The sequence below is a fragment of the Chenopodium album genome, chromosome 3, assembly GCF_948465745.1.
Source record: "Chenopodium album chromosome 3, dcCheAlbu1.1, whole genome shotgun sequence".
NCBI classification, from domain to species: domain Eukaryota; kingdom Viridiplantae; phylum Streptophyta; class Magnoliopsida; order Caryophyllales; family Amaranthaceae; genus Chenopodium; species Chenopodium album.
The window spans coordinates 24,852,191-24,924,279 of NC_137836.1; the positions used below are offsets into that span (position 1 = coordinate 24,852,191).

At 37.5% G+C, this 72,089-nt stretch overlaps 1 long non-coding RNA gene across 1 annotated transcript; it reads right to left on the reverse strand.

Moving 5' to 3' along the window:
- Positions 1 to 31,687: 31,687 nt before the first annotated feature.
- LOC145612761 (uncharacterized) lies at positions 31,688 to 32,252 on the reverse strand. The gene is made up of 4 exons (XR_014106703.1): positions 32,210 to 32,252; positions 32,010 to 32,114; positions 31,867 to 31,924; positions 31,688 to 31,768 (listed from the first exon to the last, which is right to left on the reverse strand). It is a non-coding gene; the product is annotated as an uncharacterized LOC145612761 (long non-coding RNA).
- Between the last annotated feature and the right edge of the window lie 39,837 nt (positions 32,253 to 72,089).

A 72,089-nucleotide genomic window follows, 5' to 3' on the forward strand; every position in this document is an offset into this window, starting at 1 on the left:
GCGGCTGAGGTAGCAGATTTGTAAGGTCCGGTCGTTCAGCATATCAGGTTTCATTCGGTGCCTCGAGGTGGTCCTAAGAGCGGGCGATCAGAGTGGGCTTCTTTTCTGGCCCGTGGCTTTGACATGGATGAGACATCACCTGAGCAGCGAGTGCGAATCTTTATTTTGATTCTCATTTCCATGACTCTTTCTCCTGATAGGAGTTCACGTGCGCTCGTTTGTTGCCTTCCTTCTTTGGTCAGGATAGGTGAGATAGGATCTTATAGTTGGGCCAGCCTTGGATATGCCGATCTACTCTCGTCGCTACGTCATAGTTGTAGGCAGCTGAATGACTGGGCTCCTGTCACTGTCTACGGTTTATGGAGAGTCATAGAGGTGACGATATTTCTTCATCTTGTTTTGTTTTAACCTGTTTAATTCATGTTGTAAGAGACTACTTTTCATTGCAACTGTAGTTCTATGAGTACTTTCCGGGATTGGCCCCTCGACGGCGTGATGGAGCAGTCCATGACTTCCCTATTGGAGCCAGCTGGCATGACCGAGCCGAGTCACGAGTGGAGTCTGTCTCTACGTTCTACGGGAAGCTGCGCCGAGGCACCTTTTCTGTTAGTGTAAGAATTTATCTTGCAGCAGTTTATTCTCTACCTTGATGTTATTTTTCGGCATTTATTGCAACTTTTCATGATTTTCAGGTTGTTGTTTAGATCTAGTATCGGCCTTGGGCTGGGATGACTGATCTTCCCAAGGCCTTGCAGCTTTCGGCGTAATGTATTGTTTTTGTTTGTACTGGACGCTTTGCCTAGTATCTTAGGGAGCGCGTTGTTCGTCAGCACAGCGCTGATCGTTTTGTGGTGCCTTTGCCTCCGCCGGAGTCGATGTTGGACTCACGTTTGCTTAGAGAGTTGATAAACAGGGGAGATCGGAGCGCTACAATTTTCCTTGGCAGGAGCTTGTGCGTATGGAGGGCGATTATTCGCAGGACTTGCTTCCATCTTTGGCTCCTCCACCCCTTCTTCCCGAGGTATGATTTCTTTTGAGAGTGTTGTCGCTAGTCACTATTTAAACCGTCGAATAACCTGATTATTCGATTGTATTTTAAGACGACTGTTCGCCGTGTGGGGAAGATTGAGGTCCCGCCTCAATCTTTTCGTTACTCGGGGCTGGTCGGTATTACTGAGAATCTTAAAAAAAATAATAAAAGTTAGTTTAATTTCTTATTAGATAAAATTTGTAAAGAATGTAATAATACATATTTGTCATAATACAATGATATGTCCATACTAAGCAAGCCTATATAATTAATCTAATAGTCAAAAAAATAAATTAATCCACAAACCCAAAAATAACACTTAAATTTAGAAACACCCATAAATATTAATCTAAAAAATAGATGAGCAAATTAAACTAAATCCCCAAGAGAAAATAATCTAAAAATATAATTAAAAAAAATAGAAGAATTGAATAAAATAATAAGGACTTAAAAAGACCTATATCATGAGCAACACTAGTTATAAAATTATTCAATATAACAAGGAATTACATAGCATGTCAATAATTATAAAAAAAATTAAGTAAATTTGTAATAAACACATTCATACTTCATACATGAAAATATTAAATAAATAAAATTCACATAATAATAACTTACAAAAAAGATTTGAAGCCTGATGTTAGAACTTGAAGAGAGAAAGAGACAAGATAGATATAGAGAGAGAAATAGAGTTAAGGAAAAACATTTAGAGAATAAACATGATAAGAATTTATTTTAGAAAATAATGATGTTCTGCCAAATAACGATTTTAAATTTTCGAAAAATAATGAGAGCGAGAAACAAGGCCCTTTTTTGAATTTTCACAATTTAGCACTTAATAGAACAGTAATTTTAACGACCAGTAGCCTAAAACACCGTAGCATCCCCATTTCATTTGATAGGCTGATGCAATAGTTATGTTAGGACTGCTACAACAGCCTACAAATACGTTGCATTAGCCTTATCTGTTGCATTGAACTATTGCATTAGTTACGTTGCATCAGACCGTTGCATTAGCTTTAACCTTTGCATTTGGCAGTCTCGCTTTTGTATATTTATGCTGTAGCAAATTTAAAAACGTTTGGAAATGATAATATTATGAGCTTATAAAGTTTTAAAGTATAAAGAAATCATCAAGAATCACAAACATGTAATTGTATCTGGTCCAACTAGGAGATTTGAAAGAAATTTATGGACCTAAATATAATAATGTATGTGAACTATACAATTATGATTCTATTTATACGCTACCATATAGTTTAGCCCAAAAATAAAGTAATCCATTTATGTAATAATTATTATTAGGCTTGTTATGTCTTTTATAGTGTATGTGTTTATTTTTATGTGTAGAGACCAAACTCGATGATGAACAACCTTTCAACGCCATTATTGGTCGGATTTAGTATTTAATCTTTGGAGTGATTAAATCCATATTCAAATACATATTTTCATTTCATAAACCAACCCAATTCCTAGCCCATTTCCCCAAACCTTCACTTATTTTCCTCTTTTTGTGCCTTTAAACCCAAAATAATTCATTTCGTATCCTTAAAAATCATTCATTTCGTGTCCTTTTTATAAAACGTTTAATCCAGTTTATTTTGGTCCATTATCTGGGTCCAGTAATTTATTATTTGGATGGGGCTTTAAAATAGCTTTCCAATGATATATTATAAGCCCAAATCCGAGTTATAACGAATAAGTTATGGCCATAATATTAAACTAGCCCAAACCGAACCTAAGCCCACCTTACCTACGACCCAATGATCATGTGGAGGGTCCAAATTATTTGATCAAATTCCTAAAACAATTAGGATTAATTAGTAGCTTCTATAATTTTCTAAAAGATCTTAATTATTCATTTTTGAAAAGATAAGATTAAAGAATTTGAAATTGAATAAAACTCCTTTTTTTTAAGTCCTAATTCTATCCGAATTGAAAGACGTTCAAAGATAGACAGATATGAATTTCGTTCCTTATATTTTTTATCTTAATTTTATATGGTTGGATAGCCCTTGAAAATATATTTCCAATTATATATTATAATATCAATTCCGAGCTATAACGGAAAAGATATGAATAAAATGTCAAACTCTATCCAAAACTGACACCGTCTCACAATTTCGTTCATATCTTTTATTCTACAAAATATTTTAATATGATTCTAATTATATTAGAGAGTAGACTTTAAGATCTTTCCTAAGATATCTTATTCATCTTTTTCCGATTTCTGGATCAACAGATATGATAAAAACAAAAACCGCAAAAATTGTTGTCTATCAAGTTTTATTCCGATTTAATTCGGATCTTATCTTGTTTTTTCGACCCTTCTTTTTTCTCTATAAATAGAGGTCATATCTCCCCTTTTCCAATCATCAACATGCTTGGTCATCAAATAATTCTCTTCTCTCTCTTTAGCGTAAATACTAGCCACCCTATTCTCTCTAAATACTTCCCTTAAGCACTCCAAAGAGTTCATACTTGACCCGAGGTTCCGTCCTTAAACCAAGGCGTGAAATGTATAATTAACTGAGGGTTTGTACCAAATCAAATCATATTTTTTTAATTTAATTATTTCAATTTGATTAATTTTTTTTTATTGAAGTTACTAACAGTTTATTCATGATGTAGCTATTCAAGGAAACGCGGAAAGTGAGTAATTAATCACTTAATTACTCTTATTTTTATTCTTGTTGCTAGTATCATAATTAGGTTTATTACTATTTGGTTTGACTAACAATTTATTGTTGAATTTCTTCCAATATTAATGTTTATTCTATTGTTATTATGATCGCCATATTGCATGTTTAAAGGGAATATGTAATTGAAAATTACGTCTAATAAGATAATTTGGACAACCGGTTTAGGTTCCTTTTTAATCTTGTTATTTTAATCAAGTGATCACAAATATTTTAGAATTATATGTTGCATTAATATTCAACCAATTTAGCCTAATAATAGTTTGGACCGAATTGAATATTTTGTTTGTATGCCTTTGAGATCGCAGGAATCACTTTTCACTATAAGAATCGAGTAGAGGCCAATACGGGCGAATGTGACTCCATGACTCACTTCGTACCATCATCCCCGATCCTCCTTTCGTCGTTCCGAACCATATGGAGTTATTAATCTCATGGATTATGAATGGGGTGTAACCTTCACGGATCAATCGTTGTTGCCTTCGTTGTCCCTTTATTCGTGGTTGCCTTATATGATCCGTAAACGGTTTACGAGTTCCTTAAAAACTTGTTGGCGGCTCCCTACTTTCCTTGTCCCTAATCGTATATGTCAATTCCCACTTCCTATGAGTGCCAAGCATATTCACACATGCTTTTACGTAGGCGCACATCGAACGACGCCTACAATTTGGCGACTCCACTGGGGAGGATTCTTGGTTATTTATCGAAAATAAGAACTGCTATTACCATGAGGATATCGGCCATGACACCAACGACTAGCTAAGAAAGGAGTTCTAAAATCCTATGTGAAGTCCAAAGTGAATTCCAAAGAGAATCTGGGGTAGTCCAGCAAATAGAATCCCAAGCCTACAGGTAGATCCAAAACTGATAAAGACTCGGTCTACACTATAGCAAGCGGAATCGTCGAAGGTGGCCCGACCTTATGGGGTACCAAGGACCATCTCAGAAAGATGGTCCATTTTGTTTAGGAGGGACAGGCGGCAGGCACATCCACCTTCCCTGAAGTATTCATCACCGAGAAGGATAGAGGCAAAGTCCGTCGCCGGCATGATGACCTTGTGGTCATAGAATGAAAAGTGGCCAACCAAAAGGTTGCCGCATCTTTATTGACATAGGAAGCTTCTCTGACACCATCAGTCACAAATGCCTATCCAACCTCGAATACAGGCTGGATAGCATGCAGAATGTCTCCCATCTGATTGTTGGATTTAGAGGAGGAGTTATGCACCCAGTCGGACGGATAGATCTACATGTACCACTGGTAGAGATGGGTAACGGTCAGCACATGACCATTTGGTTTCTAGTGGTCGAAGAGCTGACCGCCTACAATCTCATTCTTGGCTGAGCCACTCTTTACGAGTGCAAGGCCGTCATCATTCCTTCTCTCATACTGTTACAGTTTGAGAGGGATAATGGCACTGTTGGCTCCTTGAATGGGGACCAAAAGACAACTCGAGAGTGTTATCTCTTGGACGTTAAGCCTGCGGCTGCTGCAGCCGCCAATAGACCTTGCTGAAATCAAGGATGATCATCCAACCCCACCAACCGCAAAGAAGAGAAAAATTGACCAGTTGGTGGTGGTAAAAAAAGAAAAACAATATCAATCAATGACTAGGGAACGATAAGATGACATCCGACCCCAACCGCCTGGTGAGCACATTAATATTCCTCTAGACGACAGTCATCCAGAGCGAAATGTTAAGGTGGGGATGGTTGCTTTGGCAAAGATGGGTGAAGACTTGCACCATCAGTTAAAAGAATTGAAAGACATCTTTGCCTTTCAAGTGGAAGAGATGACGGGCATCAGCCCGAATTTTGTTGTCCACAAACTCGCCGTGGACCCCATGAAGAAGCCCATTAAGTAAAAGAAAAGAAATCACGCCGAGGAAAGAAGTCAGGCGGCAGCTACCGAAGTAAAAAAGTTTTTAGACTCTAGGTTCATTCAGCCTAGTATCTTCCCTAACTGGGTTGCGAATGTTGTGTTGGTGAAGAAGTCAAATGGTACCTTGCGCATGTGCATTCACTACACTGACTTGAACATAGGATGTCCGAAGGATAGTTATCCACTTCCAAAGATCGACATTCTGGTTGACTCTACAGCAGGACATGCCCTGATGAGTTTTATGGATTCCTACTCATGCTTCCACCAAATTCCCCTATGGAAAAAAGATCAAGAAAAGACGGCATTCTTCAGAGATAAGGGGTTATTCTGTTACAATGTGATGTTGTTTGGCTTGAAGAATGCGTCTGCTACTTTTAAACGAATGATTAATACAGTCTTCATTAATCAGATTGGGAGGAACGTAGAGGCTTATATTGATGACATGATAGTCAAATCCAAGCAGCAGGCAGATCACCTAGCTGATCTCCGAGAAATATTCGCGACACTCAGGCGGCACAAGGTCATGCTCAATCCCAAGAAGTGTGTCTTTGGTGCTGAGTCTGGGAAGTTTCTCGAATTCCTAATTGACCAAAGAGGGGTAGAGGCCAACCCTAAACAAATACAAGCGGTCATAGTTGAAAATACTTCGGATTCCTGATAGACCAAAGGGGGGTAGTCACCCCGCACTGTCAAAGAAGTACAAAAGCTAACAGGCTGTCTGGCGGCCTTGGGGAGATTCCTTAGTCGGTCTGGTGACAAGTGCCTCCACTTTTTTCAGGCAATCAGGAAGAAGACTAGATTTTAATGGGGGGGTGACGCTGAGGTGGCCTTTAAAAAATTGTAAGAATACTTGCACTCTTTGCCAAGGCTAGTTAGCCCTCTACCCAAAAAGACGCTCTACATGTACCTGGCTGTCTCAGATCCTGCCCTAAGTGTTGTTCTCCTTGTTGAAAGTGACGGCACCCAGCTATCGGTCTAATTCATTAGCCACGTTCCCGGGAACGTAGAGCTTTGGTACCTTATGGTTGAAAATTTTGGCCTTGCTCTTTACATGGCTGTCAAGAAGTTAAGCCTTACTTCTTGGCAAATCCGGTAGTGGTCTACACTAACCAACCGATCAAGAGGCCAATGACGACCCTAGAATAACCAAACCGAATGCTCAAATAGGCTATTGAGTTACAAGGGCTAGAAATCACTTTCGCACCAAGGAAGGCAATAAAGGGATAGCAATTAGCCGACTTTATTTTCGAAATGAGAAAACCAGTTGCGCTGGATAATATTGATCAGGTTTGGAAAGTGTATGTGGACGGGAACTCCAATATGAACGGCTATGGTGCATGAGTTATATACTAGTCCCCTAAAAGGGATAAGCACGAGCATGCACTACGGTTCAAGTTCTAGGCCTCAAATAATGTGGCCAAATATGAAGCCCTGTTAGCCGGCATCCGCATGTGCAAGACGGAAAGGGCAACTAAGATTGACGATTGCTTTGACTCCCAGTTGGTCTTAAGCTAATACAATGGTGATTATTAAGCCACTCATCCGACTATGATCAAATACATGCAGGCAGTCAAAGCTGAGGCCGGGACACTTGAAGAATTCAATCTGAGTCAATTTCCTCAGTCCGAAAAAAATTAGGCGAATGCTCTATCTAAGCTAGCATCATCCGCCTTATGCGACACCCATCAGTAAGTCTTCTAGGAAGTAATGGAAAAGCAAAGCATTGAAGAAGATCTCATTGGAGTACTCAACCGAACTTCTACTTGGATGGACAGCATCCGAGCATATCTGCTAGATGGCACACTGCTGGATTCAACTCCGGAAGTAGCCGCACTAAAAAAACGTGCTATCAATTTTGAAATTCATAAAGGAGATCTTCTTAAGAAAGGCTTTCTACAACCGTTCATAAAATGCATCACAACCGAAAAGGGGCAAGAAATTCTAGAAAACCTACATGCGGGCTTTTGTGCCTCACATATAGGCGGCAAGTCTCTAGCAAAAAGAACCAGGCGGCAGGGCTATTTCTTCATACCTTGGAGAAAGATGCCATGACTTTGGTGAAAATGTGCGATGAATGTCGAAAATTCGGCAAGCTTATACACCATCCGGCCACCGACCTTACGGCCATTCATAGTCAGTTCCATTCGCCAAGTGGGGCATGGACATCTTAGGGCGTTATACATCTGCATCAGGCGAACAGCGGTATATCTTTGTTACCGTAGATTATTTCACCGAATGGGTAGAGGTAGAGGAAGTCAAAAACATCAAGACAAAGGACGTTATCTCCTTCATCTGGAAGAATATCATCACCTGGTTCGGGGTGTCTATGACTATAGTTTTTGACAACTAACGATCCTTAGTTTAAGATGCCTCAACTTAAAATTTGGTTGGGAGATGAAGGGATCTCAAGCTGTTTTGCATCAGTCGGCTGACCCCAAGAAAATGACCAGGTCTAAGCCTTCAACAAGTTAATCTCATAAGGCATAAAAATAAGATTAAGGAGCTGGCGACCTGTGGGCGGATGAGTTACCACTCGTCCTATGGGCCATCAGAACAACAGAAAAAGGGGTAACTAAAGAGACCTCATTTCTCATGGTGTACGGTTAAGAGGCCGTCTTGCCCGTCGAACACTATAAGCCAACTCTTCGAATCATGCTGTATGATGAAAAGGTGAACTGGAAGGCCATGCGGCTACCACTAGACTCACTTCCAGAGCGTAGGGGCAATGCCGCCTTGCACCATGAGTTCTACCGTCTGAGAATGACTACAACTTACAACAAGAAAGTGCACAAACGACCCCTAATGGTTGGTGACTTTATGCTACGGAAAATGAAGGCATCCGGTAGGGCGAATGGACAAGGGAAGCTAACCCCAAATTGGGAAAGCCCCTACCGAATATATGAAGATGTAAGAGGTGGCACCTACCGTCTGGAGACAGTAGACGGCAGGAAGCTACCAAGAATTTGGAATGTAGATAACTTGGAAAAGTACTACGTCTTAAATCTTGTAAATTTTTTACTTCTTAATGAAAATCTGCCTTCTTTTTCCAAACTTGTCTTTTTATTTTAGAGCGCCGCCTGCACAATGAGTAGACGGAGCAAGCTTAAGACTTTATAAAGCGCCGCCTACACAATGTGCAGACGGACCAAGCTCAAGACTTTGTTACGGAGCACCACCTGTACAATGTGCAGACGGACAAGTCTCATACTTACATTATAGAACACTGCCTGCACAATTTCCAGACGGATCGAGTTAAAAATTTCATTATCCCCTACACAATATGCAAGTGGCCTTATTCACTTAGCATTGTTGTTTAAGTGTCTTACAAAGGCGCCGCCTGCCCCAAGAGTATTCATCCCAAGCCTTATTCTCTCACCATAAAATAAAATAAAAAATAAAATAAAAAAACCTAAGTCCCAAAGACTTGGTGACTACCTATTATTCTAAAAAGAGGCTAAAGGCAGGATAAAATTTATTTAAAAAGTTGTCTGCTCCAACATGAGTACGATTGTCTGCTCCAACATGAGTAAGACAACCGACGACGTCCATTTAGGAGAATTCATCGAAGTGAGCATCTCCCATTTGGGTGGTAAATTGCTCTATAAAGCAAAAACAAACGGCCCTACCGTCGGTGTTAACGCAACGCTCATAGTCGTTTGCTTTAAATCTAAATTCAAATATAAAAAGCGTTGAGTATTAAAAATTGTTCTAGCACATACGGAAACCAGCTACTGTTTCATTTTAGAGGCTATACTATATAAATGCTACCGCCTGTTGTTGCTCTAGGGCAATCTAGGCGGACAAATTATCCTTGTAAATTATAAGCTAAGTTCAAAAACTTAGCGGCTTAAATAAATGTTTAAGCAACCATAAGAGGCATAACCGACTGCTCAAAATTTCCGTTTGTTGCGTGGTTTGAGGCAATCACCATAATGATTGATTGACTTAGAAACCATGCATACTCCTCTATGTATCAATAATTTCTAAGTCAATCAACCCATTATTGAAACCAATTGACATCTGGCCAGGGGCAAGAACATTCGGTAAGACAAGCATTTTCATAGTACAGAAGTTAAATACTTAGCCAAAAATCTATGCATATAAAATTAAAAGCATTAAAAATTTTAGAGCAAAATACCAATGTAAACAAAACGCTTTAAATGACTTAATGCTCCGTTCACATAAATAAACAATCTTCAAAATTGACAACTGTAAAAGTTAGCTGGCTAAGCCAGAAATTATTGATTTACCCGACCCCGTGGTCGGTAAAAATACACAGTTACTCGGTGCACAAACTAAAAAAGAAAATATTTGGCCATTTGGCAGTAGAAACACCATAAAGCTTTAAAGATCAGGGGAGGTCTCCAAAATTAGTAGTCACATCATCCTTGTCCTCCGGCGTCTGCTCATCATTTCTCTCATCCTCCTCTCGATCCTCGTCATCTCTTAAGGACGACTCATCCAAAAAATCAGACTCCTCAAGGTCCCCGGGCGCCGCCTCTTCCGCCTCCTTTATGAGCCGGTTGTTAAACTCATCGTTCGCCTCATCAAACTAGGCTTTCCAAATTTGATAGTCGGAGGGCGGCTACAATTATCCCCAAGCCATTCACATGATGGATTCATAGTCCTCCATCATTATTTTAACCAAGGCCTTTTGCTCTTCCTCACCTAAGGACTTGTATTTGGAATTGAGTTGAGTTTCCTTGTTTTGTAGCCGGCCCTTGAGCTTTTGAACCTACCCCTTAAAGTGGTCATTCTTCTCGTTCGCTTCCTTAAGGGGCTCCTTTTGTCCTTAAGGCTTTAAACCTTATTTTCGAGCTCAGTTATCCGCCCCCTCGCTACCTCCAAGTCCTGGAGATTGGATGACGCCTGGGTTTACATCATATCAACTGTTAGAATCTCATTTTGAGCAATCTCAAGTTAGGCTGTGTCTAAGGAGGAGGCGGGCCGAGCTTTAACATCCTTTACCTCTTTGGACTTGTCGTTTAGAGGCTTCCTGATGAGTGTCATTCATGGCACTCATTTGTTCTCTTTTAGGGTGATTTTAGATTGCTTTTATAGATCTTTTCTCTCCTTTATCCTTATTTGCTCTTTATTTCTTTAGTTTGCACATTACTTAGTTGATTTTCAATTTTTATGCATTTCTTGGTTTTTCTTGTCTTTTTCCCTTTTATTTGTTTGTTTTAATTCATTTTTCAGGTTAAGATCGTTGTCCAAGGATTCCCGAGGTTTCTTTCAGAGTCTTACATTGATTAGGATGCCTAGTATTCTCCATTTGTAGCTCAAGGTTATAGATGTGCAAATTCCAATTAACCTTAGGACATGCATTCAAGTTGTGGGGGCACCAATTCTCCTATTGAACAAACCGTCGAGGTGTCTTTGGGTCTGCCATGCTCCGTGTTCATCAAGCACACCAAGTAGAGCGCACGAGGAGCATCAAAATGAAGAAGAAAGGAGGCTACCCTGTTCCCAGGCGCGGCCTCGCGCGGGCACACGTGGCCCAGGCCCGGCTGCACATCCTGATCCTCCTGTTCCGTACCCATTTTTGCGCTGCCGCACATCTTCTTGAAGAAGGCCGCACCTGTACGAGTCTATTTTGGATGATCTAACTAAATTCTCACTGTTAGTTTTACTATATATAGACTTTTCTTCTATTTTTAGAGGATAATGGTTAGATAATCAATTAGTAGAAGTTTAGGTTTGATTTTTTTAGAGAGAGAAAAACTTGTTCTTTGATTTTAGAAAAAGAAATTCATGGTTAATGATTGATGGTTCTAAGCATAATTTCCTTTGATTTCAACAAAGTTTGTAAGGATTTATTTTGCTTTAATGCAATCTTTAGTTTTTCATTTCAATTGTTTGTTGATTCTTCAAATTAGTTAATTAGCTGGTTAAATTTTGTTTCATTGAAATGATGTTGATGAATTTGTTGATTAAATTAGTTTTGATTTTAATTTCTTCCGTGGATTGTGAGTATTTTAATTGCTAGGGATGTGGTGAAGCGCGTTTGAGTGATGGATCATAGCTAATTAGGATTTTTTATTGATCTAGCATTGCGATTAAATTGGTTGATTGATTTTGTGCATGTGTGTGATTAGTTAAAGAGTAGCTAACTGTAATTTTCATTCTAGATTGAATTGTGTGCCTACATTGATACGGATCGTTGATTTGTAGCTCACATTTATCGATTGAGCTAGGTTTGTGACGTTCCTAGTACAGTCTTTTGTAGTTAGCGCTAGTTAGACCCCTAGGAGATAGCTTTTTGAGCTCTTTTGATTGCATAATCTATCTTCCCTTACATTACTCGAATTGATCAATATCTAACCCGATTAGTGTATGTCCATTGCAAGAATATGTGGATCTTAAATCCCTAGTGTTTGATATATTGATTTAGTTTGTGTTTTCTTTGTTTGTTTAGTTGAACTGGGACAACCTACATTGCTTTTTACGCTTATAGATAGCTTGACTTTGTCAATAGTTTTGACTTGCCTCTATACTTGTATTTAGGTTTTTTAAGTGTATACAAATTTAGTTTTGACCGAGGGAGGATTAGTCAACGACCAAAGTTTCACCCCTCGCGTCAAAAATGGCGTCGTTTCTAGGGAATGTCGTAGTTTTTTTCTATTGTTATTGAGTCTATTTCGTTTCATTTCAAAAATACAAAAAGATTTTTCTCTTTTAGGCTACACTTGTAGCCGTGCTACTAATTATTTCTTTGAGATCGTATGCATATGACAAAAGGAAGGACTTCGGTACCTTTTGATCCAGAGATTGAGAGAACAATCGCAAAGGATAAGAGTTGCTAGACAATCCTTGAGTTCTAGCTCTTCAAGTGAAGAAGAATTTCAAGAATAATATCAAAGAATCATGGGTGAAGTACCAAAAGTTGCTTTAAAGGAGTTAGGAACTCCTGGTGCTTGTAGATTTGAGAGTTGCATTGCTCCACCAACAACATCGGCTAATGACTTTGAGATAAGGTCAGCAATGATAACAATGATTGAACGAAAGCTCATTTAGTGGTGTCAAGCACAAAAGCCCACTAAATTATCTCAAAGAGTTTGAGAAGTATTGCAACACAATCAAGGTCAATGGGGTTTCTCAAGAATTCATAAGGCTCAAGCCATTCATGTTCTCTCTAATCGAAAGAGCTTTGGAGTGGTAAGACCAGGATGTGAAGCCTAATTCCTTGAGAACCTGGGATGAGGTAACTAAAGAGTTTCTTTCTCGTTTTTACCATCAAAAGAAGACCGCCGAGGCAAGAACTCTAATCCAAAGTTTCAAGAAAAAGCCTAGTGAGAGTTTGTATGAGTCTTGGGAAATATATAAGGAGTATCAACGAGAATGTCCTCACCATGTGTAGGGAATATTTCAAGCATTACCCCTAACCAGAACCCCACTGTGATCATACACTTAAGCATGGTGGCGTCCAAAGGGAATGAAGATAACAAGTTTTAGGAACTTGTAAACCGTTCACGAGGTGAAGGTTACACCCCTTAACGATCCAAGAGATTGTGAACTCTAATAGGTCTGGAACCATGACTGGTAGTTCGGGGATGAAGGTACAAATCCAACCTCAGAGAGATTGAACCTGCCCTAATAATAGGCCTCTACTTTATTCTGATCATTTTCATGTGCGCTTTCTGACTAACATACAATCAATAGGATTAACCTAAACCTGTTTAATCTATGTTGGTTGAATATAATGCACAAATAAATCTATTATTGGCGATCACTTAAATTATAATCAAATTAACCCTAAACAAGATTATTAATTATCTTATTAAGCGTGATTACAAGTACCAATTCCCTTTAAACATGCATAAAAGGCGTAATCAAGTAATAAAAATAAATATCAAGCAACATAATAATAATCAAAATAATAATTATAATTATAATAAAAATAATTATAATAAAAATAATCATGTTCATAAATTATAACAATTATAATCATAATTAACATAATCATGTTAAAGCATAATAATAATAGCAAGATCCTAGGCACGATACTAACAAGATTAATAAAAAACCCTAGCATGTCACTAAATAATAAAAACCAAAGCTTTAACCCTAACATGAGACTAACATGAATATTAGGAAAGAACATAAAAAGGCATCATACTTTTAATCATACTTGATATTAAAGTTACCCTAGACATGATACTAGGAATCATTGTTGTCACTCAAAACATCAAGCATCCTAACATGATACTAGGAATCATAATAACAACCTAAGCATGATTTCTACATCATAATAACAATGTAAACAATTAAAATAATTACTTGGATGCCTCGTATCTCTTTCTAATAACAAAATACACGCGTTAGTAAATTCAAGGAAAATAATAAACAAAACAATTAAACTAAATAATAATTAAAAGAGAGATTTGGGACCAAACCCTCAGAAATTAAAACCTTTCACGTCTAGGGCGAAAACAACTTCGAATATTGCTAGGTGTATCTAGGTTTTGTGAATGCAGAATTTTATAAAGAGAAGGTAGGTTTAGAAAAGAGACAGAGAAGCTTTAGCTTATAGAAAGAATTGATGATTGTAGATTTGATGATTGTAGATTGTAGATTGTAGATGAATGAAAACGGAGTTTTTAGGAGGCTATTTATAGAGAAAATCAGCCAAAAAGATAGAAAATCGAACCAGAGTTCTGACGCGAATAAAACTTGATTAGCGCCGACGCTGGCAATTAGCGCCAGACGCTAACTCTAGCGCCAGGCGCTAATGCTGGCATTTAGCGCTAATTAAATATCTGACGTGTTTTCTAAAATCAGATAGAAATTAACCGTCTAGGAGGATAAAATCGTATTTTCCTCAAAAACATTCTTTTATTCTAATTAAAACTCTAAAAAGTCACCAAAGGTCAATTTATCAATGCTAATTGAATTAGGAATGAAAAGATCCTTCTAGAAGAATCTAGAAGACTAAAACCATTCCTAATTGCATTAGTAATGAAAATCCATATTAGGCCCTCCTCTAGATCATTGGGCCGCATATAAGGTTCAAACCGGGCCCAGTTTAGTAATTTGGCCATAACTTCCTCAATATTCATCGGAATTGGGCTTATAATATATCGTTAGAAAACACTTTTCAATCCCTATCCAACTATACTACTATTGGACCCATATCATGTACCAACCAAACTGAATTGGTTGTTTTCTTTAAATAGGTTTTCAAAAACAGAGAGAAGAGAAAAGAAATTAAAACTATCCGCAACACTAGACTTTCTACACTTTCACTTCATTCGATTATGATTTGACGTGAAAGGTATTCATCACCGGGTTTGGTTTTGGGGAGACACAAATGGGTGTCTACACCATGGAATCCCGACCTACCAAATTATACAAATCTTCTATGGAGGATTGAGTCCTCAAGGAAAGTCATGTCTTGATGCCGGAGCCGGAGGCCCGATTATGAGCAAGATCGAGGAATAGGTTGTAGATATAATTGAGGATGTAGTTCATCACTACATGGATTGGAAAGAGGGAGAGAGAGATTCTACAAGCAAGAGTGGCTCAACGGTATATTCGCTTAATAACCTCAATGCAATCAGTAACTTGTCTTCCCAAATATTAAACTTGGGGAAGGAGATGACATTGATCAAGGCCAAGGTAGAGAGTGCCTCTTCAATTGCACAAAGTCTTCCCTCTCACATTAAGGGGAGAGGTACATCTTTTAACTGTACTCCTCCTTTTACTTCAATTAATATGCCAAGTGGTTGTGTTTTTTGTGATGTTTATGGGTCTTATGACCATGACTCCTCTAGGTGTCCACATGCTTTTAAGAATTGTGATGATGTTGAAAACAATGATTGTGAACAAGTGAAATTTGTTTCCAACAATAAAAATGGACAAAGATTTGATGGTCCAAGGAATTTTGGGAATAAGAATGTTCACCAACAAGGTGGTTTTGATAAATACAACAATGGTGGTTATAAGAACCAAGGAAATTAAGGTTTCCGAGTTAACTACAACAATTAAGGTTATGGGTACCAAAACCACGGCCAAGAGTATGGAAATAAAGGCCAACACCAAAATTTTGGAAACAATCAAGGCCGAGGTAATTGGAACAATCAAAATAGGGGTAATTTTGAAAACAACAACAAAAGGGGACCCCTACCCGGATTTTCTCAATACCTCAAGGAAATGGTGATAGTTCCTATGCTCAACCTCCATCTTCCAAGACTACCTTAAAGGAGATCATTGAAAATCAAACAAAGATTTTGAACACTTACATGGCGGTAAGTGATAAGAAGTTTAATGAAATGATGACACATAACAAGATACTTGAGACCCAAATCACTCAACTAGCCAATACCTTGAAAAATTGTGCTTTCCCTCTTCATTACCCTCTCAAGGATTTGTTCCTAAGAAACCTATTTATTCCATCACCACAAGGAGTGGGAAAGTGCTTGAAGAGAGAGTTTCTAGGATGAGTGAAGAGGATGAGAAGAGGAGTGACTCAAGTGAGGAAAATGAGAAAAAGGTGTTAAGGAGTGTGAGAAAGGAAGAAGTTCAAGAGAAAAGGAAGAGTGATGAGTCTATCAAGATGAGTGAGAGTTCTAATGAGAGGAGTGTTGAGAAAGAGAGGAAGCAAGATGAGGATTTTAAACCGAGACTTCAAAATCCCCAAAAATTCAATAGGTACAAGTTAGATGAACAATTTGGGAGATTTATCGAGATTCTTAGGAAAATCCATCTTTCTATTCCTTTCACCGATGTTTTGGGGCAAATTCCTAACTATTCTAAATTTCTTAAGGAAATCTTGAGCGGTAAGAGAGATTGTAGTGTGGTTGAACCGGTGCGTTTGGGGGAGTGTTGTAGTGCCTTTATCCATAATGATTTACCCCCGAAGATGAAAGATCCCAGATATTTCTCCATTCCTTGTAATATTAATGGGTAATTTTTTTAAAATGCCCTTTATGATCTTGGTGCTAGTGTTAGCATCATGTCGTACTCAGTTTTCAAGAAATTTAAGTTAGGTGAGCTCCTTTCAATGAACATGACCCTTAAATTAGTCGACCGTCCTATTAAGATCCCAAAGGGTAGAATTGAGGATGTGCCCCTCAAAATAGGAGAGTTCACTATTCCCGCATATTTCATTAGGCTTGAGATTACGGAAGATGACAACATTCATGTCACGCTAGGGAGTCCATTTTTAGCAACATTGGTTGCTTTAATAAATGTGAAAGTGTAAGGAGGGTGTTCCCATTGTAGGGGATCTTTCTCCTTAGATAACCATAACCCTTTAAAAGCCTAGGACTTTACACTTGTTAGGGTGTATTAGAAATGATACTCTTATGCGCTTTTTTGTAAGAAACAAGTAGGAGTCGCCACTGAGTTTTAGGAAAACTCATAAACCTCGTTCATGTCTTTCTCCCAAGTAGAGTTCAAGGGATAATTAGCACGTATCGTAAGTTTACCCATGCCCAAATTAGTCTACATGTACCATAAATGAGTTTGGGATCTTTAGTACTAAAATAACGTTCCTTTTAGGGAGGAATCTCTATTCTAGCCTTAGTTACGGCCTCTACTAGTTCTTCCTTTTTCACTATTTCATCACTAAATAATATATGCAACGCGATACCTAAAACTAATTTAGTTGATATTATTTACACGCATTAATTACGCGGGAATTACATTGCAAAAGTCGTTATTCTTATTTACTCAATATTCATGAAAAGAACAAAATAAATAATATTCGCCTTGTCTTAATTGATAAAACAACAATAAATTATCAAATTCTATTCTTCATTAGCGAAAGAATACTATGTGAATTAATGAATTAGAAGTTTGCTTAAAGTGATTAAACAACACTATTTATTCAATTAAAGTTATTTAAAGAACAAAAGGAAAGTGATTTATCTAAGTGCTCAGGAAACTAACCGTTCTTCTTTCATGTTAAATATTCGTTTAATGCCTCTATGGACTTTCTTTCTTCTTCGTGCCTCCAAGGACATCAATGGATTCAATTAGGGTTGGAAAGTATTTGGGTGGAGAGAAGGAAATTAGTATGATAGTAAGAGAACTTGAGAGATTAGGGTTTTGAGAATGCTAGTGTTTTAATTCATATTTTTCGATCCTCGTAATGCTGAATGAAGACCCCTATTTACAGGTGTAGGGATCTAGGTTTAGGGTTTTAGAGCCGCGCCGTTAGGTGGCGCGCCCAACTCTCTGAGTCATGCTGGGTGCTGCGCGCATCTCAATCAGTCACGTGTGCCAGACGCGTGCCAAACGCGATTCACTTTCATCTCAAAACATTTTAGCACATTCTCCCAATTAGCTTCAAATCTAGTTTTAGTGAGCGTCTCTATAGTTCCTCGAAGGAACCGGAAAAACAAATAGATTTGAGGTTTCTCGACATCTTAACTTTGCATCCCCTTTCCTTAGGCTTTAACTCATAATACCCTGCCTCGCTATGTGACTCAACCTCTAGGTCAAAAGGTCTTTCCCAATAGTTGTAACGTAAAGGCAAAAGGTTGAGGGTAGGATTAAATTTAAAAATTTGGTGGTATCCCTAATAGTGAAGCAAAGAAGGCGCCTTTCTTAGAATCACAATCAAGTAGTCACCAAAGAAAAATAAACTTACACCCCCAAGCTTATTCAAAGATATACTCACAAACATATATACATAGTTGTGCATGTGATTAAATTTATTAGGAGTGATCCACCTAGATGATTAATCTAGATTGCATACCAAATTTCAATGACATGAACCCTTGATTTGGGAATTGCTTTAATTGGTTGAATTTGATTGTGATTTTCCTTGTTAGTCATTATTAGTGAACCCTACTAGCTTGACTTATAGGAAATAGCTTTTGGATTCTATTAATTGCAACTAATGTTTGTCCTTTGCAATGTTTGAATCAATTGAGCTATTCATCGATTAGCATGATCATTGAGCTTACATGTGGAACCTTAATCCCTAGTGTTTAGCATATTGATTTTCTTTGACATGATTAGCTAGTTGATATCTTAGTTACAATTTAATTCATCTTTTAATCTTCTAAGTATTTTGACCATAGACTATATTATTCTCCTACTCATTCCTTTGGGTTTGACCTTTGACTTACCATTATACTCGTATTAGGTTTGTTAAGTGATTATAAATTTGTTTGGCTCTAGGGGATATTAGAAAATGACTTACATTTTCCCTACGTCATCTGTCATTTTGCGACAGGGTAAGCTTTAAACCTCATAGGATTCGATCTTTTTGTAATCAATTCTGGGCTATTTTCTCTATAAATAGGATCATGTTTCCCCGTTTTTAATCAGCAACAGTTCAAAATAACCTTTCTTCTCTCTCTCAAGCTAATATATTTTATTTTTCCTATTTCTAAGCCTTTCCTTTTCAAACAAAATACCGCGTTCATGAGTCTTAGTCACACCAAGCCAACCTCGAATTTGCCTTCACCCTAGACGTGAAAGGTTGATTATTTCTGAGGGTTTAGTCCTAAATCCCTATTTTATTTATTTAAATTAATTGTTTGATTTAATATTTTCATTAAAGTTACTAACATGTGTATTCTTTTGATAGAAAGAGATAAGAGGCAACAAAGTAAGTTTTTGATTGCTATATATTTTTAAAGAGCATGTTTAATTTTAATTAATATTTCTATACGAGTGATGCTCTTGTAAAGGTTTCCTAAGAGATTAACCTATAACTCTCGTAATAATACAAACAAGGAAAAGAATGAAAAAGACACCAAAATACAAGAAAAGCAAACAAATGTTCATGAAAGGACTTTTCCAAATGTACAAGCACAAATGACTGCAAATCTTTCTAAACAACAAGGGGAGTGCTCAATCTAAGATACCTAAGGTTGATTGAAACATAAGATATGCTAAGCATAGTGAACTAATGAAACGCGATTCACTTTCATCTCAAAACATTTTAACACATTCTCCCAATTAGCTTCAGATCTACTTTTAGTGAGCATCTCTATAGTTCCTCGAAGGAACCGAAAAAACAAATAGATTTAAGGTTTCTTAACATCTTGACTTTTCATCCCCTTTTCATTAGGCTTTAACTCATTATACCCTCCCTCGATATGTGACTCAACCTCTAGGTCGAAAGGTCCTTACCAATGGTTGTAACGTAAAAGCAAAAGGTTGAGGGTGGGCTAAAATTTAAAAATTTGGTGGTATCCCTAATAGTAAATCAAAGAAGGTGCATTTCATAGAATCATAATCAAGTAGTCACCAAACAAAAATAAACTAACACCCCCAAGCTTATTCAAAGCTATACTCACAAACATATATACAAAAAGCGTAAACGCTTCTCCCCCAAGCTTAAATGAAGCATTGTCCTCAATGCTTAGAAAGGGAGAATAATTTACATCAAAATATTTTTGAACTTTTTCATTTTCACTTTTTTGTTGTTTTTATATTTTCAAAGCAATTGTCCTCGCCTTTTTTAACTATTGATGGCTCTTACAACTTTGCATTTATTATGTCTTTGCCATTTTAACTTTAGACGCCTTTTTCCATTATTCATTTGCCATTATTCACAAAATATACACTAAACACAAGCTTGCTTACAAAAAGAACCAATATCCAAAGTCGTATACCACAATCTCCAATAGCATGACCATTTGCTTCACAAATACCAAAAATGGAACAAAAAGAATCAAAAGGCTCAAAGTTCTAATGATGTGGCTTGAAAAGAAGGGAAAAGGCTCAAATGGTTAGCAAGAAGGTAAATGTGAACCCAATGAACTAAAAATAAAGAAGATTAACCTAGAAAAGAAAAATACCACCCCGAAAAGATGCCTTTGTCCTCCCTAGATGGTTCGGTCTCGTGTTTGAGAATTATAATTCAAGATACAAGATTAGGTCCGCAATAGTCAAGGATCCATGCTACTCATGCAAGATATGTAGAAGGTTTGAAAACATAGAAACCTCACATGGTTGTAGCAAAAACTCACTAAAAGCTTCAAATTCACCAAAAGGGAGCATTTGCAAATTTTCAAAAACAAATAGAATCCGGCTTCAAGGTTCCAAAAGTTCTAAACGACTACCTTAACACACTCTATCCTAGAATCAACCAAACATACTCTCAAACCGTGCACACTGTTACCATTTAAGAAGAAAAGCATTCAACTATACAAGTCCAAAAGTATTACGTCCAAAGCAAGAATAAAACAAAACACATTGCAAATTTGCCTTGATAAAAACAAAAATCTTTTTGAAGTTTTTTAAGATATAGAACATGGAAATGCATATACAAAGGTGCATAGCATATATGAATTAACATCCCATCAAACATGATAGAATACCCTCCCCCAAGCTTGAATGAGACAATACACTCAAACATAAATCATAGAAATCATGGGAGTAGAAACAAGGAGATCAATTTAACAAACTAACATATGTCCAACAAGTCATCATCCACTTGAAAAAGAGCAAAGAAGGATATTACCAGATTTAGGTGGCTGTAAATACCCGCAAATGACCCAATTAAACCTTTCAAAGATAATTTCCTCAAGAATTGAACCTTGCCTTCCATATGCTAGCAAAAATAGGAGTCAAACTTTCTTTATTCTTGATCCAAATTGAAGCATAAAAGTATATCAAGTCATGTACCTAGCAAAAGGCACACAAACATTTCCATGAGAGAAAATCTATTCTAAAATGAAAAGAAAATGAAAGCAATAAAGCACGGGTTAGTTCCCGAGAAAGGCTTGCTTAAGGTCCAAGCTTGACCGCTCTAGAAAATAATAATTCAACGCACGCAAGAGTTTGTCAAATGCACTACTACACATTTCGTAAGATAACAAGTAGGCAAATGACGGAAAAAGGTTATGCAACAAGCTTAGTGCACACCTAAGAGGAGAGAGATGCCAAGAAAAGGAAGAAAAATCAAATTCAAATTCAACAAAATATGAAAAAGAAGAAAAGATAGAAGAAAAAGAAAAATAAGGCAAACTCTCCTCAAGATATTTTAGGGTGGCAAAATCACCCTTTTCCTCAACAATAGACGAATGAGGGATATTAAAATCATCATAGACAAGAGGGTCCCCAATAGGATCATTGACAAAACAAGGGAGGGAAATAGGAGTGTAAGTGATATGGTTGAATTTTCTTGAAAAAGGGGTATGAGAAAAAGGAAAATGGGTAGCTACTCCCTCACCACAAGGTCTCACATCGCCAATGAGGGCATAAAATCAATCATAGAATCTTCAAAAGAAGAACACTCATGATCTCCATCCCCCTCGAACATCAAACTTCAAAGAGGAACAACATAATCTCCTCCACTACAATCATGCACAACAACTCCCTCAACTTCCTTAAAGCCCAAAGTCTCAAAACCATGCATGAATGGAAGCAAATTCATTTCAAAATCATCTCTCTCCCATGAAGCATTCTCAATGAACTTACTTAAAAGGCTATGGGTATTCCTTTGACACTCAACAAACACATTGACATAACCTCAAACAAGTCCAAATAATCATGGATAGAAGAGTCACATACATACACTTGAGACTCATCACAATTAACAAAGGAAGAGAAGTATAGATTCAAAATATCATCAAAATATCATCACTATCAACTTCCTTACCTTCACTCCTATTCTCAACAATAGGATCCTCACACACTATTGGTTGCTCGTGAATATCATTATCATTATTCTCAACACACACAATGAATTTGGAATTCTTACAAGCAAGCGTCAAGAGTGATATTTGGCGTTCTAGCTCTTCACCAATCCTTATTCTCTCCTCCATTAGAGCTTCCCAAGTAGCATTAGAAGATTCAAAAGGTGTAGAAGATTGAGGATCAACAAGAGAAGAAGAAGTACAACCAGGATTGGAAGAATCGACATTAAGATCACAAGCATATACATCACATTGGGGAGTGGGGGCACAATCAAACTTGCGAGATTTGTTAAATTGGGCATGCGCCCCATTATCATAAACAAAAGAGGAAATAGAATTGGAAGCATTTGTTCTAGGTTCAACTATGGGATCATGTAACACATCATGGGAAATCATGCTAGCATTAGAAGAATTAACACATTGCGCATCAAAATTAGAAACATGGTTACCCCTATTATAACTTCCCAAGCCAACCAAACATAGAATTCCCAAGCATCATCAATAAAAAATGCTTTAAATCTACCATTATGCATTCCTTCAACTATGTTTCTAGTTTTCTCATTCAAACCAAAATAAAAAATCTCACAAGCCTCCCAATGACTACAATGATTATAGTCAAGAAATCCCTCAAGTCTATTGAAATATTCACAAAAAGGCTCATTATCATATTGAGGAAATGATAGACATGCCATTTTTTTCACAAAATAAACAAAAATCAAATAAAAGAAAACTATATACAAAGACCTAGACTCAAGCAATCAAAAACACTCAAACATAGACACTGTTCCCCGTCAACGGCGCCATTTTGACGAGGGGTGGAACTAGGTCATTGAAACTAATCCTCCCTCGGTCAAACTAAATTTATAAACACTTAACCAACCTAGTAACTAGTATCGAGGCAAGTCAAGGGTCGAACCCAAAGGAACGGTAATGTTCAAGCACTCTCAATTATGCACCTAAGCTAGGTCGAAGACAAAGATAAAGAGAGAACATTAACCAACTACCAAACAATGAAACCAAGAAAATAAGACACCAGGAACGGGATTCAACAAGTAATCATGACAATTGTAGCAACTCGGGAACATTATGCAAATCAATGGTTGTGAAGACTAATGGCAAGCTCAATAAAAAGTGTCAACAAGCTATCTCCTAGAGGTCAAACTAGCGCCAACTACAAGAGACTCTAACTAGGAGCATCACTAATCAAGCTCAATCGACAATTGCAATTCCTAAATCAATGGTCCGTATCATTAGAAACGACAATGCAATCTAGCATAATTCTTAAGGCATAATCGAATTACACACATGCAAACTTCCATTAATCACTTTAATCTCAACAATTAATCAACACAATCCCCAAATTAAGCACAATCAATCAATTATACAAGTTTCACCCTATCCCTTGCCAAACAACTACTCAAACATCATCACCTAATCACAAACAACCAAAGAAAGCAAGAATTAATATCTATGAAGAACAATTACACTAATCAGAAATCAAACATCAAAATCAAATCACACAAACATGAACTAACTAATCAAAGCAATTAATGAGATAGAGTTTAAAAATGCTCATTGATAATAGAGAAGATCTCCAACACAATTGTCACCATTAAATCTTCAATCCCTCAATCACCAATGAAATTCCTTACTTTCTCTCTATAAAATCTACTCCTAAACTAACACTAAAACTAGAGAGAGAAGCTCTCAACTAAGCTAAAAATATGATCAAAATCTAAAATGAAAACTTGCCCTAAAACTTGCCCCAAAAATCGGGTCACAAGGATATATATAGGAGGCGCGAGCAAAAACAGAGCAAGACGAATACCCAGGTCTGCGCGCCCGCGCTGATCTGGGTTTCTTCGATTCTTCTCGCGGCTTTGTGCGTTCGCTAAGGTCTTCGAATGAACGCGCAATATGATGATGATGAACACAAAGAGTGGCAGTCCCAAAAAGCACTCAAATGTGGGTTCATTACCCCATCTTCATGAGAGCACGGCTTGAGAGCGCAAGAGCAAGAACTTAGAGAATCCACTTCCTTGCATCTTAAGCTTTCCAATTGCCATGAGCTTGCTCCAACATCATCTTCCACCTTAGTAAATCACCAATATCAAGACCCAAACCTCGTACAATACCTACAACAACAATAATAGAGCAAATAAAGGAGAAAAGAATAGAAAAACCAACAAAATGAGGAAAAGCTACAAAATAAGAGAGGAAAGGTAAAACAAAGACCAAATGCATAAAACTAGGCGTTTATTAAGCATGAAAGATATGAAAAGGGAAGAATAAAACCTAAATTCTCATCAAATAGGTGCCATTTATGACACCCATCTGGTTTCGTACTTCTTATCTTCCTTGAACTTGAGGCAATCTCTCTTTTAATGTCCCTTCTTCTTACAATAGAAGCATTCGGAATCAGATTTAGAAGATACTACCTTCTTTTCCTTGTTGTCCTTGGTAGCTTTCGGCTTAGGCGGAAAGTACTTCTTACCTTTCCCCTTGAAACTTTTCTTCTTCTTGCCCGTGCATTTGAACGACTTGCCCTTCTTGATCACGAGCATATCATGCTTCCTCTCTTAATTAAGTGTTTGCTCAGCTTGCTTCAACATACCATGAAGCTCGGTGAGGGTTTTCTTCATGCTATGCATGTTGTAGTTCATCTTAAACTGGTCATAGCCTTTGTGAAGGGAATGCAAAATGATTTCAATAGTCATCTCAGTTGAATACCCCGCATCAAGCCTTCCCATGTTCTCAAATAATCCGATCATTTTGAATACATATGCCTTGACTGGCTCACCTTTCCTTGAGTTTAGTCTCAAGGAACTGCTTGTGGGTTTCAAACCTTTCAGTTCGAGCCTGCTCTTAAAACATATTTTGTTGCTCATATATGATCTCTTAGGCCGATTCCTTCTCGAAGAAGGTTTTTCTGAAGCTCAGGAGACATAGTGGTTAGCATAACGCACTTGACATCCTGATCGACCACTTGCCATCAGTTAAGGGTGGCCTAATTCACCTCCTCATTGGGAGCCTCGGGCATTTCCTCGTCAAGGACATACCATTTTTTGTCTTGCATAAGAACGATGCGCAAATTTCTTTGCCAATCAAGAAAATTGGTCCCACTCAACTTCTCCTTATCGAGAATTGAGCGTAATGAAAACTGGTTGTTTGAGTTGTTCAAAGACATGATTCTACAATTGAAAGAATTTAAAATGTAAAACCACTCATAATACTTAAATAAGATTGAATTTAATTCATGCATATTTCAATACTTATTTAACGTCTTATTTACGTATAAAATTGTCCCTATTTTGTGAAAATAAGGCGATTCCAAGATCCAAGAGGTCAACGAGTAATTAGGCATGCCTTGGCTTATCCTAACACTTGTTACGCCAAGGTAAGCATTGCCTTGCTAATGACTCCGATCCATTCTTGGTTAGATAATCGTTGCATCTAAAGCGTCTTGACGTTATATCTCTTTTGCCACGATATGTGAGGAATCCTCACATATACCGATGAGTTCAACCAAAACCAACATGCACACCCGGTGTGCCTTAAGTTCCTAAGAGTAGTAATGGTGCCTCGCTTTTTTTGTTCTTCCATAAGAACGATGCGCAAATTTATTTGCCAATCAAGAAAATTGGTCCCACTCAACTTCTCCTTATCGAGAATTGAGCGTAATGAAAACCGGTTGTTTGAGTTATTCAAAGACATGATTCTACAATTGAAAGAATTTAAAATGTAAAACCACTCATAATACTTAAATAAGATTGAATTTTATTCATGCAAATTTTCAATGCTTACTTAACGTCTTATTTACACGTAAAATTGTCCCTATTTTGTGAAAATAAGGCGATTCCAAGATCCGAAGAAACAAAGAGTGGTTAAGCATGCTTTGGCTTCTCTTAACACTCAATCTGCTAGGGTAAGCATTGCCTTGCTAATGGCTCTAAGCCACTCTTGGTTAGACAATCGTCGCATCTAATGCATCTTTGACGATGTATCTCTTTTGCCACGGTATGTGAGGACTCCTCACTCATACCGATGAGTTAAACCAAAACCAATGTGCACACTCGGTGTGCCTTATGAGCCTTGGAGAAGTGATGGCACCTCGCTTTGGCGTAGCCTACCATCACCCTCGTTCGGTGGGTAAGTGTTGTTTTGCAAAGGAAAGTTTGACTTAATATTATTAGAAACCTAGGATTTCTATGTTGGTTGATTTAGATGAACTTAATTAATCATCGCAACATAATGAAAACCTAAACATGCATCTAACATATAATTCATATATAAATGATCATAAATATGTAAAGCATAAGCATTTTGATGCATATTGGCAACTAGCATGACCCCTTGAATTCTTCAAGTCTTCAAAAGGTCTTCTTTTGCAACTTCATGGCTTTATCATCCAAGAACCTCCGTCTTCAAGACTGGACCAAAATTATTCAACTACTAGTATCTACGATTAGGACTAATCTAAATATTAAGGTACAAAAATACTCAACGGTACGTAGACCGCATTAAGATTTACGAAAATACATTATGGATCGCAGTCCGTATTTTCTATCCTAATCGGGTCCCACTAAATGCCATTTTTATAAAACCTGTGAGAGAATATACATTCCATTCATCCATTCACTATTTGTGAATGGCCTATGCATTTTACAACGATAAACAAGTATCAATGCATAAAACACGCGTGTACTAGTAGCTAATCTAGGTGGTTAATCCGATTAACAGGCTTAATTAAAACTAATCAAAGTTGTTTTAACAGATTATGTAAATAAGAGAAATTAATGATTGAAGCTCCCAATAAATTCCGCATCCAACTTAATTAATCCAACTAATTAAGCCGGTAAAACCCAATTATTTGCCAAAATAAAATTTTGCAAATGCCGCTCATAAAACCGAGGCCTAGCCTATAAAAATTTATTAAAATAACTAAAACCAAATTTAATTAATAAAATATTTAAAACGGCGAAATAAGCAAACACGAAACCAACCGTACTCAAAGGGTTCACGCACTACATACGTGCCATATGAAAGTCAAGGTTGTCTAACAACCCCGCACAATACGGCTTAGCGCACGTGCCTTCACCACCCCACGTAATACTAGATAGTTAGATCCTAGTAGCATTTGCTACGGTTTACAAGGTGCTAGGCACAAGGCCACGGCTGCTTACCCTAAGGCCAAGGCTGTTGGCCCCTTTGCACAAAAACACCAAGTACACACATGCACTCAAACACGCTCAATGATAGCACCCTAAGCGACTTACCCATGGAAAGCCACAAGGCTTCCATGGTGCGCCAAGGGCTACATGCATAGCAGCCATACACGGCACACACAGTAGCACCAAAATTGAGGCACCCGTGCAGCCTCGGCAGCCCATGGCTGCGTGAGCAGTACGGCTGGCCATGAGCTAGCTCGGGCTTCCTCAGCCTCGATGTGAGGTGCTCATACCTCGGGAAAAATCCCGATTTTGTGTGACACAAATAATCAATTCTAAATAACTTTTAGAATTAATTAATTTTGAGGAAAAAAGCAAAATATAACAAGTCCAACTTAAATAAAATTCATCCAGGTGCATAAAACCAAAAATTATTCCAAGAACCATTCTTTAATAAAATTGGTTTAACTTGGTGCAACAAAATAAGAGGGAAATTACTCACTATTAATTTAATCGATTTAAATTAATCTTGAGATTTTGACAAAATAAAAGGGAGTTGGAAAAAATGAACATAAGTTTAATAAAGACTCTAACTTTAATACTTGTGAATCCTTGAAAAATTATATCTTCCAATATGAAGATAAACAAATTTCAATCACAAGTTTCAAACTTTATGATTTCAATCAACTTAAAAATGATTAAATCAACCAAGTTCAACAAAATTCATCGAATTTAGAAACTCAAAGTTTCAATCACTTAACATAATTAAAGATTGAATCTTTAGTACTTAGAAGCCTCAATGAAAAATAATTACACACTTAATGCAATTAATTTGTAATTATGTGAAAAATAAAACCAAGCTTTCAAACACAAATTACTACCAAGTAATCATGCCTAAAGAGGTTTAAAATTGCATATAAAAAAAGGATTGAACCAATTACATAACTACCATAAATACGCAAATAATTTTCAAGGTTAGAAAGACTTAAAAATTTTCGTCAAAACAAAAAATCCCTCTAAAAGTGCATTTCTAGTTGTTTTTTGGCTAAAAACCGAGTCCTTGAGGGTAAAACCATTTTCAGAATGCCTTTTCCACCTAAAATTCACTATTTTTGGGTCAAAATTTAGGTTCGGGAGTTGATGTCAGCTCTAATACGAGGTTAAAATAGATTAAACAAGCTACTAATCTAATTAGCAACTTAAAATCAAAAAGATTAAGCCATAAAAACACCTTGAAAAATATTATGATTTTAAAAATAAACAAGCGACACTCTGATACAGCTGTTGCGGTTTGGTAAGTCCGACTCACCGCGAAAACAAACCCAAAAACAAGACCGCACTCGCAATAAATTAAATCATATACGTAATTAACTTAATGACAAGATTGAGATAATAAATATACCTTTGAAGCGTGCTTCGCCCGACCACTAGGGCTCTTACTTGAAAGCAAGCATCAGTAATACGAAGGCCTCCAACGATGATCTAACCGCTACACGATCACCGACTAAGTCCAATGCCTTGGGGGGATCAAGGCCCGATCGACAAACCCAAGTAATTGAGTTCAATGTCTTTCACAAAGGTGATACCTTTTTCAACTCTTACGTTCAAAGGTTTTCACTGCTAGTGATCCCTTTTCCAACTCTTACTCAAGCATCAATCCCAATGCCCCAAGTTGGGTATTTATAGGGAATGATGAGAGTATGATAATCTCTCCCATCAATGTAGGACAATGAGATTTTTACATTTTATTTTAAAGCTAAAATAAAATTATTTAAGCAAACTAGAAATAAATCAACAAGTGTCAACCATACATGAGTGAGTAAGTGAGGACCACTTCACTAGGCGAAAAATGCAAATGGCCACCGGTTGAAAACCCCCCATTGCCACCGGTTTTGAACCGGTGGTCATTTGGGGGGTGGCAATAAAGCAGCAAATGGCCACCGGTTCAAAACCGGTGGCAATAGTGTTCATGGCCACCGGTTAACCGGTGGTAATACTAATTATGGCCACCGGTTAACCGGTGGCAATAAAAAAATGGCGCGTTTTTTTTGCTGCTGAAGGTAGACTATTGCCACCGGTTCGAACCGGTAAACCGGTGGCAATAAAAGGATCTATTTTTTTTTTTTTTTTTTTTGCTTGCAATTATTCCTGCAACTGATCCTGCTATAATATTCTGGCATATTATTGCTAAAAATTCTGCCATAATATAATTATTATTAATAATCATAACAAGAATTAAAAATATATATTTAGACTACTTTTATAATTAAAAACCAAATGCAATACAAAAAATTAAATAAAGTGTGATATATAAATAAATACAAACAATACTAATAACTAGTCAATATTGTAGTTTAAAAGTTAATAATAAACAAAGTATAAATTCAAAATGATGCCACATTTACAAATTGAAGGTGATGAAAGATGCCAACATGTCTCGAACTTCATTAAGCTCCTTGCTAGTTAACGGATCCCCCTTTTGCACCTTGCAAAACTTGGAATATATATAAATTATGTTAGAATAAATTAAATTAATATGTAAAAAATTAAATACTTGGTAAAATTAAAAACATTCGCATTTTCATCCAAAATAGCCAAAATAAGGCCTATTTGACATCTACTTGCCCATTTTCTACCTTTTTCAACAAATGACCAATTTCTTTCTCCTAACATGTCAATTATACTTAGTTATAGGTGGCTAAGCCTTGAAATCAAAGGAAAAGGGCATTTTACTAAGTTTAAGGTCGCATTTTCATCCAAAATAGCCAAAAAAAGGCCTATTTGACTTCTTCTTGCCCATTTCTACATTTTTAAACAAATGACCAAGTTCTTCCTCATAACATGTCAATTATACTTAGTTATAGGTGGCTAAGCCTTGAAATCACAGAAAAAGGACATTTTACTAAGTTTAAGGTCGCAATTTCATCCAAAATAGCCAAAAAAAGGCCTATTTGACTTCTACTTGCCCATTTTCTACATTTTTAAACAAATGACCAATTTCTTCCTCATAACATGTCAATTATACTTAGTTATAGATGGCTGAGCCTTGAAATCACAGAAAAAGGACATTTTACTAAGTTTAAGGTCGCATTTTCATCCAAAATAGCCAAAATAAGGCCTATTTGACTTCTATTTGCCCATTTTCTACATTTTTAAACAAATGACAAAGTTCTTCCTCATAACATGTCAATTATACTTAGTTATAGGTGGCTAAGCTTTGAAATCACAGAAATAGGGCATTTTACTAAGTTTAAGGTCTCATTTTCATCCAAATAGCCAAATAAGGCCTATTTGACTTCTACTTGCCCATTTTCTACATTTTTCAACAAATGACCAAGTTCTTTCTCATAAAATGTCAATTATACTTAGTTATAGGTGGCTAAGCCTTGAAATCAAAGGAAAAGGGCATTTTACTAAGCTTAAGGTCGCATTTTCATCCAAAATAGCCAAAATAAGGCCTGTTTGACTTCTATTTGCCCATTTTCTACATTTTTAAACAAATGACCAAGTTCTTACTCATAACATGTCAATTATACTTAGGTATAGGTGGCTAAGCCTTTAAATCACAGAAATAGGGCATTTTACTAAGTTTAAGGTCACATTTTCATCCAAAATAGCCAAAATAAGGCCTATTTGACTTCTACTTGCCCATTTTCTACATTTTTCAACAAATGACCAAGTTCTTTCTCATAACATGTCAATTATACTTAGTTATAGGTGGCTAAGCCTTGAAATAAAAGGAAAAGGGCATTTTACTAAGTTTAAGGTCGCATTTTCATCCAAAATAGCCAAAATAAGGCCTATTTGACTTCTACTTGCCCATTTTCTACATTTTTAAACAAATGACCAAGTTCGTCCTCATAACATGTCAATTATACTTATTTATAGGTGGCTTAGCCTTGAAATCACAGAAAAAGGACATTTTACTAAGTTTAAGGTCGCAATTTCATCCAAAATAGCCAAAATAAGGCCTATTTGACTTCTACTTGCCCATTTTCTACATTTTTAAACAAATGACAAAGTTCTTTCTCATAACATGTCAATTATACTTAGTTATAGGTGGCTAAGCCTTGAAATCACAGAAATAGGGCATTTTACTAAGTTTAAGGTCGCATTTTCATCCAAAATAGCCAAAATAAGGCCTATTTGACTTCTACTTGCCCATTTTCTACGTTTTTTAACAAATGACCAAGTTCTTCCTCATAACATGTCAATTATACTTAGTTATAAGTGGCTAAGCCTTCAAATCAAAGAAAAAGGGCATTTTACTAAGTTTAAGGTCGTACCTCATCAAGATGTATGGTGTTGGAACAATGAGTCGCTATCTCAAGCATGAATCTCATCACGTATAATCCACAATCAACTCCATTATCTTGTTGTGGGCACTAGCATAGGAGCAAATCAAATGAATCAAACGTCACATAAAACCCACAATTGTTTTAGCAATGTTTATTAAGATAATCACAATATGATGTGGCATTACCATAGGTGATTTCCATGTAGGACCCCGTGGAGCACGACCATGTATCTTCTTCATAATACTATAGGAAAGTAAAATCAAATTTGATTAGTTTGACTACTAAATGAGTTAGGTTAAGATACTCAACACTAGGTAGCTATATTTACTTTTGTAGTACAGACATCACGAGGTACTTCTTTGTTGATCGAGCTGAATCAAGGTGAAAGATTGTGTTATTAGCAGGACAAATCACCATGAGGAACCAATGATACCTACATAAATTCACAATACACAAACACATCAATAATTAGGGTACAACAAATAATTCAAATGTAGAAAGAATTGAATTACACATGGTTAAACGTACTCCTCATAACATGGGGCGAATATGAACTTGTCTCCCGCACGCATTGATTCCCGAATATTATGGTTAACATAATACATCACCTCAGGGGAGTTGTGTAAGATTCTAGTCTCGGATGTCTGTTCGGGGCATAACCACCCAACTTTACTAGGGGAATCAGTGTCACTTAAGTGCTCCCGTAGTGCTCTACGTGCATGTGCAATGAAAAATTAATTGACATATATATGAAGGATAAACAACACTAATATATACAACAAATTAATTTAAGTGGCATGAGCCCGTACCTCATGAATATTTGAATGAGAGAAATGTTAAGCATTGAACCGCTTAAAAATTCCTTCACATCTTGTTTGTTTAACCATGCACTTGCATCCTCATCATAATGGAACATTGCCTTAGGAAGTGCAATTTCAATGGGATCGTCACTAGGCAAATGACTAAAACGATTGTGTAGAAAAGTTAAATCCTTAGTGAGCGATTGAAGGACATTGTCTCCAACAAGTGGAGTAGGTTGCATGGCTGAACCTTTCGAAGAATTCTTCTTCGACACTTGTTCACTCTTCGACCCTTGTTCACTCATCTTCTTTATAGGTTGATCAACGCTTTTAGGCTTCACCACCTTCCTTCTCTTTGATGGTTGACTTTTTTTCGAAATTTGATCAAAACAAAGATAATTAGAGTTCAAAAATTTTTGGCCGGGCTTTAAGCTAATAAGTACACATCAAGATTTGTTATTTTGCACAACATCAAAATAAATATTACCTCGTTGATTAACCTCACCCAAGCACGTGGCCATTGCACATAGCTACCCTTTGCTTCCCATAGAAGAGTAATCCCATCATCCACTATAGGCACCGGTAGTGGGATGTTTTCAAACCCAGCAATGTAAGAATTGATCCCGACCGAGTAATGTTGTGGCCTAAGCGATTGGAAATGGACCGTATCACCAGTCGTTGCTTGTGCACTTCCATACGCCACCAACTGCAACTCTCCTCCATTTGATAGCCCCGGGGCTAGAAGTGTACACTCGGTCTCTACCTACACCAGTAAGGAAATTCACTTGTAAAAACTGAAATTATCAAAAAGGGTCTTTTCCTACACAATTGATCATGTAACAAAATTCACTATGTTAAAACCAAACACGCTCCCTCGAATCCTAAATTCACCTCTAAATCTGGAAATTCATGGGGTGTTGGATTATCAACCTCCCTCGAGTCCGCATGTGTGGGAGTAACAACCTGCAATAATTAATCAATAATGCCACATTAGATCTCACGTAACTCACAAGCTAGGCCAAAACTAATAGATAGAAAACTACCTCATGTATCTCCTCTTCTCCTTGTCCTTTTGGGTGACTACTGGAGTCGACCGGTGTAGTCGAGGGGAACGGCAAGGGTAAATTCATTTGCTTCGCCCAAGCATTGAATTCACCTATTAATTCATTGCGAACTTGTTCCTTGATGGATGCCACCTTGGCATCCAATTCTTCCGGTGAGTTAACACTTCCTCGAGATCTTCCCTTTTTTGTGTATTTTGAACCCATCACCTTCTCCCATCCTAGCAACGTCCCTCCCATACCTACTACCCGGCCTGGATGGTAGGGCTTTTCCAAAGCCAAGGTGAAGGGGTCTTTCTCTATAGTTGGGACCAGCTTGCCTTCAACAACTTCTGTAGTGTACTCAAGCTGTAGCATAAGAAAAAATGTTAACATGAATGCATAAAATGTTTTTGTATGGTAAAGTTATGCTAAAGTTTCAAATAGCTTACAAGTTTATCCGCCACTTTTTTTTCCGGTTCCTTGATGACCCATTTTCCGGTGTCCTTATCAAAGGAATGTAGGGAACAAATGAAATCGCCAGCACGACTAACTAACGTAGTGATCGTGGAGTTGGAGGGTTCTGAGGATGACCCTTGAGTCAAAGCGGGGTATATACCCTCCTTTTTCCAAGTTTGCCTCCATTCACCAAATGTCTTGGCCCCCGTACGATGGCGGTACTCCTTCTTCAATGAATTTGCCTTGTTTTGCTCTCGAATTTCCTACATAAATAGTAATGTTAGCATCATTACTGCAAAAAGAGTCAATATGTTATACAATTCTCATTAAATTTAGTAGTTCTTACAATTGCTTTGGGTCGAGTTCTTTGAATAACAAAGTCTTTCCACTCGTCCTCCGTCACGCTTGGCCATTTTTTCCACGGTGGGTCTTGTTCCTCAACATCTTCCTCATTTCCACCTTCACCTTCATTTCCCTTGGAAGCTTTCTTCTTGTGTTTCTTTTTCTTATAGATCCATCCACTGGTCAAGTGGGTCTTGAAGCCTCTGAATCTCTCCGCTAGTAAAGAATCAAACACCCTTCTCTTTTGGGGATCATTAGGAATACTAAACAGCTTCTGCAATCACAAATACAAGCCATTATTATTTTCCATTTACAAACTAACATTAGGTGAAATTATTTGTAATACATGTAAATGTGCATTTGAATAAAACACTTGCCCTGGTATCCCAAAATGTTTGAATCAAGCCTGGAGGTACTTGCTTCCAAGAAAGTGTAATGGGGATTTTCCGCGAACATATGCCAACTTGGTTTGCATATTTTCGAATCCATTGGCCAGTAGGTCGGCCTCTTTTGTCATACTCCAACACCATGGAACCGGTTGGCTTCTTAAAACTTGTTGTCGGACCCCTACCCTTTCTCTTAGCTGGTGCCTTTACCCCCACTCCACCACCTGTGTTCAATTTCTCCTTTCCTTGGCTTTGAGTTTGAGGAGTAGTGTTCTCACCAACAATCTCAACAATTGAAGAATCAATAGCAGGCGCACGTTCAGCTGAAATTTCAAATTCATCAAGCCTTTGCTCATAAGCATCTTGTTCCTGATCTTCTGGCTCACCCAAATCAGTCTCCTTGTTGACATCATATGGCTCGTCCTCATCCTCATAGCCATCATAATCATCCTCTAAATCCTCTACTAGTGGGTCAGAATCGTCCTCCATGAGTTATAAACACCTGTCATTACAAACATAACACGATATTAGGTCCATAAGAGATAAAAATGTTGACATATAGGTCATAATACATGTTAGTATATAAAATATTAAATTCTATCATTTTTGATGCATTTTGACATTACTTGTTATTATCTAGTACCGTTAACACTAAAAAAATTAAATTCTATCATAATATGTCAATTTTGAGATATACTTCATTCATTAACAAGAATTTGTAAAAATTTAGCAACTAAGATAACAATATCATACATTTTCCCTCCAACTATTCATAAAATTACCTAACTTCTGATTAAATTTAATAATACTTTTAATTGCTTACAATTTCAAATTAAATGGTATAGTACCTCATTCTAATATTCCTTCGTTGTGGTCTGACCGCATATAACATGTCTGGTCGTCTATGTCATTTGATGCAATAGGTCTAGGAACAGTGAAAGCTGCTGAATCATCAAATGCATCGTATTCTTCCTCATCTTCAACATCTCCAATGCCTAGGATTCTTCTTTTCCCAGCTAGCACAATGGACCATCTTGAATCGACTGGGTCAGTTACATAGAACACTTGCTTAGCTTGAGAAGCTAGGATGAACGGTTCCGCACTATCATTCAAGTGCCCAAGATCTACAAGAGTAAAGTCATCATACTTGACATTACGCCTGATATTATCAACCCACTTACATTTGAAAAGAGCAACCGTGAATTTACAATAATCAAGCTCCCATATTTCTTGAATTCGACCGTAGTATGACAATTTTGCATCGACAGGTGATTTATCCTTAGCACTTGCAAACTCCCTTGAAGATTCCACAAGCGTTACTCCAGTGTTTTGGGTCGACGTAGATTTCAAATCCCGACCCTCTGTCCAAAAAGTGTACCCATTGATGTCATATTTCTCAAATGAGCGAACATCATCCCTAGGACCATAAGCAAGCCACCTTACTGTATCGGTGACACTATCATCCAAGCGACTCATCACTCGTTGACTAAACCAACTCACAAACCTCTTATTATGCAACTGCATTAGTGCCCTTTCACCTTTCGATGGAAATTCATCACGCAAACTAGCCATGTGCTCATCTAAATATGGGTGAACATCGGCAACATGGTGCAACACATAAAGGTGTGCTTGTAAGAACTAATCTCGATCCGGTGACATTCGTTTCGACCCAATTGTGCCATGACCATCCAGTCTCCCTTCATGTCGAGAAGCAGGAAGACCAATAGGTTCAGCAACGGCTAAATAGTCGGCCACAAAATTACCAATCTCCTCACTCACGGTCCCTTGAATCATGCTTCCTTCCAGATGAGCCGGATTCCTTACTTTATCTTGCAATGTGCCCATGTGTCTTTCAAAAGGATAGCACCACCTCAAGAAAACTGGACCGCACAACTTAATCTCACGCACCAAATGGAGAATGAGATGCACCATTATGTCAAAAAAGGAGGGTGGGAAATACATCTCAAATTTGCACAAAGTCACAACCACATCCGTTTGCAAAGCATTAAGTGTACAAGGATCAAGCACTTTGCTGCATATTGTATTGAAAAACGAACATAGGCTTGTAATAGCTTCTCTCATGTGCTTCGGTAAAATACCACGCATTGCAATCGGTAGAAATACTTGCATCAACGTGTGACAATCATGCGATTTCATACTTGTCAGCTTCAGTTCTCCACTTAAGGATACAAATCTTTTCATGTTAGATGCGTACCCATATGGAACCTTAATGCCGTAAAGACATGCACAAAACATCCGCTTTTCTACCCTTGACAATGTGTAGCAAGCCGGTGGTAAATACTTCTTCTCAACCTTGCCTTTACCCTCATCTCTACTCTTTGAAGCATCAGCGGCCTTTCCCTTTCCCTTGATCTCTCCCTTTCCTTTTTTCGAAACATTTACAGTTTCTTGTTCCGGTTCCTTTCCCTTTTTGTCCTTCCCCTTTGTAACCTTTTCTTGAGGCCACAATTCCGGACGAATCCCGATCTCTTCCAAATCTAACCGTACACCCTTTCCATCCTTTGTTTTGCCTGAAATATTAAATAGTGTTCCCACAAGAGCATCACACACATTCTTCTCTATATGCATCACATCTAGACAGTGCCTAACATCATGTTCTTTCCAGTACGGAAGCTTCCACAAAATTGATTCTTTTTTTAAAAGAGCTGTTGAGACCGGAGCTTTTTCAGATTTTCCAAACACTGTTCGTATACCCTTAACTCGAGCATAAACCTCAACACCGGTCAATGGCCTAGGCGCAATCTCCTCTTCCACTGTCCCATCGAAAGCCTTTTTTTGCCTACGGTATGGGTGATCACGCCTAAGGAACCTTCGAGTCCTTATATACACATCTTTGTGAGAATTCTTAAGGTATATGCTTGATGTTTCATCAATACATATGGGGCATGCTTTTTTCCCTTTAACCTTGTACCCACACAGGTTGCCATATGCAGGGAAGTCATTCATGGTCCACATAAGGGCTGCACGCAATGTGAACACCTCGTTCTTATGAGCATCAAAACAAGAAACCCCTTCGTCCCACATCATTCTCAAATCGTCAATTACTGGCGCAAGGTAAACATCTATGTCATTTCAAGGTTGCCTAGGCCCCGTTATTAGCAATGAAAGCATTATATACTTCCGTTTCATACATAACTAAGGAGGCAAATTGTAGATCACTAAAAGAACCGGCCAAGTGCTGTGTTGGGTACTAAGAGTGCCAAATGGATTCATCCCGTCTGTGCATAACCCAAGTCTTAATTTCTGACTTCATTACCAAACTCCAGAAACTTCAAATCAATGTTCTTCCATTGCGGGGAGTCAGCCGGATGCTTCAGCATTCTGTTTTTCTTCCTTCCCTCGGCATGCCACCTTAGGTTTTTAGCGTCTTTTGGTGTTGAGAATAGACGCTTAAACCTTGGAATAATAGGAAGATACCACAACACCTTAGCAGGAGGTCCCTTCGTACCAGGATTGCAACTCATGCGCTTGTAGCGCGATTGCTTGCATCGTGGACACTCCTCCAATTGTTCATTCTCATTACGATACAAAATACAATCATTAGGACAGGCATGTATCTTCTTATACTCTAAACCAAATGGACACATAAGCTTCTTTGCATAATAGTAAGACGTAGGAATTTCATTCCCATCAGGGAACATCTCACTTAATGCGGTCAACAAAGAAGTAAAACTAACGTCCGTCCACCCATGCTTCGACTTAATGTTAAAAAGTGTTAGCACGGCAGAAAGTTTGGAGTATTTTTTGCACCCAGGGTACAAAGGCTTTTTGGAAGCCTCCGATAGTAATTCAAACACATCACCTTCGACATTATGCAACATCTCATCCACGTCATTATCCTCGACCTCATCCACTGGATGATCCTCAGCTCCATCCTCACCACTATCAATAACATATTCATCATTCTCCCATTCCTCGTCCACATGAATCTCATTGCTTTTATCATGCACATCATTTCCATCAAGATCCTCACTATACTCTCCACTTTCACCATGCCAAATCCACACATGGTATTTAAGTCTAAACCCACGACAAAGTACATGATCTCTAATGATTTCAACACTATTGACCACCTTCACATTATTACAATCAACACAAGGAGAGTATAGGCCTTCCTCACCAATTTTGCGCTGATAAGATAAAGCCGTCTTGCAAAACTCTTGAACCCCATTCCAAAAATCCATTGTATCACGTCTACCATACATCCAACCACGATCCTTTCCCATTTAGTAATGTGTCTCTAAACATATATAGCAACATATTATCAATAATGTACAATTGCTACATATCTTATGTAAATCAACTTCAAGTACACATCGTGAATATACCATTCATATAGTGAACAAATGCATGTTTCCAAAGTGTCCTTATCACTCCAACTTAACCCATCCTTGAATGTCTACTCTCGCTAGTGAATGTATGTCAACTTTCCAATTTTAAGGAAAATCCGGCAGCACTTCCCCCCAGTTCTCCAAGTACAAGATGTAGATAATTACTTACCCACATATGTACCCAGAGAACATGGAGAAGAAATGGACAGCCAAGATGTTCCTTAAAATCGAAAAAAAGACATACATTCACCACCTAAGTGAGAGTAAACATTCAAGAACAGTCCCAACCGAGGACTATTCAAGACTTTCTCCTAATGAGAAAGCCTTGAACGGGTATCTAGGCATATGATGATGCAAACATTCAACATATTATTGTAATTATTTATTATTAAACAAGACACAACTTGTAATATCATGAACAAACTTTTATCAAATAGATAAATAGAAAGAAATATATATAGCTCCATAAATTTTATAGTTCATACCAATATAGCAAGTATAATGGATGTAATGTCTCGAACTTCCCACTTGAATAGCTAATAAACTTGTGCTTCACTTCATAATATGAATCTACAAAAATAAAAAATAAAACAAAAAATAAAAGTTAGTAATTTTGTCAAGAACTACAAAACCACCTAAAATTACACATTAAAACATACTACCAAACTCAACTAATTAATTAATTAACAAGGTTACTAATAATCTCTACTTTATTCAAAATTTCCTAATAAAGCAAGTATAATGGATGTAATGCGGTTTGGGGTAAGATAATGCGTGGTAGTCTCCATAATTTTATGATTCACTAATATCAAGTAATTGCAGTTTTTTTTTTCAACTACGTAATGTCTTTCTCTATACAATTATGTAATTTCAAATTTTGTAGATAATTGCCCGAGCCAACCAACGAATAAGGCTCCAAAAATGCAATTCATTAGCAACCATATCTCAATCATCAAATTAAGCTCGAAAAATCACATAATAAGAGTATGGAATTTCCGAATTTTGTAGATAATTGCCAGCGCTAGAGAATAATGTTCAAAAATGCAAAACATTAGCAAACAAATTTCACTCAATCATCAGATTAGGCCCAAAAAATCACATAAAATTCATCGCACTCTAGCTAGAATATCAACTTAAATTGATAACAGCGCGCAGCAAAACTCTAGCAACAAAATCTATCAATAATCTTTCGTAACTTAGGTGATTATAATTAATAGTTCACTATCCACCTTAGAAGAACCCTAAATTGACCACTGAGAATGAAATTAATAACAACAGTGTGAATTAAACCCCAGAGTATATATTTGATGCACTATAACCCAAATAAATGGAGAAATAATTTACCACGCACCTAGTGGAGGGAGTTAGGTTCCCCCGAAAATTAGAATTCCGCCCTGTCGTGAGCGCTGCTTGCTGCTTTGCTCACTGGTGGAGGAGGTTCGGAGGGAGTGCGGAGGTGGTGGATGGTGGTGCGGTGGCTGTGGCGTGACGGGTGACAGGTGGTGGAGGTACCACGAACGCTTCCCCTAATTTGCTACTTGCGCTGAGTGGTGGAGGGAGTGTGGAGGTATGCGCATGTGGTGGAGGGAGTACGGAGGTGGTGGATGGTGGTGCGGTAGCTTTGGCGTCAGTGGTGGAGTTTGTGGTGGTAGGGTTTGAAGAGAGGATTCAATAATGGACGAAACTTGGGAACGAATTGCAATTGTGTACTGTTGAATTGAGCCAGAGAAGGGGGAAAGAGGAGATAAAAAGCCGCGATTTTTTTTTTATTTGAATATTGCCACCGGTTCAAAACCGGTGGTCTGGAGGATTTTTGCCATCGGTTTGGTTTGAACCGGTGGCAATAATTTTTGTCCTAGCCCGCCTATTTTTTAAACCACCGGTTTACAAAAACCGGTGGCCTTAAACCGGTGGCTTTTTCATTTTTTCTACTAGTGCTTAGAGAGGGGGGGGGGACCTAACTTGCTCCCCACTCCCTCTCCCCAAAACCGGCCAACACATCAAAACTCCTCTAATCACGTCGTGCCACATGGCAACCCCACTTAGGCACCAAGGCAACCAAGTGGGCTGCCACGCACAGCAGGCCCAACACAAGCGTGCGGGCTGCTGCTGCTCTCGGCCAGCAAGCCACGCACGCTATGTGCGGGCTGCTGCTGCTCTCGTGCGTGCACTTGGCTACTGCTTCCATGCCACGCACGCTATGTGCGGGCTGCTGCTGCTCTCGTGCGTTTACTTGGCTACTGCTTCCATGCCAGCATTGGTGCGCTAGCACGCACCAGCCAGCTAAGGCTCAGCTTGGTGCGCATGCTAGCCACCATGCTACGCATTGTGCCCTTAGCACTCGGTTTGCTCGGGGCATTCCGATGCTAGAGGTATTTTGGGAAAAACGTTCATTTATTACTATTTGCACGTCTCGTCTTTTACTAATTTCGACTCGCTTCCGACGCTTAGTTTCGACGCTCTAAGCTCGAATTTCCGATGTCTAAATATTTATTACTCGGTCAACTCAATAATTCCTTTTGAATTAATTTGTCGCTTCGGTTCGTTAGTCTCTTGGGTGTGACCCAAAGGGTTTAGTTAAGATTAAGCTGTTATATTAATTATGCATTAATATTACCGATCGGAAGCGGCCTTCACCCTTGCATTCTTATCACTTGACCTCACTGAATATATGAGCTTTCTAATAATTCTGAACCCACTATCATAATAATACACTTGTTTGAAGGACACCATTCCTTTCAAATACTCGGTGTCCACGAGATACAAATACGTGTCTCAGGACTGGAGGCATATATCCAAATCCAGTGAGAGAGAAGAAAATCGGCAACTCTCTCAGCAGTTTTATCCACAAGGTGAGTACACGTGTCTTACGACTGGGGGCACGTGCCTATATGGATGCGACATCGCACGTTTCTCTTTATACAAGGCGTGGACGACACCCTAATTGTCTGGCAAGTTAGTAAGCTCACTAACTCCTGTATTTACTTTCTATATACAGGGGATGGACGACACCCTAACTGTCCGGTAAGCAAGTAAGATCACTAACTACCGTATTTGCTTCCAATCAAGAAGTGTGTATTCTCGAATGGTTTGGCGCGCCTGTTGACTCGTGAGCTAACGCCTAAAGTAAAGTAAAGAAATTCTACCTTTTAGTTACGAGAGGTAGATCACGTTAAGCTGGGAAGGGGTGAAATTTTTCGCAACACCTACCCCATACATTTTTACGCTGTATGATAACGCCTTATAATTTTACGCTGTATGATAACACCATCCTTTTTGCTTTGGACGTGAAAAAGGAAGAAAAGACCAAACATTTATAAAGTCAGAACAGTAAAATGAAAAACCAGTCTATGGGAGCTTTTATGTAAAGCACCACTATAGAACGTCTTAAGACACTCTTACGAAAAACGTCAAAAACGTATGCTAAGGGGAGGCACAAAGCATGGTGTGCATGCTGGATAATGCAAAAAACTACCAAAGAGGAAAACAAACTACAAAATGCAAAGAAACTAAAAGAAATCTCGATAATTTGCGCGCCATTACATCTAACAACGAGGAAAAAACGTTAAAAATTAATCAAACGGATCGAAATTCAAACACCAATCTTTTAAGTAACTAGTATCTGCGCATAACGCAGTGGGTCGCGCTAGCAAGGCGCGCGCAAGAAACTAGGTTGCGCTGGGATGCCACGTGCAACTTGATGCGTTGCGCGCAACATTTGACATAGTAAAAGAGTTTGAGAAGCACGATCAGCAACTCAATTTCTTCTTCTCCTCTTTCTCCAATTTGGATTTCCTTCCATTTTTTGGTTGTCGTTTAAAGCTAAGGAAAGTAAATCTTGCTCCTTTTATTTTACCAGACCTTGATCTTGGTCAATAAAATGGAGAAATCGAATGAAGACACCTAAATTGAAGTTGGGGTTTTCGATTCGACTTGTTTTCATGAATTTGTTTGTTTGTTGTTGTGACATGTTTAAGCAATATATTGCAACAAATTTCATGTGAAGTGGTAAAGTATTGATCTTGTATGAGCATGTACAAGCATATTTTGAATTTCTGCTTGAACTTTATTTCTCATTTTTTGCTCACATAGACTATACTTGTTAACTTTAATGTAAATTGAAGTGTTTAGAACAACAATTATGCATTAAAATTATGAAATTTTGAACTTTTGTTAATAGCATAAAATTTTTCTTCAAGTCATGTTTATTATTTTTTTCACGCATAAGTCGCAAATTTGGTTTTATTAATGATAAAAATAATCGATGATTATTATTATTCACTTATAAAACTGTGGTTTCAAGATTTTCACATTACATCATCAAACTAGAGTAGTTCGGCTATACTTCAAGCTTTTGAGCCCCTATTTTATGTTTTCGAATATTATAGCCCCCAATGTTGGGTGATTTCGATGACTTGTTTGTTTTTAATAATTAGACCATTTCATGTTGCTTGAAATGGGTCTAGAAATCCTGTGTTTCGTCTTATTATGATAACAACTAAGATCTTGGAAACGATCAAACTAGTGTGTTTGGTTTTTTTTTACCATTCATTGTTTTAACAAAGAAAATTTGCTAAGTCTAGTAATATTGGTTGTTCGTCGGAACAAGAAAGAGGGAAAATGAGATGTTGTTCAATTTTTTCCTCTATTCTTGCTACTTTCGAATTCTTTCTTTTAAGTTTAAATTTTCTACTGATTTGAAGCTCAAGAAAGTAGATGTAATCCTCCTTGTTTGAAACAATGGGGAAAAATGAAGAGCTCTTATTTAGAATTTAGGAGTCTCTTGTTCTAACTCATGAAATTGTCGGTCTTACATTAATGAAGTGTTTTGATACAATTTTCATGATGAATGACTGAGTACAAAACTTTCGTATTAGCAAGTATGCTGTGTGCATTTGAATTCTATTTTGAAACTCATGATTTTGTTTCTTTTGCTCTATACTAGTCATGCTCTCTAACCTTTAGAGTAAATTTAAGTATCTAAATAATAATTATGCAGTAAGATTAATTTTTAAAGTTGAACTTAAAAATGGCTCAAATATGTTTGTAGTTTGTTTCTATGGCCAAGTTTAATTGCGTACTTAGTTTTCAAAGGAACAAAATGATTATTAAATCATTGTGATGCATTTGAAAATTATAGGGCTTGAGATCTACGTAAACCATTTGTAGTTTAGGCGATTCTCGAAAGTAGCTCGAATGACAGAATATCTTATTTTGTTTTTTTATGGATATTGGAATCCCCATGTGTCGGGTTATGTGCATTCTTGCTATTTCACAAGTCTTGGAGCCCCTAATTTTGGGTAGTTATAATGACATGCCATTGTTTAGTCCATTCATATAATCATGGTATTGAGATGGACCTATTGTAGACACCCAAATGTGTCTCCCCAAAAAAAAAAAACCCAATGATGAATACCTTTCATGTCATTGATTATAGAACAAAGCGAAATTGTGAAAAGTCTAGTGATGAGGATGTTTTTATTAAAATATCTCTTCTTTTTGTTTTTGAAAATATTTCTTTTCTTACCCTATTTATGAAAAACGTGCATTTCAGTTTAGTTTGGTCCATGATATGGGTCCAATAATGGTGTAGTTGGATGGGGCTTGAAAAGACTTTCCAATGATATATTATAAACCCAATTCCGATGAATAATGAGGAAATTATGGCCAAAATACTAAACTAGGCTCGAAACGGATCTTACCTACGGCCCAATGATCATGTGGAGAGTCCAAAGGTCTAATTCTATTCCAAAACCAATTAGGATTAATTGGAACCTTCTATAAGTTTCTAAAATATCTTAATTATCCTTTTTGAAAAGATACGATTAAAGAATTTGAGTTAAATAAAAACTTTCCTTTTCTTAATCCTAATTTTATTCGAATTTAAAGATGTTCAAAGACAGTCAGATATTATTTTTGTGTCTCATAATATTTATCCAAATTTTATATGGTTGTATATATCTTGAAATTATATTTCCAATGATATATTATAATATTAATTCCGAGCTATAACGAAAAAGATATCTAAGAAATATGAAACTCTATCCAAAACTGAAATGTCCTACTATTTCGTCCATATCTTTTTATCTACAAAATATTTTAATCCGATTTCAATTGGGATGGAAATTAGACTTCAATAGATTTCCAACGACATATTATATGACTTATTTGGTCTTTTGGATCAAAAGATATGATAAAAACAAAATCCGCAAAAACTGCTGTCTATCGAGTTTTATTTCAATTCGAATTCGGATTCTTTTCTTATTCTTCGACCCTCTTTTTTCTCTATAAATAGAGGTCATATCTCCCCTTTTTCAATTGCTAACTCTCATCAACAATTTCTTGATTCTCTCTCTTATTCTAAACTAGACTTTTACAAACAAAATTCCGCATTCACAAGATCTAGACACACCTAGTCAAGTTCAAAGTTGCCTTCGCTCTAGACGTGAAAGGTTTGATGTTTCTAAGGGTTTGGTCCCAAATCTAGTCTAAAATTTCTCAAATCTCTATTTCAATTATTTAATTTAATTCTTTAATTTTTTTATATTTTCCTTGAATTGACGAGCACCAATGCATTGGTTCAAAAGCAAGTACTTATACCAAAAGTTTTCCAAGATTGGATTGTCATTCCCAACTGACAATATTTCTAAATGGATTATCGCGCATCTTCTACAACGACAGTTTTTCCAAGATTGGATTGTCATCTCTGGCAAAGTTTCCAAGCGTGGATTGTCGTGCTCCTTCTCTGTTTGGCAATTTTTTCCAAGTTTTTATTGTCATCTCTAGCAAATTTTCCGAGATTGGATTGTCATACACATAGTTCCCTATGGCAAAATTTCTTAAAGGATTGTCGTAGGTCTCTATTCATCATAAAATTCGGCAAAAGTTCCTCAACGTGGATTGTCATTCATTTCAGTAATTGGCAAATTTTCCCGAAGTGGATTGTTGATCGACTCTTTTTTGGCAAATGTTCCAAGACGTGAATTGTCAATTATGGCAATATTTTCCTAAAAGAATAGTCGCATAGCATTGGAAAATTTCCAAGGTGGATTGCTTTTAAGATTTATATTCCAAGATGTGGATTGTCGATCGTGGCAAGATTCTTATAACAGATTGTTACGAGCATTTGCAACTTTTCCCAAAATTTGATTTTGGCAAATTTTCCGAGATATGGATTGTCGCTTCATCGTAGCAACATTTCCAAGGATGGATTGTTGCAAAGCATTGAAAAATTTCCCTAAATCGCATTGTCATACATCATACATGAGTTGTGTTGGCAACTATTCCAAAAAAAAAAGAGGATTGTCATCACCCAAAGCATCAAAAGCAAAATTCAAGTTGCATTAAGGATCAACAAGCGTTGATCTTCGATAATTTTCTTTGGAATATTATCGCAACAACTAAAGATGGCTTCAGGCGGAGCAATCTTTGATCATATTCCCTGGCTTGCGGAAGATGGTCACAAGGCGGTAGAAGGTCATTTCAGGCGAAGCAATCTTCGATAGTGTTCTCTAGCTTGTAGAAGACTATCACAGCAGAAAATAAAGGCAATTACAAACGTAGCAGTCTTCAGGCTGTATCCCCTAGCTTGAGGAAGATCGTTAAAGCAGCAAGATGGCGTTCCCTAGCTTGTTGAAGGTTGTCACAACAGCAAACACAACAAATCGGTTACTCCCAGAGACGTGTGCTTGAAGGTGCAAGATACGCGTTTCATAACTCTTTTATCCGTTTTAACTAACGCTAGTTTGCAAGTATCGGCGTTACAAGAGTGATTTAAGATTGCAGAACATTCTGAATCATTCTCCATCCCTATCGCTACTTTGACTTTTGTTTTCGAAACTTGCGTTTCTCCAAACTCAGTCAAAGTGGGGGCTTCTGTAGACACCCAAATGTGTCTCCCCAAAACCAAACCCAGTGATGAATACCTTTCATGTCATTGATTATCGAACAAAACAAAAGTGTGAAAAGTATAGTGATGAGAATGTTTTTATTAAAATATCTCTTCTTTCTGTTTTTGAAAATATTTCTTTTCTTACCCTATTTATGAAAAACGTGAATTTAAGTTTAGTTTGGTCCATGATATGGGTCCTATAATGGTGTAGTTAGATGGGGCTTGAAAATACCTTTCCAACGATATATTATAAGCCCAATTCCGATGAATAATGAGGAAGTTATGGCCAAAATACTAAATTGGGCTCGAACTAGATCTTACCTACAGCCCAATGCTCATGTGGAGGGTCCAAAGGTCTAATCCTATTCCTAAACTAATTAGGATTGATTTGAAGCTTCTATAAGTTTCTAAAAGATCTTAATTATCCTTGTTGAAAACATAAGATTAAAGAATTTGAGTTAAATAAAAATTTTCCTTTTATAAAAACTTTCCTTTTTTTAATCCAAATTCTATTCGAATTTAAAGATGTTCAAAGACAGTCAGATATTATTTTTTTGCCTCATAATCTTTATCCAAATTTTATCTGGTTGAATATATCTTGAAATTATCTTTCCAATGACATATTATAATATTAATTCCGAGCTGTAACGAAAAAGATATCTAAGAAATATGAAACTTCATCCAAAACTGACACCGTCCTACTATTTCGTCCATATATTTTTATGCACAAAATATTTTAATTTGATTCTAATTGGGATGGAAAGTAGACTTCAATAGATTTCCAACGACATATTATGTGACTTATTTGGACTTCTGGATCAAAAGATATGATAAAAACAAAATCCGCAAAAACTACTATCCATCGAGTTTTATTTCGATTCGAATTTTGATTCTTTTCTTATTCTTCGGCCCTCTTTTTTCTCTATAAAAAGAGGTCATATCTCCCCCTTTTCAGTCACCAACTCTCATAAAAAATTTCTTGATTCTCTCTCTTATTCTAAACTAGCCTTTTACAAACAAAATTCCGCATTCACAAGATCTAGAGACACCTAGCCATGTTGGAAGTTAACTTCGCCGTAGATGTGAAAGGTTTGTTGTTTCTTAGGGTTTGGTCCCAAATCTAGTCTAAATTTTTCAAATCTCTATTTCAATTATTTAATTTAATTCTTTAATTTTTTTATATTTTCCTTGAATTTACTAACGTGTGTATTTTGTTATTAGAAAGTGATACGAGGCATACAAGTAAGTGCTTTAATTGTTTTATTAATATTAATTATGATATAAATATCATGCTTAGATTGTTATTTTGATTCCTAGTATCATGTTAGGATGCTCTTCCTAGTATCATGTTTAGGGTAACAACTAAAAATTTCTAATATCAAGTATGATTTCTATGATGCTTCCTATTTTCTTTCTTAATATTCATGTTAGTATCATGTTAGGGCTAAAGCTTTGATTTTAATTGTTTAGTGACATGCTAGGGTTTGTTATTAATCTTGTTAGTATCATGCCTAGGATCTTGCTCTAATTATTATGTTTAAACATGATTATGATTAATTTTATGATGATTATGATTTATAATTATTATTTTTTTTTATTATTATCATGTTGCTTGATACTTATATTATTGTTATTGCTTGATCACACCTTTTATGCATGTTTAAAGAGAATTTGTGCTCGTAATCACGCAAAAATAAGATAATTAATAATCTTTTTTAGGGTTAATATTATTATAATTTAAGTGATCGCCAATAATAGTTTTATTTGTGCATTAATATTCAACCAACATAGATAAACAGGTTTAGGGTAAACCTATTGATAGCATGTTAGTCAGAAAGCGCACATGAATACGAGAAGAATAAAGTAAAGGCCTATCATTAGGGTAGGTTCTTTCTCTTTTAGATTGAATTTGTACCTTCATCCCCGAACTTCCAGTCATGGTTCCAAACCTATTGGAGTTAACGATCTCCTGGATTGTTAAGGGGTGTAACCTTCACCATGTGAACGATTTACAAGTTCCTAAAACTTTTTGACGACTCTTTTGCTCTAGCTTCTATCCCTTTGGACTCCACCATGCTTAAGTGTATGATCACAGTGGGGATCAAGTTTGGGGTAATGCTTGAAATATTCCCCGCACCTATGTATATATCCTATTTTTGTTTTAGGATATTTAGGACAATGACACGGCGTTCGCATTTTAGTTAAAGTGAAGTTCAAGAAAGCAAGTTAGTTCTTTGCTTGTCTACGTCTATAGTCCTAAACAATTGTGTTTAAGGTTTAGCAATCTTATCTAATGTGTAAACGTTTGTAAAGATCATTGCGGTTATTTTATTCTCAAAGTTGATTAAGAACATTAAATATTTTGTTTGTTCTTATTAATCTTTGGTTTTGGTCTTGCAGGTGGTTTGTTTACCATCCCTAAGCCAATGAGAACAAGTTCGAGTCAAGAAGAAGTTGAATTTTAGTTCATTCCTTTTGGAAATAGTTATGTATATACATGCATTATCCAAACGGTTATTGAGAATCTGAAAATTTATTTATTTGAGAAAATGAAACAAAATTACAAAAAGTAAATTTTGAATACTATCTTTTGTTAGAAACATATTTTTTCGAACTACAATTAAAAAATTTAAAAGGGACCAATAACAAAAATTTGTTTTGAAAAGCAACTTATTTCAACAAAGGTATGAAAATGTGAGCAAATTTTCGTATATCTGATTTTGTTTATACTTTTCTTTTTAGTGTTTGTGATCATTGTCATATTTTGCTAATTGAATGTGAAGTTCTTTCAATTACATAAGCACTATAGTTAGGAAATGAATGCTTTTCAAACTTAGGTTTGGTGGAGTGTTAGAATAATTTATAAAATAGTTCTAATCACTTTCCATAATATGGTCTTATTTCAAAACGAAAGTTGAGGTAAAACCTATATTTTTGTAGCCCCCAAGTGTAACCTTAGGTGGCTTTTGCAATTCATGTATACACATGCTAAGGGATATTTCTCATGTTTAGTTGAAGCCCCAAGATTTGTATTTTTTATTTGTGGAATATTTCTTAGGTTTATCATGAATTGTATGATCAGATCAAGTAACATAATTAATAATCTAGGCCAAATAATAGGAAGTGGTATTCTTCCCTTTGTCATTTAAAGTTATTAATATGGTTCGTAATAAGCTTTGCATGACATTGATTTCGCAGCATAAATAGCGTGTTCAAATCTATAAATAGAGAGAAGTGGGGATGTTCAGGCTTTTTTAGCCCCCGGTTTGAGGCAAAGAGCGAAAATTTATATTAGCGAAAAAATGGGAGGGATCATCTCGACTTACCCCCAAAAAAGAAATGAACAAAAAAGATGGATTTATATAAAAAGGAAGGGGAATCCAACTTTCCCATAAAAAGAATAAAGAAAGAGAATTAGACATTTTGTCGAAAAGCAAGGATCATTGACTTAATATTTGAATCCTCACGATGACTTGGCAGTGAGGTATACGTGTGACAGCGATAACGATCATTTTTCATGTAGCGATCATATTCAATCAATGTTCCCTGCTTGGAGAAGATAGAGATATCCCACGCTGGCGGACATATTAGTTGCTCATTGATAAGTGAGAAGACCAATGTTCAAGAGTTGTAAAAGACATCTAAAGTTGACGTCGAGGCTGTTGATATATCAAATCAATTTATTGTGTTAACTCTTTTTCTTTCTAGGAAATGTATATAGAACTTGAATTACCTCGGTAATAAATAGCCCTATTATTAAAAGAAAACGAGATGAGTTTTTTTTTTTAAAAGTTATTAGTCATCTCTTTTTTCTTGCCAAAAAATATGGAAAACATCTAATTTAGTTTGATTCAATTGCTTTACAAAAATGGTGTTGTAGACACCTAAAAATGTCTCCCCAAAACCAAACCCTATGATTAACAACCTTTCACTGCCATTATTGTTCCGGTTGAGTATTTAATCTTTCGAGTGCTTAAATCCATGTTTCCATTCAATACATTTCATAAACCAATACATTTCCTAGCTCATTTCCCTTTTTGTGTCCACATCGCAAAACTGAGAGAAACTGATTTTGTTGCCTTAAAATTTTGATCCAATTATTATTTGGTAAGATAAACTTTTAATACGATTTCCAACAACATATCATAAGCCCAATTCTGATTTAAAACGAAGAAGATATGAGTCAAACACTAAACTCGACCCAAAACCGACACCCTTCTACTAAAACGGTCATATATTTAAATATATAAATGATTTTGACCTGATTTTAATTTTGTTGGAAAGTAGACTTGATAATCTTTCCAATGATATATTATATGCCTTATTCCAAGTTACGGATCAAAAGTTATGATAATTTTCAAAACCTGTTAAAAACTCAAATTACGTCGCATTAAGCAGAATTGACATGTCATGCCGCCTGATGACGTGGCCCAACGTCGGGTGCCGTGACACGGTATTTCTCACTGTGTCATGGTGCTTTTTTTGCTTCATTTTTGTGCTATTCTCACGCATTTTTTTTACCGTGACACGGTGTAATGTACCAGGCCACAGTGGACACTGTTGCGTCGTGGTGTGCTGTGCCGTGACACGGTACATGTTCCATGTCACGGGAATTTCCTGTGTTTTTTGCGCGTTAATCGTGACACCTTTTATCATCCGTTTGTCTATTTTTATCCCGCGTCACACCAAAGTACCCCGCGTCACAGGAATCCTTGCCGTGTCACGACACTGTTTTTTTAGGGTTTTTATCTTTTTAGGGTTCCTTGTGTTCCCTCAACTCATTTTCCCTTTAAATACCCCCCTCCTTTCTACAGTTCGGGGCACCAAATCATTCTCTCTACCTTTCTTTTAAACCAAAAATCATTCTCTTCTCTCTCTCTCTCTCTCTCTCTCTCTCTCTCTCTCATATTCTAAGCCTTAAACCTATATTTCTAATTACACCATTCTTCCCTTAAGCACTCCAAGGACTCCATACTTAACCCGAGGTTCTGTCCTTAAACCAAGGCGTGAAAGAAATTCAAGGAAACACGGAAAGTGAGTTGTAAATTATTTAATTTCTCTTATTTTTATTCTTTTTGTTAGTATCATGATTATGTTTATTATTGTTTGATTTCACTAATAAATTATTGTAAAATTGCTTCCAATATTAATGTTTATTTTATTATTATTATGATCACCATATTGAATGTTAAAGGGAATATGTAATTGAAAATCACGCCTAATAAGATAATTTAGAAAACCGGTTTAGGTTCCTTTTTAATCTTGTTGTTAATTGAAGTTATCACAAATATTTTATAATTATGTGTTGCATTAATATTCAACCAATTTAGCATAATTATAGTTTGGAGAAAATTCAAAATTTGACTCACAAGTATAGAGAACATCTCAAATTTCTTCCACTAAAAACTTTCGAAGTTGTATACGACATCGGCATCAATATCGAGGATGAGATAATAATTTAAAGACTGCTGGTATTAACAATAATAACACTTGGGAAAAAAAGAAGAACGACCATCCTTCTTCTTCGTCTTCTAAGCACGAAAATACTACCAACAATATAATCAAAGTTGATCTCAATGAAGTGTTATCTCTGCATGCTCCATTTCCTAAGAAAAGGAGAACTTACACTCCTTTAGAAATAACTTATGTTGCGGCCTTTGATTGCCTTTACGGTCAAGGCTTGATCACACCTATTAGGCCATTTCCAGAGCCAAAACCTGAAGAAAGGAGCGCCAAATGGAATCCCAATGCCCATTGCAAGTACCATCAAGGAAGGGCCACACTACCGAGCAATGTTGGAATTTGAAGGAAGTCATTCAAGACTTGGTGGATACAAACAAACTTCCTGTCCCTCCAGGCGACAAGAATTAATGAACACAAGGCGCACAACAGATCCTTCGTGCAAGATTTCATGATTTATTTGTTTTATCATTCATCTTCATTCCCCCATTCATGTCTAGCATAGGTTTTCCATTTCAAATTTCTATACGTTTCATGTGTTTCGTTCACCTTCTCCATTAATAAAATGAGCATATTTCCTTTACATCTCGATCATAGCATTTTTCATTCACTCATTAAAAAAAATAAAAAATTAAATAAGAAAAAGAAAATCAATTGCCGAACCAAACACAAGGTATACAAATGATTTGAGGTACCTTTGCAACCCATTCATTCCCCATTAACCACTCAATCACATATCCATTTATTCATCAACCACTTTGAGCCTCATCTAACGATTGGCCTTGTTTATTCAACCCACATTCACTTAACCCTAGGATGGGAAAGTGTGCAATTTGTGTAACATAAAAAAAGCAAGTTCAGAAAAAAAAATGTCTAAAGGCAAGTGTTCTAATTTCTTCAATATGAACACGTCTCAAATTGCGTCTCGCATCGAGTGCTTAGTACCGTGCCTGAGAAACATGAATGCTAAGTGAGTGATGGACCGCATGATATGAGATTGCCTAAATTGATTCAAAAGGGAAAAAAATTCAAAACAAAAAAATAAATGAAAAATAAAACTTGCAAAGTCCAATACATAATTGCATATCTTAGGGGGCTTCTCTCGGGTCTTGAGCCTTTAACCCCTTTCTTCCTTAAACTATCAGCTTAACGACATTACAACCCTGGAAAGACCTCTTTGAGCTGTACATACACTTGTGTATAGTTCGGTTAGAGCTACATTCGACCTGATTCCTAACGAATACGTAGGCAACCTCACATTGAGGTGCGGCCAAATTCATATGCATGACCAAGTCAAAGATTATCCAATTCTTATCCCTATGACCCTATCCATCTAGAGCTAGACTTGGGGGCTTGAACCCACATAATTTAGCCTACCTAGCCTAAAGAGACACCATCTCGACTCTTCTATCATCTATTTCCCTCATCATAGCCTTTGCAGCCTCACTTTGTATCACTTTCACACACTTCTTTCACACATACATAGCCATATCATCTTTCCCTTAGGAACCTTTTATCATGAAATCTTGTTTCCCTACCGCTCATGCTTCATCAACTTTCAAGACAACATTCATTAGAAGAAAAGTTGTGTTCATTGTTTCACGCTTAGCTCCATGACCTAAGCAATGTTCATTATGTAATAATTACTTCATCTGTATACGTGCTTAGCTTCCATTCCTAAGTGACGTTAAAGATCGTTTCTTTACACCATAAATGATGCTTAGCTCCATGACCTAAGGCTATTCATATATCGCGGCACATGATGTAATTATCCTTAGCTTTCGGGCCTAAGAACATGCATCATGCGTACATTATTTTCAAGACAAGCAATTCAATCTATACGATTCATTTAGTCTTACTCAACGAGGAAATTCAAAACTTCTTCCCGGATTCATATTTTCTTCTTTTGGGGAAATTCAAAAACTTTTTCAAAATTTTCTCATCGAGGGAAGTTTGAAAATAAAAGTTTAGTTTTCATGTCTTTCTTTTTCAAGAGAAAGTAGGTACCCTCCACTCGTCTCATGATGAAAATGACGGAAAATTTTTGCTTTTGCATTTTCGTGTTTGTGCACACACTCACCCAATATACATATACACACAATCAAAAGTCATACACATGTAATGTCATGTCAAGTCAATCATGGTCAAGTCAATTGGTCAAGTCAATACGAGTCCCTTAGCAAATTTTATTTTGCATGTCTCATCTACAACCCACGTTTGGGGATAAGCGAACCATCTACGGTCCACGTTCGGGGACAAGCAAACCAATTACAGCTCACGTTTGGGGACAATCGAACCAACTACATCCTACGTTCGGGGACAAGCGAACCATCTACATCCCACGTTCAGGGACAAGCGAACCATTTACAGCCCATGTACGGGGACAATCGAACCAACTACAGCACACGTTCGGGGACAATCGAATCACCATCATTTCATGGCGCAAGGTTCTCGATACATAGAGACTTGCAATCTTATTAGAAAAGTTTTTCCTCAAGCATGCAAAATTGTTGGTCGTTGTCATCTCTCAAAGCGAAGAAGTCAGCGATTACATCATATGTCGACTTTCCTCAAGCATGAAACTATCTCAACCGGTGGGTTTCTTCAGGCATAGAAAACTAGTAAAATCATCTGTCGACTTTCCTTAAGCATGGAAAGTATTGTCGGTGGGTTTCTTCAAGCATAGAAAACCATCAATTCATATGTCGACTTTCCTCAAGCATGGAAAGTACCATCCGGTTGATTTCTCCAAACATAGAAAGCTACCAAACTCATTAGTGGACTTTCCTCCGGCATGGAAAGAATCTCAACAAAACGTCATCCGGTGGATTCCTTCGAGCATAGGAAGCTACCAAACTCATTTGTCACCGATACACTAGTGTTAGATAAGCAATCTATCCCTTTGCTCTTTTATCTGTGGAACTAACATTTTTCTGCAGGTATCGGCGTATAAAGAGTTGAAAGGAACAGTGTCCTTCGAACAAGTGTATTATTCTGATAGCGGGTTCATAATTATTAGAAAGCTAATATATTCAGTAAGATCAAGTGATCGGAATGCTTGGGTGGAGGCCGCTTCCGGTCAGTAATATTAATATAATTAATATTACAGCTTAATCTTGACTGAACCCTTCGGGTCACACCCAAGAAAAATATACGAACAGACTCGACGAATTAATTCGGAAGAAATTAATTCGTCGCTCGAGTGTTAAATATTTAGACGTCGGTAATTCGAGCTTAGAGCGTCGAAACCGATCGTCGGAAGTCGAGTAAAAAATAATAAAAAGACGAGACGCGCAAAATAATAATAAATCTACCATATTCCCAAAATACCCCTAGCATCGGAATGCCCCGAGCATCCGAATGCTAGTGGCAAAAATGTCCAAGCATAGGTGGCTAGCAAGCACACAAAGCTGAGCCTAGCATGGCTGGCTAGGTGCGTGCTAGCAGGCACGCACAACAGCAGCTAGCAGCCGCGTGCACGTGGTGCGTGCAGCAGCTAGCTGCCGCAAGCTAGGCGTGCTAGCAGCGCACGCACTAGCAGCCATGCACAGCAACAAGCCCGCACTAAGTGCGTGGCTTGCGCGCACAGCAGCAGCCTGCATCTTGGTGCGGGGCTGGGCTCGAGCTGGGCTCGTGGCTGGGCCATAGGGCCGGTCACTATGGGGAAGCTTGAGGAATATGGGAGCAAGTGGGTAATGACATGTTGGACAAGGAGAGTATTGAGTGGGGAGCAAGTATGGTCCCCTACTCTCCATGTGGTCCTTACCAACCCATTTCACATGGTAATGCCACATGTAGATTTATTATTAGTTTGCAATTTTAATTTAATTTAGCTTTAAATTAATTTGTGGAATTTCATGATCCCACATTGATGGGATAGAAATTCCCACTCATACTTTCCTCTAAAAATACCAACCTTGGGATTTGGAGTAAAGTGCTTGAGTGGGAGTTAGAAAGAAAGAACATTCCATATTTTAGGAAAAACTCTTAAACTCCATTAACACTTGGGTTTTGGTCGGACCTTGCTAACTCCAAGGTAGCCGCATTTGCGGTGCTCAAGGCTTTCAAGTAAGAGCCCGTTTTGAGAGGGCGAAGCTCGCTTCAAGGATATGATTCGTTCTTCCTTTTCTTGTGCTTATCTATTTATGTTTTATGGTTTTATTAATTACGAGTGGTTCCTTTGGTTGGGGTTGTTTCCGCGGTGAGTCGGACTCACCAAACCCCAACAGTGGTATTAGAGCCCCGCTCGTTTATTTTATAATCATGTTTTTTCAAGGTTTATTTTGGCTTATTTTTCTGGTATAAGTTGCTCATTAGATTAGTAGCTCGGTTTAATTTATTTTAATCCCGTTTTTAATGTTGAATTTGGCCCAAAACCTAGATTTTCGCCCAAAAATAGTGAATTTTGGGTGGAAAAGGTGTTCTGGAATGGTTTTTACCCTTTGGGACTGTGATTTTAGCAAAATTCTGACAATAAATGCCTTTTTCAAGGGATTTTTCGTTTTTGACGAAAAATTTTAAGTTTTTTCTAACCTTGAAATTAATGGCATAACTTGTTGATTATGTGGTTGATTATTTGCATTATTTTCTGCATTTTGAAGTCCCCTTAAAGCACACTTACTTGGTAGTATTTGATGCTTAAAGGTTGATTTATTTTCACATAATTGCAAACTAATTGCTTTTTAGTGTGAAATTTTTTTTTGAGGCTTCCTAAGTGATAAAGATTCAATCTTTATTTGTGATAAGTGATTGAAACTTTAAAAACCACTAAATTCCATGTTATTTTGTGTTAAACTTTGTTGTTTTAATCATTTTGAGTTGATTGGAAACATAAAGTTTCAATTTTTGTGATAGAAATTTGGTTATCTTCATGTTGGAAGATATAATTTTAAAGGATTCACAAAATTTAGATGTTGGAATTTTCATTTGAACATTAAAGTTCATATTTTTCCAACTTCCCCTTACTTTGTCAAATTCTCAAGTTTAATTTAAATTGATTAAATTAAAAGTGAGAAATTGCCTCAACTTTGTTATTGCACCAAGCTAAACCAATTTAATTAAGAATGGTTCTTGGAATTATTTTGGTTATTTGCACTTTGAAATTTTATTAAGTTAGACTTGTTTAAAATTTTTATTTTTTGCTCATTAAGTTAGTTCTAAAATTAATTTAGAATTAATTAATTATGTCTCACTAAATGGGATCAAATCCCGAGGGCATGGCACGCAAAAGGAGGCAAAGAACCACCCTTGGCTAGCCGGACTGCATGGCTGCCAAGGTGGCGGCCCCGCCTTGCGTGCGGCCACACGCGCGGCAGCAGCACACGGCCGCAGCAGCCACGCACCAGCAGCCATGGCTGCGCGTGCGCGTGCGTGCGGCAGTGGCAGCAGCCCATGGCTGCTTGCCGCGGGCCGTGTGTGCGGAGTTTTTTTGTGTGTGCATATGCTTGGTGCGGTGAGGTGAATAGCCGTAGTATTCTTGGTTTGCATGAGCCGCGATTATTCGAGATTCCTTGGCAAAACGCTTAAAGCGAAAGCCACTTGAAATGCGGTTGGCTTAATATTGCTTATTTTGCCGTTTTATTTATTTTAATTAATTTGGTTTATTTTAATTAAAAATTTTGGGAGGCTAGGCCTCGGTTTTGAGCGGCATTGGCAAAATTTTATTTTGACAAGTTTGGGTGCTACCGACTTAATTAATTGGATTAATTAAAGGAAATGCGGAATTTAGTGGGAGCTTCAATTATTAATGACGTCAATTACATAATCAGTTAAACAACTTTGACTAGTTTTAATTAGGCGTGTTAATCGGATTAACCACCTAGATTAGTTACTAGTGCGCGCGTTGTTTTAATGCATTTTACTTGTTTGATATTGTAAATTGCATGGGCCATTCACAAATAGTGAATGGATGAATGGAATGTATATTCTCTCTCACAGGTTTTATGAAATGGCAACTAGTGGGACCCAATTAGGATAGAAAATACGGACTACGTGCCGTTATGTATTTTTGTAAATCTAAATACGGTCGACGCACCGTTAAGTATTTTTGTACCTTAATATTTAGATTATTCCTAGTCGTAGACACTAGTATTTGCATAGTTTGGTTAAGTCTTTATTTCTTGAAGACGGCGTATCTTGGAAGACAAAGCCTTGAATTGCAAATGAAGACCTTTCCAAGATTTGAAGAATTCAAGGGGTCATGCTAGTTGCTAATATGCTTCTATAATTTCGCTTTATATTTTATGCTTACTATACATGTGAATTATTTGTTCGATGCATGTTTAGGTTTTCTTTATGTTGCGATGATTAGTTAAGTTCACTTAAATTAACCAACATAGAAATCCTAGGTCCCTAATAATATTGAGTCAAACTTGCCTTTCCAAAAACAACACTTACCAACCGAACGAGGGTGATGGTAGGGTACGCCAAAGCGAGGTGCCATCACTTCTCCAAGGCTCATAAGGCACACCGAGTGTGCACATTGGTTTTGGTTTAACTCATCGGTATGAGTGGGGAGTCCTCACATCTCGTGGCAAAAGAGATACATCGTCAAAGATGCATTAGATGCGACGATTGTCTAACCAAGAGTGGCTTACAGCCATTAGCAAGGCAATGCTTACCCTAGAAAATTGAGTGTTAAGACAAGCCAAAGCATGCTTAACCACTCTTTGTTTCTTCGGATCTTGGAATTGCCTTATTTTCACAAAATAGGGACAATTTTACGTGTAAATAAGACGTTAAGTAAGTATTGAAAATTTGCATGAATAAAATTCAATCTTATTTAAGTAATTTTGAAAGGTTTTTCATTAAAATTCTTTCAATTGTAGAATCATGTCTTCAACTAATGACAACGACCTTATGTACCCGGAACTTCCCGAAAAGTTACCATTTTTGCTCAATTTGGTGAACTTTAAGGAATGGGAAGATGAACTCCAAAAGACACTCAGAAATTGCTACCTATAGCATATTTTGGACACTCCGATCCCCAGTTTCTACTCGAAAGGGATCATGAGTGATGAAACTCATGAAGAATGGATCATGGATTGCAAGAGAGTTTCGAAACTCATGGCAAACTCCATCCCGGTTCAATGGAAGGAGGTTTTCTCCGGCTATTTTCCGGACATGATGCTCAAAGCTCTTGAGGATGTAGTCAATTTGAGGGTCACCAAAATTTCTAGGGGAAATTATGATGGTCACGTGGAGGATGTGACTAGGTCACTCTCCAAAATGAGGATCAAGCCACCGCAAGATGGTTGTCTCTCGAAAGAAAGACAAGAGGTGTGGGGAAAAGTCTACAATGCGAGACTTAGGCCCGGAATGCCACTTCAAGCTTATGTAATTAACATGACAAGGCTATTCAACCATTTGGAGCTAATTGGCAAACCAGTGGAAGACGAGCAAGCGGCTCACATGCTTCTTAGCTCTCTTCACTCGGGATATGTGGGGCTTAAAATGCGTCTCACCGCCAATAGGGATACACTGTCTTTAAGGGAAGTCATCCAAGAGCTCAAAAGGACCTATTCTTGCAAGAAGGCTAACTTTGCCCTTAGACCAAGGAAAAAGGAGTTCAAAGACAAGAGAAAGATGCGCTGCTTCTATTGTGGTAACCCCAAAACAGAATGCAGCAAGTATCTGGATGATGAGGCGAAAGGAAAAGTAACCTCAACCTCAAGTATCATCTTATACACTTGAATATAAGCAATTTCAAAAGGTATTAGATACCGGAAAATTGACTCACAATACACTCCTTTTTCAGGAACAAGTGAGCGGTGCTTTTTCATGTGGAAATGAGTACACAAGTAGGATGAAGGTTATCTATCCAAGAAAACTTGTAATCTCATGTTTTGACTAAAGAAGTAGAACTTATTTAGTTTTATGCACGATATTTTTGATGTATTTCCGACGTTGGACGTCGTTTTCATCAACCAAGACTTTTGATGTCTTGAACATATTTATGGAATGACACTTTCACATGTTTTTAGACAAAATGTTTGATACCAATGCAAAGAAAGCTAAGACTACACCATCTAGTCAAAGTTACTTGTGGCATTGTCGTCTTGGCTACATTAACATCAAACGCATCAAGAAGCTTCTTCAAGAAGGTATTCTTGACTCATTTGATTTAAAATCCTTTGAGAATTGCGAAGGATGTTTATTGGGCAAGATGATAAAGCAACCATTCTCCAAGTTGGGAGAAAGGGCCGGTGACTTGTTGGGACTAATACACACCGATGTATGTGGGCCAATGAGAACACCCGCAAGGAGTGGTTATCGGTATTTCATAACCTTCACGGCCGACTATAGTAGATATGGTTATGTCTATCTAATTTCGCACAAATCTGAATCGTTTGATAAATTTAATGAATTTCAGAAAGAAATCGAAAACCAACTTGGCAAGAAAATCAAAGCGCTTCGATCGGATCGAGGTGGCGAATATTTGAGCCAAGAATTCGATGACCATCTGAAAGAACATGGAATACTTTCAGAGTTGACACCTTTGGGAACTCCTTAATGGAATGGAGTATATGAAAGGAGGAATCGAACCCTGCTAGACATGGTCCGATCGACTATGGGTCTTAGTGAACTTCCAATCTCTTTCTAGGGACATGCACTTTTAACTGCGACACTTACACTGAATCGTGCTCCGTCAAAGGCAGTGGAAAAGACTCCATATGAATTATGGACAAATAAACCTCCAAGGTTGTCTTTTCTCAAGATTTGGGGATGCGAAGCATATGTCAAGAAACTCATTTCTGACAAATTTCATCCGAAATCTGACAAGGTTTACTTTATGGGTTATCCACAAGAAACCAAAGGGTATTACTTCTACAACAAATCCGAGAACAAAGTGTTTGTTGCTCGTGATGGTGTCTTTTTGGAGAAGGAGCATCTCTCCAAAAATGACAAGTGGGAGGAAAATCGAACTCGACGAAGTTCGAGAGGACGAGCAACAAGGACAAGTTGACAATCAAAGTGCTCACGAAGCATCTGTTGACATTGGTCAAAGTCAAAATATGCAAAGTCAAACCGACAATGCAAATGCTCAGTCCACTACCCTACATAGGTCATCTCGGCCAAGATCTCAACCTGACAGATATCTCGGTGTTGTATTAACCGAAGATCAGGACATCCTAGTAGTGGATAGAGATGAGCCGGCAACCTACAAGCAAGCTATGACGAGCCCCGACTCTGCAAAATGGCAAGAGGCCATGAAATCTGAAATGGACTCCATGTTTGAAAATCAAGTATGGGACTTGGTTGATTTACCCGTAGGTTACACACCTATCGGATGTAAATGGATTTTCAAGATGAAAACCGACAAAGATGGAAATGTATTCGTTTACAAAGCAAGGCTGGTAGCAAAAGGTTACAGGCAAATTCACGGTGTTGATTATGATGAAACCTTTTCTCCAGTAGCTATGCTTAAGTCCGTTCGAATTCTTCTAGCGATTACTGCATATTACAATTATGAAATATGGCAGATGGACGTCAAAACCGCCTTCCTCAATGGAATTTTGGAAGAAACTGTGTACATGACACAGCCTGAAGGTTTTGTCCACCAGAACAATCCTAAGAAGGTATGCAAGCTTAAGAAGTCCATTTATGGATTAAAGCAAGCAAGCAGAAGTTGGAATCTGCGATTTGATGAAGCCATCAGTAAGTTTGGTTTTATCAAGAATCCAGATGAGTCTTGTGTTTAGAAGAAGGTCAGTGGGAGTGACATCGCCTTCCTAGTCTTATATGTCGATGACATTTTGCTCATTGGAAATAGCATTCCGTTGTTAGAGTCTGTAAAGGCTTGGCTCGGGAAATGTTTTTCAATGAAAGACTTGGGAGAGGCTCGGTACATACTAGGCATCAAGATCTATAGGGATAGATCAAAGAGGATGATAGGAATGAGTCAAAGTACTTACATCGATAAGGTACTAGCTCGATTCCAAATGGAATGAGCCAAGAGAGGGAACCTACCTATGTCGCATGGCATAACCTTAAGCAAGAAGCAGTGTCCAAAGACACCTGATGAGCGAGAAAGGATCAGTCGTATTCCATATGCTTCGCTTATTGGATCGATCATGTATGCCATGATATGTACTAGGCTGGATGTATCGTATGCCTTGAGTGCTACAAGCCGATACCAATCAGACCCAGGAGAGGAGCATTGGACTGCGGCCAAGAATATTCTAAAGTACCTGAAAAGGAACAAGGATAAATTCCTGGTCTATGGCGGTAAAGATGAATTGGTTGTTGAGGGATATACCGACGCAAGCTTCCAGACAGACAGAGACGACTCCAAGTCACAATCCGGATACGTATTCTATCTCAATGGAGGAGCGTTTAGTTGGAAGAGTGCAAAGCAAAGCACAACCGCTGATTCTACAACTGAAGCCGAGTACTTGGCAGCGTCTGAGGCAGCCAAGGAGGCAGTTTGGATTCGCAAGTTGATTGATGAACTTGGTTTTGTACCCTCCATCAAGGGTCCAATAGACCGCCATTGTGACAACAATGGAGCTATTGCTCAGGCTAGAGAGCCACGAGAACATCAGAAGGTCAAACATGTCAAGAGGCGATTTCACATGATTCGAGAATGGAAGACAGAGGGTGAAATCAGAATTTGCAAAGTGGGAACGGATGACAATGTAGCCGATCCACTTACTAAACCCTTGTCTCAAGTGAAGCACAACAAACACATTGAGGCAATGGGAATCAAGCATGTCGCGAACTGGCTTTGATTTCCATATTATAGTGTTTTAAATAAATTTTGGACAATGTTAATGTAAAGCACTATGATGAACCATTCAGTTTTTGGAGTAATTTAAATTTTTCATGCAATTTAATTCACTCCGTCTCTATTTAATTGTGGTTTAGAATTAAATAATGAGTCCATTCGATTTTAATAAATATTCAAAATAGGGTATCAAGTCAATGGCTTGGATAAAGAAACACCTATTAAGTAAACATTGAATATTTTAATCGAAAATTATCCCTAATCAAGGTCATATTTATTGTGGACGATTAATGACCATTAGAGATTAGTGTGTAGTATGATTTATAGCACCGTTTCTTGTGCTATGAGGATATAAATCATTTGCACAGGTATTGGTTTAGAACCATACTGGATGGACCTATGAGAATACTTTAAGACATTTAAAAATCGTCATAAGTATTTTTCTCATTATTACTATCGGAACTCTTTTCCTTCACCATGAGTAGTGGGAGGTCTCTTGTTTGAGTACTAGTCCGCTTTGGTATCCGCTAAACGTCTGTCGTAACTGGGGATTATAACGATAGATATCGGGCGGGTAGGTCCTCTTAGTAAGAGAAGCTACATTACAAGACTGGAAATGTCCCCTACTAAAAATAGGGAACATGTCTTGTTGTTTACAAGGCCTCTCAAAGAGCGAGACTGTGAGAATGCATGGACGTGCTCAGATGGATTTTAGAAATCATCTGCTTATTGACAGTCAAACTCGAATTTAGAGAAACACTTCTGGACGTAACAGAGATGACGAGTAATCTTACTCTATAGTTCATGAAGAGACATGAAGAGACATAAGAAAGGGGCTATACACTAAATGCATACTTGTCCGGAAGGACAAGTGGGAAATTGAAAGGAATGGTGTCCTTTGAACAAGTGTATTATTCTGATAGCGGGTTCAGAATTATTAGAAAGCTAATATATTCAGTAAGGTCAAGTGATCGGAATGCCTGGGTGGAGGCCGCTTCCGGTCAGTAATATAAATATAATGTATATTACAGCTTAATTTTGACTGAACCCTTCGGGTCACACTCAAGCAAACTATACGAACCGACTCGACGAATTAATTCGGATGAAATTAATTCGTCGCCCGAGTGTTAAATATTTAGACGTCGGTAATTCGAGCTTGGAGAGTCGAAACCGATCGTCGGAAGTCGAGTCAAAAAATAATAAAAAGACGAGACGCGCAAAATAATAATAAATCGACCATATTCCCAAAATACCCCTAGCATCGGAATGCCCCGAGTATCCGAATGCTAGAAGCAAAAATGTCCAAGAATAGGTGGCTAGCAAGCGCACCAAGCCAAGCCTAGCATGGCTGGCTAGGTGCGTGCTAGCGCACCGTGCTAGCAGCCACGCACAGCATCAGCTAGCAGCCACGTGCACGTGGTGCGTGCAGCAGCTAGCTGCCGCAAGCTAGGCGTGCTAGCAGTGCACGCACTAGTAGCCACGCACAGCAGCAAGCCCGCACCAAGTGTGTGGCTTGCGCGCACAGCAGCAGCCTGCATCTTGTTGCGGGGCTGGGCTCGTGGCTGGGCCATAGGGCCAATCACTATGGGCAAGCTTGAGGAATATGGGAGCAAGTGGGTAAGGACATGAGGCACAAGGAGAGTATTAAGTGGGGAGCAAGTATGGTCCCCTACTCTTTATGTGGTCCTCACCAACCCATTTCACATGGTAATGCCACTTGTAGATTTATTATTAGTTTGCAATTTTAATTTAATTTAGCTTTAAATTAATTTGTGGAATTTCATGATCCCACATTGATGGGATAGAAATTCCCACTCATACTTTCCTCTATAAATACCAACCTTGGGATTCGGAGTAAAGTGCTTGAGTGGGAGTTAGAATGAGTATTCCATATTTTAGGAAAAACTCTTAAACTCCATTAACACTTGGGTTTTGGTCGGACCTTGCTAACTCCAAGGTAGCGGACCTAAAAAGTCGTGTTCGTCCTTTGTGGGTGGATACCACTGGAGGCACGACATTTGCGGTGCTCAAGGCTTTCAAGTAAGAGCCCGTTTTGAGAGGGCGAAGCTCGCTTCATGGGTATGATTCGTTCTTCCTTTTCTTGTGTTTATTTATTTATGCTTTATGGTTTTGTTAATTACGAGTGGTTCCTTGGGTCGGGGTTGTTTCCGCGGTGAGTCGGACTCACCAAACCCCAACAAGAGTGATTTAGGATTGCAGAATGTCTTCAATCATTCTCAGTCCCTATCGATTACTTTAACTACCGTTTTCGAAACTGGCGTTTCTACAAACTTAGTCAAAGTGGGGGCTTCTGTAGACACCTAAAAATGTCTCCCCAAAATTAAACCCTATGATGAACAACCTTTCAGTGCCATTATTGGTCAGTTTGAGTATTTAATATTATGAGAGCTTAAATCCATGTTTCTATTCAATACATTTCATAAACAAATCCATTTCCTAGCTCATTTCCCTACACCATAACTTGTTTTCCTCTTCCACATCGCAAAACCGACAGAAATTGATTTTGTTTCCTTATAATTTTGATAAAATTATTATTTGGTTAGATAGGAATTTTTATAAGCTTTTAAACAATATATCATAAGCCCAATTCCGATTTAAAACAAAGAAGATATGAGCCAAACACTAAACTCGGTCCAAAACCGACACCCTTCTACTAAAACGGTAATATCTTAAACTCTACAAATGTTTTTGACCTGATTTTTATAGGTTTGGAAATTAGACTTGATAAGATTTCAAATGATAATTTTAAAAACGTGTAATAAACAGGAATTACCGCGCAATAAACAAAATTGCCATGTCACGGCACCTGATGACGTGGCGCGTCGCCAGGTGCCGTGACAAAGTACCTGTTGCCGTGACACGGTATTTCTCACTATGTCAAGGTGCTTTTTCGCTTCTTTTCTGCGCTATTCACGCATTTTTTTACCGTGACATAGTGTACTGTACCGTGCCACAGTGGACATTGCCGCGTCGCGATGTGCTATGCCGTGACACGAAACACGGGAATTTCCCTTGTTTTCTCCACATTAACCCTAACACAATTTATCCTCCGTTGGTCGGTTTCTGTCCCGCGTTACACTAAAGTATCCCGCGTCGCGGGATTCCTTACTGTGTCGCGACAACCTTTGCCGTGTCACGGCGCATTTTCCATGTTACGGCAGTGTTTTTTAGGGTTTTTATCGTTTTAGGGTTCCTTGTGTTCCCTCAGCTCATTTTTCCTATAAATACCCCCCACCTTTCTACAGTTCGAGGCACCAAATTATTCTCTCTTCCTCTCATTTACACCAAAAATCATTCTCTTATCTCTCTCTCGCTATCATATTCTACGCCTTAAACCTATATTTCTAATTACACCATTCTTCCCTTAAGCACTCCAAGGAGTCCATACTTAACTTGAGGTTCCATACTTAAACCAAGGCGTGAAAGAAATTCAAGGTAACACGGAAAGTGAGTAATTGTAGACACCCATTTGTGTCTCCCCAAAACCAAACCCGGTGATGAGTACCTTTCACGTCGAATCATAATCGAATGAAGTGAAAGTGTGGAAAGTTTAGTGTTGCGGATAGTTTTAATTTCTTTTTTCTTCTTTTTGTTTTTAAAAACCTATTTTAAGAAAACAGCCAATCCAGTTTGGTTGGTCCATGATATGGGTCCAATAATAGTGTAGTTGTATGGGCTTTGAAAAGAGCTTTCCAACGATATATTATAAGCCCAATTCCGATGAATATTGAGGAAATCATGGCCAATTTACTGAGATGGGCCCGGTTTGAGCCTTATATGCGGCCCAATGATCTAGAGGAGGGCCTAATATAGATTTATCATTCCTAATGCAATTAGGAATGGTTTTAGTCTTCTAGATTCTTCTAGAAGGTTCTTTTCATTCCTAATTCAATTAGCATTGATAAATTGACTTTTGTCGACCTGTAGAGTTTTAATCAGAATAAAAGAACGTTTTTGAGGAAAATACGATTTTATCCTCCTGTACGGCAATTTCCATCTGGTTTTAAGAAAACGCGTCGATTTCTTAGTTAGCGCCAAACGCCAGCATTAGCGCCTGAAGCTAAGCTTGGCGCCTGGCTCTAGCGTTAGCGCCTAGCGCTAATGTCAACGTCTGGCGCTAACTTTGGTTTTACGCGTCAGAAATCTGTTTTGATTTTTTATCTTTTTGGTTGATTTTTCTTTATAAATAGCCTTCTAAAAATTCCGTTTTCAGTCACCAATTCTCATCAAGAACTTCTTGATTCTCTGTCTCTTTCTAAGCCTAGATTTTTACAAATATAAAAATTCCGCATTCATTAGATTTAGATACACCTAGCCATATTCGAAGTTGCCTTCGCCCTAGACGTGAAAGGTTTTAATTTCTTAGGGTTTGGTCTCAAATCTCTATTTCAATTATTTAATTTAATTGTTTGATTATTATTTTCCTTGAAGTTACTAACGTGTGTATTTTGTTATTAGAAAGAGGTACGAGGCATCCAAGTAATTGCTTTAATTGTTTTATTGATTTTATGATATAGAAATCCTGCTTACTTTGTTTTATTGATTCCTAGTATCATGTTTAGGATGTTCCTAGTATCATGTTAGAATGCTTTCTTTAGTATGATATTTAGGATGATTTTCTTATATCAATCATGATTCCTGTAATGCCTTTTATTTTCTTGTCTAATATCATGTTAGTATAAAGTTAGGGTTAAATCTATGATTTTTATTTTTTTATGACATGCTAGGGTTTGTTATTAATCTTGTTAGTATCATGCCTAAGATCTTGCTATTATTATGCTTTAACATGAACATGATTATGATAATTATGATTATGATTATGATTATTGTTGTGTCAAATCATATAATTTAACGTAATTTGTTAATTTACGAATTGTTTACGTAATTTGTTAATTTACAAATTATTTCATGTTATGTGTTAATTGACGGATAACTTATATATATAATTTGATTATAATTATGTTGCTTGATATTTTATTGTTATTGCTTGATCACACCTTTTTATGCATGTTTAAAGGGAATTTGTACTTGTAATCACGCTTAATAAGATAGTTAATAATCTTATTTAGGGTTAATTTGATTATAATTCAAGTGATCGCCAATAATAGTTTTATTTGCACATTAATATTCAACCAACATAGATAAACAGGTTTAGGGTAAACCTATTGATTGTATGTTAGTCAGAAAGCGCACATGAATACGATGTGAATAAATTAGAGGCCTATTATTAGGGCAGGTTCAATCTCTTTTAGGTTGGATTTGTACCTTCATCCCCGAACCCTATTTGGTTCAAGACATTATGGAGTTGACGATCTCTTGGATCGTTAAGGGTGTAACCTTCCCCTCGTGAACGACTTACAAGTTCCTAAAAAACTTGTTGGCGACTCTTTCGCTCTATCTTCTTTCCCTTTGGACGCCACCGTACTTTAGTGTATGATCACAGTGGGGTTCAAGCTAGGGGTAATGCTTGAAATATTCCCTACAGTTTTTGGCGACTCCAGTGGGGAGGATTTCTATTTTAATTCCTGAAATTTATTTCGGCAATGATTTAGAATGAGTGGATGAGACTCGAAATGTTCTAAGTATTTCATGTGCGTAATTTTAATTAACATTATTGTCATATGCATAAAAAATTTCTCATTGGAAATACCATCCGTAATGAGTTAAAACATAGGATTTTACAAGTAGGAAATTTGAGGAATATCTTTCACAACTAGGACCGAAATAACACTGCGCGAAACTGGAAAATTTTATCGAGCATAGAAAGTTGCTGAGGCATGTAGGAATTAGCGTCAGCGAACAGAAGATTAGCGCCAAAATTTTACTGTAGCGCTAGACGACAGCTCTGTCGCCAGGCGCTACAACCAAAAATCGGCGCCAATCTCTGTTTGCTGGCGCCAAATTCTTCCGATACCGAGCCAGAAATATGCGTTCTAATTTCGACCAGTTTTTAGCATTGTTCGCTCGATCCTACTTCGTGATTGAGTTTTTCTCACTTTTATGAAACCCATATGTGTTCTACATATGGACATAACCCTCTGGGAATTCATGCTCCATCTACCTGATTGAACGCTCTGAGCAACAAAGAGTACATCCGAGAATGTTGAATTCACCAAACCATGGAAGACAATTTTATCTTAAATTCTTGGTTTCCCATTCACTCGCGCCAACCCTTCACGGTAAGGCTTCCGCGCGGTGCATCAGGACAATTAACCATGGACCCTCTATTGACTAACCCACATCCCAAACTTTAGAGAACTAGAGCCATGGTTAGGTTGCAAACTCATTGTATCATATCGTGCCTATTTAACTAGTTTTTCATTATTTGTTGTGCATATGATATATGTTTTCTTAACCGTTTGTTTAACTTGTGTTAAGATTAAATAAATTAATGACTAAAAGAACTTTGCCTAATCAATTATCTAATTAATTAATTTGAGTAAATAAAGTCTAATATTTTAATCAGAATTGACCTAGTACGACTTTAGGCATACCCCTATTGATTAGTAACACCGAAAACAGTCTCAGATCGAAGCTCCAGCAATGGCGCCAAAATCTGAACTGTAGCGCCATTCATTCTGTGGAGTGTGGCGCCTGGCGACAGTTTTGTCGTCTGGCGCTACACTGCAAAGAGAGGCGTTAGTCCTGTCGTTTTGACGACGGTTCGGATTATTGATCGAGTCATCACTTTGTGTCTAATTAACCAGTTTACTAATTAATTCGGTTAAATTTTACTGTCAATAATACTTTGTTAAGTCATTAATTGAGTCTAGTCACTAAGTCCCATGGTCTTACAAAAGAGTCCAAGCATGTCACTTACACTCAATGCACACACCAATACACATACTTTGACCATGTCTAAGAGAGTCTTGTATGCGCGTTTTTCCCGTCATTTTTTTAAACACCATACTTTGTTCTTAAAATATATACATTATTTTTGCAAAAAAATATGTACCATTTTTTTTTTTTTATTTTTCCTCTTTAAAACCGTAAAGTCAAGGTCAATTTGAGTCAAGTAATTAAAAAACAAAATGGTTTAAATTACAGTACTTGGTCAAAGAGAGAAGGGCGATTAATCAAAGACAACACCTTTGTTCAAGTCTTACTTTTTAATAAACCAATCCGCCCAAAGAGGAAAGCTAAGAAGAAAATGGTAACTCAAGAAGAAGTCAACAAACTTAAGAATCAATTGACTACCGTGACTGAGGCATTGAAGGTTTTAACCCTCAAGATCGATGATCCTGTGAAACAACAACAGATAGACCTCATGCAAGAGAGTCTTAGCAAGCTATCTAGCGACTACAAGTTTCAAAAGATTAGTTCACAAGGGGTCTCGGTGGACAAAGATCTTCTTCCGCAGAAGTTCAATGCCAACGACATCCCGAAATTCAAGGCAACTGACAACCCTTATTTTCATCTAAGAGCTTTCGAAACCATAATGAACATTAAGGGGATTGATAAGAAAGTCTTTCATTCTTTGTTTTCTTTATCTCTTGAAACCGTTTGTCAACAATGGTTCTTTTCCCTTGACAAAGAGAAAACCTCTTCTTGGGAGTCGATAACAAACGCTTTCATAGATAGATATAAGTGAAACATTCATGACGAAACAGACCACAGACAACTTGAGATGTTAAAACAAAAAGAAAACAAAGGGCTCACTTCTTTCTTCAACAAATGGAAGGAAACTTCTGCTAATATGGTCAAGGTTCCTACCGAAAAAGAATCTGTGAAGATGTTTATCAAGAATCTTCAAGGGAAGTATTCAAAGCACTTAAAATACCAACATAACTTGAATACTTTCAGGGTTGTGTATAATATAGGCATTGACATTGAAGATGACCTTCTGAAAGATAATAGTGCGAGAGGAAAGAAGAACGACCATCCTTCTTCTTCCTCTCCCATTAATGAAATACATGCTACGAACGCCTCTAAATCACGAATCCAAAGGTCTAAAAGAGTGTTCACTCCACTTGGTATGAGTTATGAAACAGCTTTCGAAAAGCTACACCACAAAGGACTAATCATGCCCATAGGGCCTATCAAAGATCCAGTTCCAGAAGCCAGGCCACCTAAGTGGAATCCTAATAAACATTGCAAATATCACCAAGGAAAGGGTCACGATACTGAGGAGTGTTGGAAACTCAAAGAAGCTATTCAAGATCTGATTGATGACAATAAAACTTCAGAGATTCTAGCCATCGAAGAAGATCAAACATCCTTCGATCCATCACTTCTTATCACACCTGTAGGTGAGCCCATGATCGAGACAGCTTATATAACCTCTCTCGATGAAGTGGCCATAATTGAGGAGGATGAAAGTCTTTTCTTAGATAATACCAGGGAAGACTGATAAGTGACTTTTATGCCACTTTTTAGGGTGTTTATTGAGTCGTTTTTCGGCTTATTTTTCCAATAATTTAACCCTTTTTGTCCTTTATTTCTTTATTTACTTATTCTTGTCTTTTATCTTGATTTCGAGTATTTAAGTGGTTTTTAATAGTTTTTAGCTTATTTTCTTAATTTATTTAATTTATCTTCTTTGTTTTTATTTTGATCTCCATGCTTTGGTTTTGTAGGAATTATGCGCCGAAAGAAAGAGGATATCAAGAAGCCAAGTTATCTGTTGTGCGCGGGGTGCTGTGCGGCTTATGCGCGGGCGCACATGTGAGGCTGTGCGGGCGCGCAGCCCTGTCAGAACCCGCACAGCCAGACTGAAGAAACAGAGCAAAACCAGAGAGTTTGCGCGACCCTATGCGCGACCGATGTGCGGGCGCACACACCTTTGCGCGGGCGCGCATGACTCATGTGCGGGCGCGCTTATTTTCCCCGTACCCACAAAGTTGCGGCCGCACACTACGATGAGAGGGCGCACACACATTGTGTGCGGGCGCACAGGACTCATGTGCGGGCGCGCACGACTGGGTTTACGAT